The sequence below is a fragment of the Sturnus vulgaris genome, unplaced genomic scaffold (assembly GCF_052056855.1).
Source record: "Sturnus vulgaris isolate bStuVul1 unplaced genomic scaffold, bStuVul1.hap1 Scaffold_157, whole genome shotgun sequence".
Classification (NCBI taxonomy): domain Eukaryota; kingdom Metazoa; phylum Chordata; class Aves; order Passeriformes; family Sturnidae; genus Sturnus; species Sturnus vulgaris.
The window spans coordinates 2,720,130-2,791,421 of record NW_028276074.1 but is presented as its reverse complement, the minus strand read 5'-3'; the positions used below and the strand labels follow the sequence as shown (position 1 = coordinate 2,791,421).

Here is a 71,292-nt window from a genome sequence, read left to right as displayed (position 1 = left end):
AAGGTGGGATGGGAAACCCACTTCTGTCCTGGCAGCATGGGTGTATCAGCTCAGGGGGGGAAACACAAACTGAGGGAGCTCTGATAAAGTGAAGGTAGCCTCAGCTTCCCATGACTGAGGTGTTGGGTATTACAGAAGGGAGGATGATCTGTCAGATCCCCTTGAAGGAACTTCCAGCATGTATCCCCAGGAAAGAAATAATAACCATGGCTAGTGGGGCCCTGCCTCTAGCCAGAGAGAGGGACGGGAAAACCAGATCTTTTGGATGGTGTGGATCTGATGACCTGGCACATCAGAGCCACAGAAATATCGAGTGTTAGTTGATCCTGGTTCACAGTGTACCCTAATGCCATTGGGACATGTGGGGACAGATCCTATGTCCATTGCTCAGGATTCCCTGTTTCCCCTCAGTGACACAATGGCCTCAGGCTTTCATGTGCCCACCAGTGTCACAATGGCCCCACAGATCTGGGAGGTCCTGCAGTTTCCCAATGGCCTCACGGTTCCATGTGTCCCCTCAGTGTCACAATGGCCCCACAGTTCCATGTGTCTCCTGACTATCACCATGGTCCCATAGCTCCAAAAGACCCTGCCGTGTCACAATGGCCCAACGGTTCCATGTGTCCCCTCATGTCACAATGGCCTCAGGTTTCCATGTGTCACAATGGCATCAGGGTTCCATGTGTCCCCTCAATGTCACAATGGCCCCAAAGTGTCATGTGTGTCCTCAGTATCACAAGGGACCCAGAGTTCCATGTGTCCCCTTAGTGTAACAATGGCCCTATAATTCCAGGAGGCCCTGCAGTGACACAATGGCCCCAGGGTTCCATCTGTCCCCTCAATGTCACAGTTGCCCCACAGTACCATGTCTCTGCTCAGTGTCACAATGTCCTCACATTGTCACAGACGAGCAGCACTGGAGTGGGAGCAGCACCATTGGAGGGGTTGCAGCTGCACTGGAACAGGAGCAGTGGCTGTGGAACAACAGGGGAGAAGCTGTGGAACACAAGTCCTGTGAGGAGCAGCTGAGGGAGCTGGGAATGTTTATCCTGGGGAAGAGGAGGCTCAGGGGAGGGTGCCGCCTGGTGGGGGTTGAGCTCTTCTTGTAGGGAACAGGGACAGGACAAGAGGACACAGCCTTAACTGCACCAAAGGAAGGTTTATCCTGAACATTAGAAACAATTTATTCACAGGGTGATTTGGCATTGGAATGGGCTGCCCAGGGAAGTGATGGAGTCACTTGTAAATGAGGTAAGTGAACCACCTAATTAGTGGTTTGTCTTAATTTTCTTTTGTTTTTAATCAGAGTCAGGATTAAAAACATGAAGGAAGTGAATTTTCTCGAGTTTGGGCTTGGTTGTTTAATAAATCATATTTAAAGTACAGAGAGTTCTGCAACACGTCAAGCCACCAGCTAAAAGCCAGCAAGTGGAGGTGTATCGAGCTAGTTACAAGGTTTTTTAAATTTAAAAAATTCTATAAAGAACTAACACCTATATTAATTTATACTTTTCACTAAATAACCAAACTGCTGTGACCCACTGTGCAGCATTAACTGTCCAGTCAGAAACTACTACCTGAAACCATGCAGAAGAAGGAAGAAGAAGACAGAAAGAGAAAACACTGTCCTGGGGTAAAATGCAAAAATGTGTATTCTATCACCATCTGTTGAAATGTATGAGGGGTGGTGATCCTTATCTCTGTGGGAGATATCCTCTGCTGATGTGCCATCTGATAAGATCGGGGGATGATCATCGTTATCTATTCACAACCCATCCTTCCTCCAGAAGATATATTCCGTTAATGGGCCATTAAGTCCTATTGTGTGACTGATAAGATTACATCATCCCATTGGGAGATGCCCCAGCCAGGGGCAGGAGCCAAGCCTTTCCTACCTAGATAAAAAACTGGGGTTTGGGACGTGAAGGCAGCCCTTTCCACTGCATCCCAGAGGAAAGTCGGACCTTTTCTACATCATCGCTGGAAAACTGCACCTTCTACAGGAGCACTGCTTCAACGGAACCACATCTGTCATCCAGGAGGACTGCAGCCACCATTTATATGGACTGCTACTGACTGACAGGGTGTAAGCTTGGATTCTGACTCTGTTGGTGGTTTTTCTTTTGTATTATTGCATGTATTTTATTTTTTCTTTTTTTTCCTATTAAATTGTATTCCTGACTTGGAGTCTCTCATTGGTTTTACTTTCAAACCAACACAAGCTCTTAAAACCTTCCATCTTGTCCCATACTTCTTACTATATTCTAAAAACCCCAAATTCCAAACCCTTCACCCTGTGAAATCACACACTTTCATTCCAATAACAAACCTGTGACTCCAACTCTATTATTCAAATTTGGAAGCCTTCTCCAAGGCCTCAAGTCAAAAGCAGTGTTCTCCTGGGGGTCAGTATCAGAAAGTACAAAAAGTTCAAAACTCCCAGGTTTCTGGGATCCAACAGTCACCGTCCCTGGAAGTGTTTAAGGAAAGACTGGATGTGGCACTCAGTGCCATGGTCTGATGACAAGGTGGTGTTAGGTCATTGGTTGGACTGGATGATCTCAAAGGTCTTTTCCAACCTAAGTTCTGTGATTCCATGATTCAATGGAGCATCAATGGAAAATGGGTGGATAAAGAGTGGGACAGGCCCGGCAGCTGTTCTGGGAGCAGTGCTGGAGATGCCGAAGGGAACGGCGGCGGAGCGGGAATGGAGCGGCACAGGAGATGCCGAAGCTGCGGGACACAGAGCAGCTCTGAGCGCTGTGTCCTGCAGGAGCCAGCCCTGCACACCAGAGCCGTGCCCGTCAGGCTGTTGCCCGATGCCCCAAACAGAACACAAACTAACAGAGTGTCAGTTTATGCGGTGCTTTATTCAGGGCCCGGGGAACCTGCGGACTAGCGTCCAAAGTCAGGATCCCACAGTACCCTTTTTCGTCAAGTTTTTATACTTTTTTACAAAGTAGTCCACGTGCAGAGGTACACATTCTTCAAGACAATACAGATACATAAATCTTGTAGATATCATTCCTAAAAGTTATAAATTTTGCATGCTTGTCTATTCAAAACTATAGGCTACCCCCCTTTAATTCCCCCTTGCATGTTTTCCCATCACCAGAACCCTTTATTTATTATTATACTTTAGCCTTATCCTGAAAGTTTCTAAATGTTCTATATGCTCCACTAAATTCTTTAATTATCTTTAACTATTGTTTCCACAGTCCCCAGCTCATTCCCAGGGCTGGTTCCCAGGGCCTGTTCGAGAACTGCAGTTTTCTAAGCCTTAGCATGACTACTACTATATCTACATTAGTCCTTTTTCTCATTATTTCGGTATCAAGGCTGACCCAGAGCAGGGGGCAGAGGCAGGAATTGCTGCTGGGCCATGGGAGGTGCGAATTGAGTGCATTTAATGGTGACTTGGGAGTTTGATTCTTGTCACTGCAGCCACATTCTGTGGTGCCAGGACCCTTCCAGTTCATCTGAAGTCATGAACTCAGGACAAAAGTGGAACAAAAGGAATCAAAGTGCCTTCTCAGCTGCAGGGAAACACATCTTGGTTTAATGATTTCTGATACAGGAGCCAAACTGGGTCAGTTATTGGTCTGTGGTTTGCTCTAATCCAGGAACAATTTGCAAGGTACTGCAATTTGGCATTAAAAACGAGCAACATACCTCATCATCTGAATATTGCATATGGAGTACAGAGCTATTTCTGCTTGTTCTTATTGTGTTTTGTCTTCTTTTTTCTCCTCTGCCAGAGTCAGGATTAAAAGCTCGAGAGACGGTATTTCGTGTTTTGACTCCGATGTTTATTCTTATCTATATTACAGTGAGTTCTACAGCACTTCTAGCTAACAAGCTAAAAATGGTGATGTATCTCTGTCTTTACAAGGTCTTCTAAGGCCTAACTGTCCAATTAAGAATGAACATCTAAATTATTTTTACTTTTAACCCAATAACCAATCACCCGTGACCTGCAATGAGGAATTTCCTATCCAATTAAACAAGATCCCACCTAGACCCATGAAGAAGAAGGTGAACAAGAAAGAAACCTCCATCTTGCCTTCTACATATTACTGTATTCTAAAACCCTAAATTCCAAAATTTCTACCATGTGATATTACACACTTTTATTTAAACTTCACACCAGTGACCCCAGTTCTGTCATTCAGTTTTCGAAGCCTTCTCCACAGCCTCAGGTCAAAAACTGTATTTGCTTGTGGGTCAGTATCTGTCAGCACAGAAAGTCTAAAACTCTCAGTGTCCAGGGTTCCAACAGTTATGATCAAGGAAACAACTGGAAGTATTTTCTTTCCTGGTTTCACTCTTTCTTCCTCTCTCTGGATTTAAGCCTCCACCACTCCCTGCAGGTCTGCTTTCCATAATCTGCTCCTCTGGAGTTGGGATGTGACAAATGAGCAGTGGAAAGAGGGAGGATAATGGATAATGGACCATTCCAACTACAAACTCTGCTTTAGTAGCCTCCGGATTTCCAGTGTTTAGAAATTGTCATGTTTTAAACTACCTGACCAAATCCCATGTTTCTCGCTTTTGCCCTGGCAGAAATCCTTCCTTTGGCCTGATTTAGTAAATCACCCTCAGAAACACCTCATTGCAGATGCTTTTCTGTTGGTTTTGGTAAGAGATGACAAGAAAACTAGCAGGAGGGGGAGGGATGAGGAAGAGGGAAGAAACAATTCCTTTCTTTTGTCTCCCTTGTGGAAAGTCTCCTCTAGAGGTTGTGCTGCAGATGGAGACTTGGCCAGAGGGAAGTGATTGAGCTGAGGCAGCAGAGGCATCTCCTCCCTGGTTTGTAGCCCTAGGGCTGGGAGGGGACACAGGTGCCCCCCTTGTACCCCACAAACCCCTGGAATGGGGGATTCTCCCTGCCTCTGCCAGGTGCTCCTTATCCATGCCTGGCCTGGGTGCTCCTGGTCTGAGCTCCCTCCCATGGTCATTCCTGGTGGTGGGGAGTGGGAGGGAGGAGTTCAGTGCCAATGTGGGAGGTGCCAGCAGGGTCAGAGATGTGGGGAGGTGACAGTGACAGAGTGACAGGATGTGCAGATGGACACAGGGACAAGACAACACCTCTGGGGGAAACCTCGTGGAGATTTGGGCGTTTTTTGTTTGTAAAATACACACGGACACAGACACACGGACACAGAGCAAAGCTTTGCTCAAAGGGTTTATTGATTATTCAGGGGAAATGGCCCGGGGCTCAAAAGGTTCAAGGGGTTCCTCCAGGGATGATCATCTCCTCATGCCACCAGAGGGGATCGGGACACCGGTGTCCCCACAGCTTGCAATCCTAAAAATCAAAGCCCAGAAGGTGACCTCTGGTGCCCACTGGGAAATGAGAGGGGCCCTGTCCCCACCCCTCTCCCTGCAGGCACGGCTCACCTAGGCACCCAGAGAGGCAGCCAGGCGCTTCTGCCGCAGAACAGCCTCCAGCTTCTCAACAACTGGGGGCTGGGGACAAACACAGTATTAGAGACACCCTGGGGGGACTGGGCTGGACTGGGAGGTGGGGGAAAGAACAGGGGTCATTGGGGAAGGGGCATGTGGGGAGAAATGGGGGGCAGGAGCTGCTGTGCTCCTGCCCAGAAGCCCTGGGGTCCTGCCAAGAGGCCCAGCTGGGGCAGGGGCTGCGTCCTGGGTCACCCAGGGGGGTGCTGGGGGAACAGGGATGGGAATGCAATGGGGGCCTGGGAAAGGGGTTCTCTGGGGAGGATCTGTGGGGCAGGGGAGTTGTCTGGGGTGTCAGTAGGGGTGCACTGGGCTGTGCTGGGACAAATTGGGATGGTCTGGGGAGTGGTGGCCATGCAAGAGGAGGGTCTGACACTGCCAGAACTCGTGGTACCCACCAGAGGCGTCTCCAGGATCACGACATCGTCTACATCAATCTGCAGAGAGACCAGGAGATCTCGCTGGGAACTGGGATGGCCCCGGTGCCAGCAAAGGATGGGGGGAATCAACTGCCCCTAATTCCCAGAGGGGATGCCCTCCAATCCCAGCACCCCACTCACCTCCTGCAGATCATCTTGGGTTCCTTCCAGGAGCGCCTGGGAAACAAGAACAAAAGTTTAACGTGGTTTGGACCCTTTGGGGCTGTGGGGGGACAGGGGTGCAGGGTGGAGGTGATGGGGTGGGAATTCAGGGCCTCCAAGGAGATCTGTTTGAGGTGGGGGGAGACCCAAAGACACTGAACTGGGGTCAATGGAGGGACCAAGGGACTGGGCTGGGTCTGGAGAAGGGGCTCGGTGTGAGGTACAGGGGAGGAGAAAGGAATTGCAGGGTAGGGACATGGGAATGCAAGGGAGGAGCTGGGTGGGGACAGAAGAACGAGGATGGGTGGGGACATAAGCGACAGGAATGAGAAAGGATTTGGGAAGGAGGGGTGACTCGGGGAACTGTTGAAGGGGACCCCGCTGCTGTGACCAGGAAGAAAAGCAAAGAATTCAGGGCGAGGGACATGGAAGAAAAGGCTTCGGGAATGGTCAGTGGGAGACGTTTGAGGACCCTGGAGAGGACACAGAGGAGGGAGCAGGGACGGAATTCCTGAAGGGACCCAAAGGGTGGGATGGGAGGGGACAAAGGGCAGGGTGTGGGGACAGCGTTTGTCTGGTGCCTCACCTTGGCCTGTGCCGGGGGGCACAGCAGGATGGAGAAGAGCAGGGCCATGCTGAGCACAGCCACTGTCAGGAAAATTAATCCACAAACACCAGAGGTTTATGTCCAAAAAGGAGACAGAGGAGTCCTTTTTGCTTTATTCGAATAAAGGGAGAGGCCATGGGACATTCCCCTGGGATCTCTCCAATTTTCGGAGGACACAGCCTCCTTTTTATCCTATTTTCCCGGCCGCATTTCCCTCTCTCTTTCCCCATTGGCTGAGGTACTTGAGAGGCACAGACTTCCCGGAACGCCTGATACCTGAAATTCCCCTCTAATGTATAACCCTCCCTTTTAATTTTTAATTCTTATAGAATTCATAGTTTTCTCCCCGTTGCTTCTTTCATCTTTCGATATCCAATTTCATTTATCAGCAGCCCTACAGTTTGTTTGTAAAGGCAAATATCTCTTTCCATTCATCAATCAGTGGAATCCATCCCATTGTTTCTTTTATCTCTCAGTGCTAGCCTTATCTACAGGCTGATCCACAACTCATTTGTAAAGACAAATTCAACATTCCTCTCAATCCCTCCGCTTTTATTTTTAATAATTGTCTTTACAAACTTTAGCTATCATTTACTTAATTTTTTGTTCCTGAGTCTTTTTTTTTTTTTTTTTTTTTTTTTGGTTTTGTAATTATTTGGAGCGACATCAATTTTTGTCCTTTTGTAACCATTTCTGGATCAGTAGGCGTGGCTATTACCTGCATCCCTTTGATCACATGTTGAATAAGTTGTACTAAGCAAGGGATCGTGCATGGTAAAAAGATTAGAGTTGCTACAGCACATAAGAGGAAAAAAAAGTAATTGTTTAACCTATAGTCCACCAGGTAGCCAAGAAAACATGTCCCATTCCCATAAAGGTTTTTGCTACTTTTTCTTCTAAGGTCAAAACAATTATTTTCCTATTTTTGGCTCCAACCTAACTGATAATATAAAGGTAACATTATTAAGAGAAACATTCTGATTGTGTAATCTAATCTCCTAACTTAATTTTTACTTTCACATTGTCTTCCTCACCACCTGTGGCGAGTGAAGGCACAGAAACAGCTTAACATAAAGAAAACAATGACAGCAAGGGTTGGCCCCCAGTGACTGGAGATCTGAGAGGAGGGATGCCCACACAAACTATTTCAGGAGGCACTCTGTGGGTGGGCACACGAGGCTTCCCCCGATGTCGACGCCCTGGCTGCTGCTCCAGTCCCCTCCTGCCGAGTGTCAGTCGCGGCTTCCCGTCCTTCTCCTCCAGCTGAGATGTCCAAATCTCTGGGGCTGCAGAGACCTTGACCCGAGTGTGATGGGTCCAGCCGTGTTCAGCTGTCTTGATGGCTGTTTCTGTGGTCAGCAACACCTGGAAAGGTCCACGCCACTTGGCCACCAGTGGTGCTTCTTTCCACTCCTTAACCAGGACCCAGTGTCCCGGTTGGATGTTGTGAACAGCAAAGTCCAAAGGCAGGGTCTGTGCCAGCTGAGCTTCCTGTCGAAGAGATTTCACAAGAGACAGTATCCGAGCCACATATTGTTTCAAATACACATCACTTATCTCTATCCCTGAGATATCGGGAGAATTTATCGGCTGAGAATTACAAGGGTAAGGAATTTCAAACATCAATTCAAAGGGAGATAATTGAATATCTCCCCTGGGTCTGGCTCTTTTTCTTGCTGAAGCCAGGGGCAGGAGCCGTACCCACGGCATCTTAGTTTCTATCACCAGCTTCAGGAGGTGTTTCTTTATTTCTCCATTCATCCTCTCAACCTGACCCGAACTCTGTGGGTGCCAGGGGGTATGGAGGTTCCACTGTATTCCTAAAGCAGTCATAACTCCTTGAAAAATTTTTCTTGTAAAATGAGTTTCCCTATTTGAATCTATTGCTTCCACTATCCCATATCTTGGAATTATTTGTTTCAAAAATACTTTAACAACTGATCCTGTAGTTGCTGACACAGTTGGAAATGCTTCTGGCGACCCGGTTAATTGACATACTATTACCAGAAGATATTTAAATCTTGCCACTCGAGGCATTTCAGTAAAATCCGCCTGGCATTTCTGGAAGGGATGTACTGCCCAACGCCTCCCTCCCCTGGCCAGTTTCTTTGTAACTTTGTTGTTGGTTTTAGCACAAGTCAAACAGCCTTCAGTGGCTCGCTTTGCCAGGCTAAAGAGACCAACAGCAGTGTTCATTTTGAGGAAGGCGTCTGCCAGTCCTCGGGAGCCCCAGTGACTCCCTTCATGAAGTTGTTTTAACAATTGTAAGGCTAGAGCTTTTGGTATCCACTGCTTACCATCCCTTGTAAACCAGTTATTTTCTTCTTTCCTCTGCAGCTTAATAAACCTCTTTTTTTTTTCCCCATAGTTTTGCAAATGCATGTATCACCCCATTTGCATATTTAGAATCAGTAAAGATATTTACTGTTTTGTCCTGGTATAATTCACAGGCTCTCACAAGCCCGTACAGCTCTGCTGTCTGAGCTGACCAGGTGTGTGGTAACCTCCCCCCTTCCCTTAATTGCTTCCTATTCACGATAGAGTATCCTGTAAATCTTTTCCCTTCTACCACCTTTGAGGACCCATCAATGAACACATTCTCTCCCTCAGGCCAGGGAATATCTCCTAGATCTTCCCTAGCCCGTGTCTGGAGGTCTATAACCTGGATACAATCATGGATTTCTTCCTGGCCCCCCTTTTCTCCAGGACCATTTAAATAAGAGGCTGGATTAAAATCTTCTCCACTTTTAAATTCTAAATCCTCCTGTTCCATTAAACAAGATTCATACTGTAATAATCGAGCACTCGTCATCCACTTAGAGGCTCTCTCAGTTAACAAAGCTTTAATCTGATGTGGGACTTTAACAATGAGATACCCTCCCCTTGTCAGCTTTTGGGCCTCAGCCACCATCAGAGCTGTGGCTGCACAGTTCTGCAGACAATGGGGCCAGCCTCTGGCCACCGGGTCTAACAACTTAGAAAAACAGGCAACAGGCCTCCGTGTTCCCCCATGCTCTTGCACCAAAATTCCTTTAGCATGACCCTGTTTGACATCCACATATAGCTGAAATTCTTTTTCTGCATCTGGAAGAACTAAGACTGGAGCATTAACCAATTTGTCCCTGGGGCTGCCCATACTTCCTGATTTATTTCAGCATAAGCCTTCTCAGACATTTTACACAAAGATATCACAGTTTCGGACTCCATGTCACTTTTTTACAAGGCTAATTTGCATTCCCATTCTAGCCATCAACTCTCTTCCCAGTAAATTACAATCACAATTAGGAACAAACAAGAATTCATGCAGTTCAAATCTGTCCCCCACATCTATTAACAGCGGTTGAATAAAATGCACTCGCTCATCCTTCCCGCTTACTCCTTGAATAACCAAGGATCTTTTCGACAATTTTCCCCCCTTAGGTATAAAACTTAAGGTGCACGGAGAGGCCCCTGTGTCTACCAGAAAACACACTTCCTCTCGATCCGGACCCACGTTAAAAGTTACCAAGGGCTCTTGAGTGGTGGGTCCTTGGTATAATAGGAGCCCCTGACACCCCTAACAATCCATTTCCATCATCCTCTGGACTTCCTCCTCCTGAGGGTCCAGTTGTTTCTGCGGACACTCGTTTTTCCAATGCCCTTCTGCCCTGCAGACAGCACACTGGTTCTTCCCCAGCCGCTGTTTGGGTCGGCTGTCCCCTGCCGAGGAGGGAATCCCTCTGCCACTTCCTTGTGACCGACCCCGTCCCCTCTGTCCCTGGGGACCCCTTGGACCCTGTGGTTTATTCCTCCGGGGCTGCAAAAACTCTGCCATCATCCTTGCTTTAGCTTTTGCCTTTTCCTCATCCCTTCTTACATATATCTGCTGTGTTTTTCTAACCAATTCCTCTAGAGGCTTATTTTGCCACTCTTCATCTTTCTGTACTCCTTTCCTTATATCAGGCCAGGCCTTAGTAACAAATTGTACCTTAAGTGATGTGTTGAAGGCTGGCCCTTCAGGATCCATCCCCCCGTGCTTCCTCATGGCATCCCTAATCCTCTCCAACCAATGAGAGGGGCTTTCCTGTTTCTCCTGTTCTAACGACATAGCCTTAGCTATGTTGTTAGTTCTGGGAGCCGCTGACTTGATCTCCCTGGTCAAATAAGCACGGCAATCACGGTGAGCCAGACTGGCCTGGTTATTTGGGTCCCACTGGGGGTCTGCCTGGGGGATGGCATCATCCACTGTAGGTGCATTGGGTCCAGCCCCCCCCCGCTGCTTGTGGATGTTCATCCTCCCACAGCTGCCGAGCTTTCTGCAAAATCATTCGTTTCTCTGATGACCCAAACAAAATTCCCAAAAGAAAATCCCAATCCTTTCACGTATAATCCGCATTTCTCAAATATTTCTCTATTTTTTCCCCCACCCCTATGGGATCATCCAAATCTTTTTTTTTTTTTTTTCAACCCTCTTATATCCTGGGTAGTGAGTGGTACAATTACAAACCCAAATCCTCCCCCTTGACCCCCCCAAAGGAACTTGACAGAGTGGCATCTGGTGTACCCCTGTCTCTTGGGGGGCTTCTGATGCCCTAAATTGAGTTCCTCTTCTAGTTCTGGGGGGTGATACAACATGCTGCTCCCCTCCCCCTACACCATCATCCTTCTCAGGTGGGGCTGTAGGAATAATATTTTCCTGATCCCCTTGCTCTGAAAGTTGAGGATACAGACGACCTGCAGCTGGCCCTGGGTCAGCTGGCAACACTGGAGGACAAGACAGGGGAAGGTGCTGAGAAACATTCCAATCCTCACCACTTTCCTCTAAATACCTTCACAAAATTCGACACAAATGAATTTTATCTGTTCCATAAGTAGCCATATAAGTCCCCTTGCCAACTTATACTCTGGCCACACAAAATAACAATGTTTTACCATAATTTCCATAGTTACTTCTGGGTGAATATACAATCTCTCCCAAGACCTCAGCATTCACCCCAAGGGACTCTCTGGGGGTATTATGGGATCATCATCCCATTTCCCGGGGCCCCTTCGCGGCTTCACCTTTCCAACCCTCTCTAGGTGCCCCGTTTTACCTGTGCTACCCTCCATGGGTGCCCTCTCAGGTGTACCTGTGCTACCCTCCATGGGTGCCCTCCCAGGTGTGCTCTCCGAAGATCCCATTTTACTCACCGGTGAGATTTTCAGTGATCCTTCCCTGCGGACTCTTCACGGACCCCCCTGGTCCGCCACTCGTCTGTCTCCTGGACAGTCTCGGGAACCCAATCAATCGCCCGGTGCCGGCCGGCACCAAGGGGAGCTGATCACCCAAACTGGGTGAGGCGCCTTCAGCTCCACTCGCTGCTCGCCGCCCCGGACGGTGGAAAGATCCCGGACGAGCCCCCAAAATTGTCAGGAAAATTAATCCACAAACACCAGAGGTTTATGTCCAAAAAGGAGACAGAGGAGTCCTTTTTGCTTTATTCGAATAAAGGGAGAGGCCATGGGACATTCCCCTGGGATCTCTCTAATTTTTGGAGGACACAGCCTCCTTTTTATCCTATTTTCCCGGCCGCATTTCCCTCTCTCTTTCCCCAATGGCTGAGGTACTTGAGAGGCACAGACTTCCCGGAACGCCTGATACCTGAAATTCCCCTCTAATGTATAACCCTCCCTTTTAATTTTTAATTCTTACAGAATTCATAGTTTCCCCCCTGTTGCTTCTTTCATCTTCTGATATCCAATTTCATTTATCAGCAGCCCTACAGTTTGTTTGTAAAGGCAAATATCTTTTTCCATTCATCAATCAGTGGAATCCATCCCATTGTTTCTTTTATCTCTCAGTGCTAGCCTTATCTATAGGCTGATCCACAGCTCATTTGTAAAGACAAATTCAACATTCCTCTCAAGGGGAAGCTGCTAGGTGGCACCTTGGCTTTAGCACACACTAATAGAAGGTGTCTGTTTTCAATGGGGACATTAAGGAGTTGTAGATTGCTTCAAAACAGAAAAAAAAAAAAGGGGGGAACACTCCTTTTGGCCTGTGTGCAGCCAGTTCTCCAAGTAAAGCAGATCCCAGGTGAGTGAGGACAGACAGGATGGAGTTGGGGAATGTGCAGCAAGGTTGTCCACAGTGGCTCAGACCTCAAGGCACAGCTTCTGTGAGCAGGCCAGACCTCCTGAGGAGAGACCCTGGATCAATATCAATCACAGAATGCTGGAATCACCTCTGCTCTAAAGAGAATAGCAATGAAATACAGTCTTCAAAATAGGAATGTGTATTTCTTAGAATCTCTTGGAAATATTTCTCCATAACTAGATTTGAAAATATTCCTAATGAATGAACTTCACCAGAGGGAAATCAAGGCAGAGCCATGGTTTATCAGGATTTGCTTGATCCCAATCAGCCCCGTGGTGCATTTGGAGCTGAGCCCTTGAACCTCAGGGCCTGAGAGGAGATTGCACAAACCTTTCCAGGAGTCCAAGGCAGAAGAAAAACAAAAGTGTCTCAAAGCATTAATGGGTCTCACCGAAGTCCATCCCCAACACAGGCTCCTCATGGACTCCTTGGAGGAAAGAAATGGATGCCAGGATCGCCCAAAACCCACTCAGAGAGTCAGAGAGGAAAGGAAAATCCAAACTACCTTTGAAACCTTGAGTATCTCAAAATATTAATGAGCCCCACTGAGTGTCAATACAAAGCTCTCAAGGGACTTATAAAAGTAGATAATTAGGGCCATGATTGCATAAACTACTAGAAGAGTTGGTGTCAAAAGGGAAACTCAGAGTACCTTAAAAAACTGAAGTACCTTGAAACATTAATGAGCCCTACTGAGTGTTGTTACTTATAAAGGTTCTCAAGGGACTAATTAAAGCAGATAATTGGAGGCCATGATTGCACAAAGCTCTCAGAGACTCCAAGGCAAAAGCAAAACCCAAAGTCCTCTGAAAAACCTGCAGTCCCTGGGAGCATGAAGGAGCCCCCAGGGCCATTCCTGACCAAGGCTCCCCAGGGACTCGTCCCAGCACATCCCTGAGGCCACTGGGATGTGGGGGGATGCTGAGGGCAGGACAAAGGGTGACAGTGGCCAGCCTTGCTGGCGCTGTGCCAGGAGGCCCCAGTGGCTCAGGACAAGGTGTCTCCTCCCAGCCCTTGGTGGCACAGACCCTGCTGTGCCCCAGGGCACCAAGACTTTGCTTCTCTTTGTCCACACTTGTCATCTCTGCCTCCAATTTCCTGCTCTGACTGGAACCTGGGGGCACTTTCTCAGTTGTGTCCCTCAGAGGGAACCATTAAAACTTCAGGAAACTTTGGAGTTTGATTGTGACTTGGAGTTCTTGAGAGGTTTCTTCAGCTCCCACTCAGGGACTGATGCTCAGAGACTCAGCCCCAATCCCCAAGAGGGTCATTAAAGTCCTTGTGCTGTGTCTGTGCTGATGAGCCAGGCTGGGCTCCTGGCTCAGAAGGCGATCCTGGTAACCAAGAAGAGCTTCAAAAACACATTTCTCTTCATGAGCAGCTCTTCTCCCAGCCCAGTAGGGCTGGGGCACTGCCTGCAGCCACCCCGGGCACAGCACAGAGGCACAGAGAGCTTCAATCAGTCAGGGCTGGGAAGATGCTCAGAAGTGCCTGGGGCAGAATCACTCCCAGCCCTTGACACAGGAAGCCTCTGGCTGCAGGACAATGCAGCTGCAGCTCCTGCAGTGATCTCCTAAAGCTGGAACATCCCAATGCCTGCAGACTGTGTGAGTACATTCTCTGATGATCTCTTGTGTAGAGCAGCCAGGGGTGCCCAGGGCAGAGCAGGGTCCTGCAGCCCAGGGCGCTGTGCTGGGGCAGGGATTCTGCTGCCTGCCAGGGACAGCTCTCAGCCAGCCCTGGGAGCTGCTCCCAGCACTGGGGGACAAGGTCTGGGTGGAAGGAGAGTGCTAGTAATGCTTGGAAGGTTTCTTGTGTGGTGAGGATGCTGTATTGTTCAGGGCTGCTCCCAGTATGACATTTAACTCCAGACCACTTCCAAGGAGATTATATAGGGAGCACAGCAATTCAGGGGCTACATAAAAAGGAAAATGCTGCTTGTTTAGTTTACTGCTCTGGGTTGCCTAGATGGGAAATTGCATATAGATATTTATCTCTCAGTTCAGGTAGAGAGAAATAAGAAATTTATTTCTCAGATCTTAAGCATTCAGTCGCAGAAATCAGCACAATGTCCGTTACAGGCAGCATCAGTGTCACTTTTCCATCCTCCTCAGGCTGCTGTAACGATGCCAACATAGACTGCAGAGGGAGAGCAGGCTCAGGGCAGTGCCCTGTGCTGGGAGGGGTCTGCAGGGCAGAGCTGAGCCCCCAGGGCTGGGCTGGGCTCTGGCAGCACTGGCAGGGCCCAGCCCTGGGCACAGGGAAGCAGCTGCTGGCAGGGACAGCTCCAGGCAGCAGAGCCCTGGGCAGGCAGTGGGGGGAAAGTGCCACCAAGCTGGGCTGGGATATTTCAAGTCCTCTCCAAACTGAACTATTCCATGATTATTTTTTTACAGATCCCCATGCCAAGATAGAACAAATGTCCAACAACAGCTCCATCAGCCACTTCCTCCTGCTGCCATTGGCAGACACGTGGCAGCTGCAGCTCCTGCACTTCTGCCTCTTCCTGGCCATCTCCCTGGCTGCCCTCCTGGCCAACGGCCTCATCATCAGCGCCGTAGCCTGCAGCCACCACCTGCACACCCCCATGTTCTTCTTCCTGCTCAACCTGGCCCTCAGCGACCTGGGCTCCATCTGCACCACTGTCCCCAAAGCCATGCACAATTCCCTCTGGGACACCAGGACCATCTCCTATGAAGGATGTGTGGCCCAGGTGTTTATGCTTGTCTTCTTCCTTGGATCAGAGTTTTCCCTCCTGACCATCATGTGCTACGACCGCTACGTGTCCATCTGCAAACCCCTGCACTACGGGACCCTCCTGGGCAGCAGAGCTTGTGCCCACATGGCAGCAGCTGCCTGGGCCAGTGCCTTTCTCAATGCTCTGCTGCACACAGCCAATACATTTTCCCTGCCCCTGTGCCATGGAAATGCCCTAAGCCAGTTCTTCTGTGAAATCCCACCCATCCTCAAGCTCTCCTGCTCCAAATCTTATCTCAGGGAACTTAGGATCATTGCTGTTAGTGTCTGTTTGGTATTTGGCTGTTTTGTGTTCATTGTTTTCTCCTATGTGCAGATCTTCAGGGCTGTGCTGAGGATCCCCTCTGAGCAGGGACGGCACAAAGCCTTTTCCACCTGCCTCCCTCACCTGGCTGTGGTCTCCCTGTTCCTAAGCACTGCACTCTTTGCCTACTTGAAGCCCCCTTCCATCTCATCCCCATCTCTCGATCTGGCCCTGTCTGTTCTGTACTCAGTAGTGCCTCCAGCCCTGAACCCTCTCATTTACAGCCTGAGGAATCAGGAGCTCAAGGCTGCAGTGTGGAGACTGAACACTAGATGGTTTCAGAAACAGTAAAGTGCTGGCCAATTTCTGAAAATCACTTGTAATAAAAATCTCCTTTGAGTCTTCTTGTTGGTTTGCTTGTTGGTTTGTTCTTTACTTTCCTTTGTTTTAGCTTTTCAACATTGTACACAAAGAAATGTCATTATTTGTGCTGTATTTCCTTTTGATTTTCTCCATCTTTCCTGTGACCCAGAGACTGTGTCAATGTGGGGCTGCGCTCTTGGTAACTTTAAATAAAATAAAATAAAGATTCTCCCAGCAAAGATTTCTCCAGACATGCCCCTTTTCTTCCCTTCTCTGGAGCTGCAGCAGCAATGTCTGTGTGCAGAGCTGGGGCAGATCAGTGCTGGCACAGCAGCTGTGCCCAGCAGCAGCAGCAGCACTTGGTGTTGCCAGTGCTGCTCCCGTGCCACTGCCCCGCTGCCCTCCTGGCCCTTGTGTTGCTGCAGGGCCTGAGTGCTCTCGGGGCCGGGCACAGCCCTGGGGGTGGCAGTGCCGGGGCTGCAGCAGGGACAGGCCATGGGCACTGCTGGGGCAGCGCTGATGCCTCAGGCCAGGGCCTGGGGGCTCCAGGCTCCTTGGCCAGGCTCGCTCCACAACACTTGGCCAGCCCAATGCTGAGCACAGAAAAGCCCCGGGAGCAGCCCCAGGCTGGCCGTCGGCAGGCTGGGGGCAAACAGCATGGCTGGTGCTCTGCAAGCTCCCTGCAAGGGGGACACCCTGGCAAGGAGCAGCAGAGCAGGGGCTGATCCATCCCCACTGTGCTGGACACCCCAGGGCAGCGTCCCAGAGCGTCCTCATGCACCTGCCAACAACATCCCCCCTCTGCAGCCCTGGCCTCTCCCCCAGCTCACACAGGAGCCGCATCCTTGCAGGCACACACACGGCAGCACTGGCTCAGGAGCCCCTGTTTGCATTGCACACAGCAGGCTCAGCACCCCCATGGTGCTGCTGTGGGGACATGGAGCTGAGTGAGCACAAATGCCATCAGCCACTTGGGCCAGCAAGGGCTGGGGGATGGCAGCAAAACCACTCAGTATTGTTGTGGCCTCTGAAGTCAGCCAGAAAGTTTGTTCCCATGAGCTGTGAGTTTCCTGTCCCACTGCAGATGTTGTTGCTCACAGCCAGGGCTGCCTGGCAGCCACCCCCAAACTGCCCTGAGCATTTCTTTGGTTTCACCTTTGGTTTCTTTACTCTTTCCTTCACCAGATTTCTTCCTCTTGCTCATCCCTGTCCCCTCCCTTGAAAACAGCCCATCCCTGTTTCCCCTTGCCCTTCTGGCCCTACTCCTTATTTCGGTTTCTCAGCTGGCACCATGGGAACATTTCTTGGGGAGCAGGATCATCCTCCAAGTGCTTCAGGAATTGTCTGCAGGGTCCTGCAGTGCCTCGTGCTGCTCCCTTGCCAGAGGCACCACAGGCCAGGGGCGCACATCTGGGCTGCTGTGTCTGGGTGTGGGGCTCCCTGTTGTGGGCAATGAGGAGGGGCTGGAGAGGCTCTGCAGGACTGACAGGATGGGCTTTGGGGCTGTGTGGAGAAGCTGAGGAACCTGGGCTGCTGGACCTTGTGAAGAGGAGGCCCAGGGCTCATCCTGGAACAGCTCCAGGGGTAGTTTCAGAGAATCACAGAATCAGAAAAGCTGGAAAAGTCCTTGTCACACCTGTGCCCTGACACCATGGCTCCCTGAACCTCCTCTACTCCAGTATCAACAACCTCAGCTCCCTCAGCCACTCCTCACAGGACTTGTGTTCCACACCCCTCACCAGCCTTCTTGCCCTTCTCTGGACACGCTCCAGCCCCTCCATGTCCTTCCTAAATTGGGGACCCAGAACTGGACACAGCACTCGAGGTGCTGCCCAACCAGTGCTGAGCACAGGGGAAGAATCACTGCCCTGCTCCTGCTGGCCACACCATTCCTGATCTAGACCAGGGGCCATCGGCCTTCTTGGCCACCTGGGCACACTGCTGGCTCATGTCCAGCCTGCTGTCCATCAGTGTCCCCAGGTCCCTTTCTGCCTGGCTGCTGTCCAGTCACTCTGTCCCCTGCCTGTAGCACTGCAGGGGTTGTTGTGGCCAAAGTGCAGGATCCAGCACTTGGTCTTGTTAAACCTCACCTTGTTGGATTTGGGCCCTGCATCCAGCCTGTCCAGGTCCCTCTGCAGAGCCCTCCTACCCTCCAGCACATCCACACTCACACCCAGCTTGGTGCCATCTGCACATTTGCTGATGCTGCACTCAATGCCCTCATCCAGATCATCAATGCAGATATTGAAATCCACGCTGGCTGGCTCTGATCCCTCAGCCATCCTGTAGGTGCCCTGTGATGGCACTCAAGGTGATCTGTTCCATCACCTCACCAGGCACCCAGGTCAGGCTGACAGGCCTGCAGTTCCCCACATCCTCCTTCCAGCCCTTCTTGGGCATGGGCTCACATTGGCACCTCCAGTCCTCTGGCACCTCCCTGCTGAGCCAGCACTGATGAGAAATGATGGAGAGCAGCTTGGGGAGCTCATCCAGCAGCTCCCTCATCCCCCTAGGATGGATCCCATCTGTTCCCAGAGACACCTGTGAGCATCTGAGTGGCTCAGCAGGTCCCCAGCTGCTTCCTCCTGGATTACAGGGGGTCTGTTCTGCTCCCTGTCCCCATCTGCCAGCTCAGGAAAACACTTGTCCTCAGGACATGCTGTCTTATTGTTGAAAACTACGGCAACAAAGAGGTTGAATACTTCAGCCTTTTCCTCATCTTTGGTAACCATATCACCCCCAATAAGGAATGGAGATTTTCCTTGTCCCTCCTTTTGCCATTAATGCATTTATAAAATCATTTTTGTTATCCTTCACAGAAGCAACCAGGTTAACTCCTAATTTGAACTTTCATGTCTGATTTTCTTTCTGCATGACCTAACAACTTCTTTAAACGTTTCCTGAGTTGCCTGTCTCTCTGTCCAAAGGTAATGCACCTTATTTTCTCCCTGAGTTCCTGGTAAAAGCTCCCTGCCTAGCCAGGCCAGTTATTTTCCTCGCTAGCTCACTTTCCTCTGTGAGGAAAGTGAAAGACAGGCTGCCTCTGCTCCTTCAAGATTCTTTTCTTGAAGTGTCTCCATTCTTCCTGGAATCCTTTAAGAGATGTTTCCTGTAAATAAATCAGTTCATTTCCCCCCAATCTACATTCTGAATAGGCCAAAGTCTGCTCTCTGTAGGTCCAGTGTAGAAGTTTTGTTGATTCTCCACCTTCTTTCACAGAATATTAAAAACTACATTATTTCATGGTCACTGTACCCCAAACAGCCTCTGAGCATCACATCTCCCTCCAGCCCTTCTCTGTTTGTGAACAGCAGGAGACAGAGCTTTCCTTGTCAGTGGGAAGAGAAGGAATTTAGGTTTTAATCAAGGGCATATTATTTTTGTTTTTCAGTTGAGAGAAGGGCTGACTGAAGCATTCCTTAAGTGATCTTGATGCTGAATGTCTCCTTAGGAAGTCTGGCCATGCAGAAGAATGAGCCCCTTGCAGGCCAATGCTATTTGGACAACCTGCTTCTCACCCCCAGCCTCACCATGTCTGACATTGCCTATCTGGGATTGACATCCTAAAACATAAAAACCCCCTATAAATTTATTATTACTATTGTAATTTAATTAAATAATAAAAATATAATGATGCTTTTATTTTTATACTGCTATTATTCTTTTTTATACGTGATTTTTATATTTATATGAAAAAATCGATACAATTTTAGCAAGCAGGAAAATTAATGGTCATTGGTTCTAAGTAACACGATTCCCTTCATGAATTAATTGACCACTATCGGCCATTGATTTCTCCCTGTTTATGACAATTAGTCCTATTTTAATCTCTTTCTCATCTTTGTAATAATTTTCACAGACAGGATAAAGCGGGGCCTCTTTGGGATCCATGAAGACATTTCTGGGGTACATTTCAGGAAGTTTTGGGTCTGGGGAGGGAATTTAGAGAGAACTTGAGGGTCTGGAGGACACTTCAGGGAGCCCGGTCGTCATTTAAGGATTCTGACAGAAACTTCAGAGTCCGGGGCAGCTCTTGTGGGTCCAGGGGGGCACTTGAGGGTCAAGGAGGAGAATCTGGGGCCATTCGGGGTCCGGGCGGGCAATTGGGGGGCTCTAACGGGGCTCTCCGGGGTGCGGGGGGTGATGGGAGTTGTAGGCACAGGTATAATGTGGTTCAATGGGGCCGCAGAGCATCATGGGAGTTGTAGGTGCAGCTACAATGTCTCTCTGTTGTGCGCGGTGCATGATGGGAGATGAAGTCATGGCTGCAATAGCACTCTATGGGAACCACGGAGCATGATGGGAGCTGTAGTCCCGGAAGTGGCTCGGACAGGGAGTTTGGATGTCCAGGAAGGCACCTGGGGGACACTTTTGCATCCGAGCCACGACTTGAGGTGCTCAGGAGGGAACGTGAACAGTTCAGGAGCACTTGGTGGGAGCTTGGGGAGCTCTAACCGGGCTCTTTAGGGCACAGGGCACGGCAGGAGTTTTAGGTACGGAACTGTGTTATGAGGGACTCTGAGGCTGTGGGGGATGACAGGAGATGAATTCCCAGAAGTGACTGTAACGGGAATCTGTGGGGTTGGGAGCATTCAGGGGATCTGGGGACACTTTTAGGTGGTCCCGAATGGGTGCTGAGGAGGCACTTCCAAATCCTGGAGGGTCTGGGGGACACTTAAGGGACATGTGGGGATGGATACTGGGGTTCTGTGGGGCGTGGGGCATGAGAGGCGTTGTAGTCCCGGCTCCAATCAAGCTCTGTCAATACCAGGATGTCCCTGTATTTTTAAGTGCAGCTCAGAGTCCATCCCAGTCCACCCAGATTCCCCCTCAGCACTTCCCATCTTCCCATGTTGTCCCAGTGTTCCCCAGTATGTCCCAGTGTGTCTCTGTGTATCCCCACATTCCATCCCAGCCCACCCAGATTCCCTCTCAGCATTCCCCGTGTCCCCAGTATGTCCCAGTCCTCCCCAGTATCACTCTGAGTGTGTCCCATTGTCTCCCACAGCATTCCCAGTGTTCCCCACTATGTCCCAGTGCTCCCCAATGTTTCCAAGGAAACTTGAACTTCTCCCGGTTCCCGTGGCACCCAAACCCAGCAGTGGGGTCGGTGCAGTGTCCATGGCCACAGCCCCTGGCAGTGGCCCAGGGCAGGTTGGGATGATGATCCACCCTCACAGCTGGCCCAGGGCAGCTCTGCAGTGGTTTTGGTGTTACCTTGGGCTGGCACACACCTGAGGAGTGTGTCTGTTTGCAGTGGGGAACATTAGGAGTTTTAGATTGCTTCAAAAAAAAAAAAAGAAAAGAAAAAGAAGAAAACCCCTCTTTGCCAGACCTCCTGAGGAGAGAGCTTGGATCAATATCAATCACAGAATGCTGCAATCACCTCTGCTATAAAGAGAACAGTAATGAAGTACACCCTTGAAAATAGGAATGGATATTTCTAAGAAGCTCTTTCAAATATTTCTCCATATCTGGAGTTGAAAACCTTCCTAATGAACTGCACCAGACCAGATGGAAATCAAGGCAGAGCCATGGTTTGTCAGGACTTGCTTGATCCCAATGAGCCCCGTGGTGCATTTGGTGCTGCCAAGCAGCTCCAAATAATATTTTGGAAATATTGGCTCTCTCTCTGCAGCGCTGCCTTTGCCAGGAGCCTGGCCCAGCTCAGCAGCACAGACACAGCACAAGGACTTTAATGACCCTCTCGGGGTTGGGGCTGAGTCCCTGAGCATCAGTCCCTGAGAGGGAGTTGAAGAAACCTCTCAAGAATTCCAAGTCAGATTCAAACTCCAAAGTTTCTCTTACTTTTAGTGAGTCCCACTGATAAACATGAAGGAGAATGTTTCCCAAGGGTTGAATTAGAGCAGAAAAGTGATGACAATGATGTCAGATAGGAAAAAATAGGGTAAAGGAGGAAAAGAAACCTCACAAGGAGGAAAAGAAACCTCTCAAGAACTCAAAGTCAGATTCGAAGTCCAAAGTTACCTGAAGTTCTAATGGGTCCCACTGAAGGACATGCCTGAGAAAGTGTCCCCAGGTGAATTGATCCCCAGCTTTATTGTTTTTACATTATATTTTAAAAATGTGGGTTTATTGTTTTTATGTTACTTTTTTTGTGGGGATTTTTTCTTTTTCTGAATGAAGCAGAGAGACAGGACTTCTGAGTTGCTTTAGAAAGTGTGGTTTATTTTTCTTATTTCCTATCCAGGCAGAAAGAATAACTTGTCTACCGGATGTTCACAGCATGACTTAGAAGTCAAAAGATTTATTTGCAAGATCTGTAAAGAATTTATTAACCAATAAAACACTGTCAAGAGAGATACTTGCATTTCAAATTCAATACTAAGTTATTTTTGTCTTACTGACTCATGCTACAGTGTCAACTTCCTTAGCCAATTATATCACAACACACAAACTTTCATTGCTGCAGTCTAAAACTTCTTGTTCCCTTTGTAACTAACTTTATTTCTTCTATATCTTAAATTCTAAAGCTAAACCTATCCTTACTTAACTATGCATAGTTCTAAGCTTTGCCTTACAGACCCAGTGTTCAGAGAATACCTTGCAGTTTGAATTTCAGCACCCAGGTCCCAGTTAGAGCAAAGCAATGGAGGCACTGATGACAGATGGGGACAAAGAAGGGAAAAGTGTCTCTGATGCTGAGCAAACCTGGATGTGTTTCAGGAATGCAAAGGGCCAAGGGCTGAGCCCCAGCCCCTGGCAAGGCAGATCCTGTCCCTCCCTCATTGCTCAGGGCTCTTCCCGGGCCACTGGGCTCTGGGCATGTGCAATGCCAAGGGCAGCACCATGGGGCGGCCCCTGCCAGGCTGCTGAGCAGGGACAAGGAGGCAATGAGGCCCCAGCACAGCAAGGCTCACTTGTCCCCTGCTGGCCTCAGGCCCAGGGCCAGCCTGCATGGCCCAAGTGCTGCAGGAGTTGGCTGTGTCAGGGCCTTTCAGCTGCTGCCCATCCCTGTGGCCTCTGCAGCCCAGGCTGTCCTACGGTGTCCATGCCCTGCGCCTCTGTCCCTGCAGGCTGTCGTCATCCCCCGGCTGCCCCACCTCGCTGGCCCCTTCCTTTGCTGACAGCTCTGCCTCCTGCCTGCCTCTGCCTGCACACACAAAGCCTTGGGCTGCTCCAGAAACCTTCTGGGGGGATGTCTGGCACCACACCTCTGCCCTAGGAAGGAAATATCTTTCTCCTTTTTTCCAGTCTAGACCTCCCTGGCTTTCCAGCTGGCATTAATACTTTCTTTCTCTGGCTGTTTTCCACAATGTCAAAAGGATCCACTGTCTCTGAAACCACTCTTTAAACACTGTCATGGCTCTTGTCTCCTGTTCTCTCCACCGCAATGAGCACAGAGCTTCTTTGTCCCTATATAGTGGTCAGGTGCTTGTAGCCTCCAAACCCCACCTCGGGAGATCTTTGTGTCTTCTCTGAGGTCTTTGCAATTGAAGATGTTCTGCTCATAGTCTAAGCAAATCACCAGAGGACAGGGCAAGCCACACGTCTATGTCCTGGCTACTTTTTGTTTTGGAGCAATCTTTGGATATATGGAATTTGTGAGGTGAAATCCCAATTTTGGTCCTGGTCCCTGGACAAGAAGGCCGATTCTTTTCCATAGGAAGGAAAGAACAGAGCCCCAGTGTTTCAGGGCCAGATGTGAGATGATCCCCAGAGGCCAAGGCCAGACAGACTTGACAGTACTGGCAAGTTTTGCCTGGGAGCAACCCTTGGGTATACAGAATTTTAGAGGCGGGATCCAGGTTTCAGACATGGACACTCAGAGGAGAAGGATGGTTCTTTTGCATAGGAAGGAAAGCACAGAAGACTGGTGTTTGAGGGGAAGATGAAAGGCAGCCATCAGATGCCCAGGCCAGCCAGACCTCTCCATCCTTTTGTCTGAAAACAACGCTTGGATATAGGGAGTTTTGGAGATGGAATACCAATTTTAGCCATTTCTGTGTAGATAAGGGTGGTTCTTTTCCATAGGAAGGAATGCACATAGCCCAAGTGCCTTAAAGGAAGAAGAGGAGAGAGGTGGCTCCTGGGAGGCCAAACCAGCCACACCTGTTTGTCCTAGAAGCTTTTGTCATGGAGGAATCCTTGGATATATGGGATTTGGGGGGAGGCATCTCAATTTTGACCACAGACACCTTTAGAAAAAGGATGGTTCTTTCCCATTACAAGGAGAGCACCGAGGCCCAGTGTTTGGAAAGCAGGTGAGAGGCAGCCCCCAAGAGGCCAAGGGCAGCCAGACCTGTCTCTCCTGGCACCTTTCATCTAGGGGCTATCCATGGACATAGGACATTTTGGAGGTGGAATCTCAATACTGGCCATGGGCATCTGGACAGGAAGAAGGAAATTATTATTACTATTATTTTCTTTTCATTAGGAAAGCACAGAGCTTCAGTGTTTCAAAGGCAGATGAGAACTGGCCCTGAGGAAGCCAAGGCCAGCCAGACGTGTCAGTCATGGCAGATTTTGTCTGGGAGCAATCCTTGGATATCAGGAATTCTGGAGGGAGATTCCCAATTTTGGCCATGGGCACCTGGTCAAGATGGATGTTTTTTCCCCATAAGAAAGAAAAGCACACGGCCCCAGTGTTTCAAAAGGAGATGAGAGGTGGCCCTTGGGTGGCCAAGCCAGGCAGATCAGTTAGTTAGTCCTGTTACTCCTGGCAGATTTCATCTGGGAACAATCTTTGTATATCAGGAAATTTGGAGGAGGCATCCCAATTTTGGCCATGGACAGCTAGAGGAGAAGGACACTTCTCTCCCATAGGAAGGAAAGCCCAGAGCTCCAGTGCTTCAGGGGCAGGTGAGAGGCAGCCCTCGACATGCCAGAAATCACCAGGAGGCCCAGCCAGCCAGAACTCTTCCATGTTCCCTTCGTTTCATGGGACCCAACAGTGTCACCATGTTCCCTTGGTTCCATGAGGCCCTGCAGTGTCACAATGTTCCCCTTGCTTCTGCAGTGTCACAATGGCCCTGTGCTTCCATGAGGCCTCACAGTGTCACAATGTTTTCATGGATCCACACAGCCCTGATGTGTCACAATGGCCCCCTGGTTCCATCAAACACCACAGTGTCACCATGGTGTCCACATTGTCACAACTGACCCATGGTTCCATGAGGTTCCACAGTGTCACCGTGGTCGCAGGCTGGATGAGATCGATGTCCCAGGCACCTTGGGATGCTCGGAATGCCCGTGTGGGGCCAGGGCTGGGTCAGGCCTGGGATTGTGGTGGGACAGAGCCCCGCCCCCAGCCATGGCCTGGCACAGCTGCCAATCACACAGCAGGGGCAATGCTAACCCAGCTCTGATTGGCCGAGCTGTCAATCAATCACACAATAGCAGCTGGTGCCTGCCCTGTCTCTGATTGAGCAAAGAACTGGAAGTCCCTCCCAAGGGGCGGGGCCCATGAAGGCCCAGGGGGTTAAAAGCCGGAGCACGAGGTCAGCCCATGGTGTGGATCCTGCCTTCTGCTGGGGTTCTCCTGTAAGCCAAGCTGGAAACTGAGCTGTTTGTGCCTATATGTGTATCTCTCCATGCATTTTCTGTTGCTCTCTATTTCTTCTTCTCCTAATGCTACTTACCTGAAATACTTCTGGGTAACAGTATCTTCAGGTGTAAGGGTTTTTCAGTTAAATGGTCTAGGTTCAAAAAGTTAATGCTATGATATGAGTTTTATGTTGAATTGGATGTTGTATGAAATGTTTTGTTCATGTTCCTTGATTGTCTATATTTTGCCAGTAAACTTTTGTGTCATTTTGACCTCTTAACTCAATTGGTTAGAGCTGGTATCACCGAGGTTGTGGGTTCAATCCCTGTGTGGGCCATACACTTAGGAGTTGGACTGGATGATCCTTGTGGGTCCCTTCCTATCAAGAATCTTCTTTGCACCTGGCCATGTTAAGAATATCTGGCTGGGGTTTCTCCTGTGCATGAAACTCAAGTGAAGGAACCTTTGGTCACCCCCAGCATTTCAGTGTTCTGGGGTGTTCCAGCCCTGCAGGCTCACCATGGCCTCTTGTTTCCATCAGGCCCTGCTGTGTCACACTGGCCCTTGGTTCCATGAGCATCTGGAGGGTCACACAGGTTTGTGACATTTGTCCTTGCTGCCCCTGCCATCCCACTGCCCCAGCAACAGCCCTGAGCCACCCGTGAGGGACAGGCCCTGCTGGGCCAGGCCTGGGCTCAGGCCTTGGCCTTTCTGCTTCCTCCAGCCAGCCCAGGCCTTGCTCAGCATTGCAGTTCCCTGCTCACAGCCTCGGGCTCCTGCAATCCTGCCCTCAAGGATCTGCTCTCACCAGTCCCTGGGGAGCCTTTGGCACTCCCTGCCCTCAGTGGGGCCACTGATGCTCCAAGGGACTTGGAGTTTTGCTTCTGCCTCCTTGAGCAGCTTCTTCAACCTTCTCTCAGTGCCTGAGGGTCCTGGACTCAGCCCCAAATCCACAGAGGGGCTCATTAAAATACAGAAAGCCTTCAGGAGCTCTTTGTCTTCCTTCAATTGCCTTCAAGTCTTCGGGGCAGTGCAGCTGTGTAACATTGACTGGCACTGTGCCTGAGACAGAGACACAGCACTCTATGATCCATGTGACAAAAAGCTCGTTATTGTTCTGACTTCACCTTAAATACCTTTCTTCATGTTCGTGAGCGAGCCCTTGTGATTGCTTGAAAGTTCAGGCTGCTCAGCTCTCTGCCCAATAGCTCTTGCAGCTTAGTGGGGATTCATTGGATCAAATCCTTGTCTATCTCCAGTTCTGTCCTATCTCTGTTCCTTTGAGGCCTGTCTATCAGGTCAGGCTGTTTCTCCCATATGTGGCCGAATTAACTGCCCTGTACAAGCCAGCTTGCACTGTGACAATTCCCTGTTTCTTTTTTATTAGTTTGAAGAAACATTTGGAACACCATCATGCAGCTTGTTCTCTGTTATTTTACCTGCAAGGGCCCTTTGGCATGCAAGATGACATTGACAGCAGAAATTTAATTTGGATGGGGTTTTTACTTAGCTTAATGAATTTGGCCTGCTTAGGTGGTGATGAGTTCCACGTACCAAAAGCTGCAGTGCTCATGTTCAGGAGCGGTTGGGTGAATTTAGTACCTTCTGGTTTCACATATAACCATTTAACTGCTTAAAATAGATATTGTGGAACAGCAGACTGAGAGCCTGGAGCTGCTCACTAATGCTCTGCACATCCTTCTGGCTAAGTCCTGCAGCCTCTTTGAAGTCATGACTAGCATTTCCAGCTGTAGTCAAAGAGCAGCAGCTCTGTCGTGGGGCAATAGCATATATACCAACAGCCAGCTGGCCTCACTTCTGCCAGTCCATTTTTGCCTTCTTGATGTCGTTTCTGAGGAAGTCCATTGGAGCAGTTTGGCTGCCAGTGGAGACTGATGCAGTACCAGAGCAACACGTTGTGTTCTGAAAGAGGGATGCATGTGCACAGGAGATCTAAGCAGCTATGGCTGGCTTCACAGTCAGGCCAAGAAGGACTTGGTCTCTGCTCAAGAGTGTAGATGCAGCAGGACTTTGTTGGCCTTGAATTGCAGAGGAAAGCCTGCTGCAGTACCAGGACTCAGGCACCTCTCTTCAGCTCCTGAAAGCAGAGCACTTCCACGTGGTTTGGAGTTGGTGCAGCAGATCAAGGAGCCTCTCTTGGCAATTCTCTTGCACTCCACACAGGTGAAGGCCACGTGGCTGCTCGTGGCTGTCTTCCTCTGATCTGATTTGACTGTGGGCAAACTAAAGGACTTGATCAGCTGAGGGGATAGAGTCAGGATAGTGTGTGTGCAGGGGAGGGGTTTGCACCCCAAATTACATCTTGTTTCTCTGTCTCTTTTGGCTCTTCTTTCCTGCTTACAGGATTTCCATGTTGGGCTCCCGACTTGAGGAGATGCTGTTCAGAGAAAGCTGAAACTCCCAAATGTGCCTGTTTCAGGCCTTGCATGTACAGGGTGAGTTTTCTTAGTGGGGTAACAGGGCAAGGTGAGTGAGTGCAGACAAAAAGCAGGTGAGCAGAGTTTTCTCCTGTGCTCACTGACACACAAAAGAGTGAATGACAGACACTGATATTTGCATCCTGTTTTGTGGCTTGAGGTAGCAATTGAAATGACATAGTGGTGTAGGGAAAGCAGCAAAACCTGTGCTTGTATGCAGCTCTGATCCAGAAAGCTCCAGCACTGGCAGACTCAGTTATGGAAGTTGCTCTCCCTGGACTCTCTTGAGTTTCTTTGGATGGAGATGCTGAGACCATGACAGTGGGGTGTTGTGGGGCTGGGTGGTGGCTGGTGCTCACAGCAGAGGCTCTGCTCTTATGCTCTCCTTCTCAACAGGCAAACCTTAACATCCTGTGTGACTGCCCCAACACAGATGAAGGTGGCAAGGAGGCTGAAGATGAGGAGTGTGATCCACAGTGGCAGGAAGACTATGATGATGACCTTGATGAAGACAATTTTATGATTGATAATGATTCAGATTGTGATTCTTACTTTAATGATAATGACAGCTATCGTAGCTACCACTGGACATGTTCTGTCACCCAGCCTGCCACCTTGGACCTCTGCCTCTACTTTTTCTCAACCGGTTTGTGTTCATGTTTTTCCTCGAAGGCAGGGAGGAGCTCTCAGATGGAACAAAACATTTCCTCTGAGAGGTTTCTTGCTCAGTGACTCTTGGATATGCAGGAACATGCTCTGGGCAGCTGGTCTGTGTTACTGTGGCCACCTCTCTCAGAAAGGCATCTCCTTGCCTTTTTCCCTTGTTCTCCAGTTCTGCCTGTAGTATTTGAGTTAGAAAGTCACAGCCCACCTGCACAGTGAGGACCACTTGCCACCTGCTCAAGGGCTGCTCCTTGTGCTTGGTGTGCCCTCCCCAAGGGATGGGCACAGGGGAGGGTGGCATGTGTCCCAGCACAGCCCTGTCTAGCAATGGCCAGTGTCTAGAAATGCTGTAAGAAGATGCATTTACCCTCAAGTTCAAGCCTCCCAGCTGGAGCTGGTGGGATGCTCTGCAGCCACAGATGGATGTGGTTCAGTTCCTCTGGTTGAGAGGGGCTGCATTTTTGCCCTTTGTTGGAGTTTTCTTCTCTGTTAGGAAGCAGGAAGGGCTACTGTAAATGACACAAGGTTGCAGAATTGTTTAAGTTTATATATACATGCACACAGATATATTTTATATATATGCAGAGATTGTTCAGATAATACTGTATCTTTGCCAAAAAAGAATGAAAACCCAGGGGTTTGAAAAACAAGTTCTATTTAAAAAAAAGAAATAGTTTTCTTCTAGCGCAAGCCTTCTTTTTGTTTGTGGGGAACAGGGGAGTGAAGGGAGAGCAGGATATCCTCAAGTGAGGATGTGAACTGGATGTGCTAATCCCAGGAGTTATTTGTGAAATTCGTGTGGCTTTGGGATCCTCAGGCAGGCCACACAGTCTGCCATGCCAAGAGGCTTTTCCTTCCTGGGCAGTTCAGGGAACAGTGAGAGGGTGTGGGGAGGGCTGGCAAAGAGGGCAGGGCACCAGGCCATAGGGAGGGGTGGGGCTGCTGTTTCTGGGAGCAGGAGCAAGGCAGGATGCCTGCATGGTGATGGAGGGGTAACATCTGGTGCCCAGAAAAAGGCATATGACCAACATTGAACTTGTCAACTTCCATGTCAAAATGGGCTCTTGGAGGACATGGAGCTGTTTTCCCTGGGTAGTTTGATCAATTGCATGGAAGGGGGAAGGATGAAGAATTTGGGCAGTGTTGGAGCCAAAATGGCATTTTGCCACTTGTGATTTCCTCACAGCTTCTGCAGAGGGGTGACAGCTCCAGCCCTGCAAACCACTCCCTTTTGCAAGGCACACTCAGACCTTGCTGGAAGCTCAGGGTTCTTGAAGGGGCTGCTGCAGTTGGCAACAGGAGCTGTTGTTGAATTTTTCACGTTGCTTAACCCCCCAACCCAAATCCCACCAAGAGGAAGGGCTGAAAAAGATTTCTGCGGAAGAAGGGAGGCCAAAAGCTTGGAAAAGGATGAAAGAAATAGGCTGATGATGATAAGAAGAAATAAATTTATTTTTGGCAGCAAATGAACACCTGCCGCCCTCCAGCCCTCCCAGATGGGCAGGCCCAGCTGTGCCGTTTCCATGGCATGAGGTGCTGGGAGCCTGGGGAGAGAAGCCAGAAAGCCACGGTCAGTCACAGAAGGCTCCTGTCCCCCCTGTCCCACCAGGGCCTGGGCGTGGGCCAGGCTGCTGGCTGTGCCCAGAGCCCAAACCTCCCAACCCATTCTGTCATTTTTAGAGGAGAGCAGCAGGGCAGGCCACGCTCCACCTCTTCTGCTTAAGCACGGCACAGCAACCTCCTCAGCAGCTGCAAGAGCGAGATTCTCGTGTGCCCACTCCCATCTGCCCCTGTGCCACCTGTGCTGTGGAGCTGGGTACCCACCTCTGCAGAGCTGCTGCCAGGAGAGGAGCTGATCCCACACAAGGTCCTCGTCCTTCTTGAAGGGGATGTCCCTGCACACCGTGGCTGCCCTGGGTAGCGCCGGCACCTCCGTGGAGTGCGTCCAGTGCCGGCGCTTCCCCACCCGGTCTGGGCACAAGGTGCAATCTTCCTGGAAAAAACAAAGAACAATCGCATGAAAGTCAATTCAAAATGAGACCTAGAAAGAAGAAAAACCACCAAAGGTTATCAATGTTTCACGGGCCTGGGGTGGGTCTGACCACTCCATGCAAGAATTAAACCTCTCCCCAGGTGGGGAAAAACCCCACCTTTCCTGCCTGTAAGTCCACCCCTTCCTCAAGGGCCTGAAAAGCAGACCAGCTGGGGCATGGCTTTGGAACCCACCCCCCTCTGCTGTCCCCCATCCTCATGGATGGATGCTTTTGTCAGGCAGGCTGCCCCCACCCCAGCCCACACCAGGCTGGCTGGCAGAAGCTGTAGGCAAGGCCAGGAGCCGGCTCCCCTTCCACAACATCCGTCCCCTGTCCCGCCAAAAAGCAGCTGGGCGGGCGGCACAAAGATGAATATTCCCCATTGCCGCCGAGCGGGGAACCTCCGGCGCGTGGCCAGGCCGAGCCCTGGCATGCCTGGGAGCACGAGCATCCCCCCGCCCCTGCACCGGCTGGGGACTCATCTTGATTTCGTCGGGGCACAGAGCCTGTCCTCTCCTCCAGGAAGGGGCCACAACCAAAGCCCGTGGGCTTTGCCCCGCCAGCGGCCAGCTCGAGGATGGTGTTCTCCGGCTCCGCGTCGTGCTCCAGAAGAACACGCCAGCTGTGCCTCGGCTTGCGGGGACATCACGATGCCATTGAGCTGCAGGGGGATGTTTCCCCTTGTCCAGTCTGTGGCAACTTCACTGCACTGTGCCACCACTTCTCCACTAGGACGGGGAGCCCTGAGCCGCTCCCTCCACAACTCGCCGGGGACCCACGGAAGCGTCTCCTCGGCCGCGCTCTCTGCTCCGTGCCACGGCCACAGGGAAACGCTCTGGGGTTTGCTTTGAGCACCATGAGACACGAGCAGCTGGTACTTGCTGGGCTCCTGGATCCTACTGTGCAGAGGGATGGATCTCTGCTGTCTCCTGGGCCAGCTGGGGGTTCTGCAGCCAGGAATGCTCAAAAAGGTCTTCTAGGCATGGCCTGTCTGCAGGGTCCATGGATAAACACCACCTGATCAGGTGCTGGCACTCTGCAGAGAGAAACCAAAAACCCCTGGTCAGCTCCTGTCCAGGCTCTCCCAGATTCCACAATGTCCACCCCACACTAGGAGTGCTCGGAGCTGCACCCAAAGCTTCCCATCCATCCTCCCTTTTAGAGCAGAGCAGCACACATGCCACCTCCTCCAGCTAAGCTCAGGAGATCAACCTCCTCCCTAGCTGCAAGAGCAGGACGCTTATGTGCCAGCTGCCATCTCTCAAGCCCATTCTTGCTCCTGTGCCTTGAAAACATATCCCCACCTTGAGACACCCGGGGTGGCAAGAAGAACTGGCCCCGGATGATGTCCTCAGGGGTTTTGAAAGGAAGGTGCCCGCAGACAAGGTCATAGAGCAGGATGCCCAGGGACCAGATGGTGGCTGGCTGGCCATGGTAGCAGCCGAAGAGGATCCACTCTGGCGGGTTGTACTGCGGTGTTCCTATGGGACACGGGCACAGCTCATCAGGCCAATGCTGCTCCCTCCCTCCCAGCCAGCTCAAACACAGCCAGACCCTGCCCCCGCCAAAAAACAACTTGGCTGCAGCCGGCTGAAGAAGGATTCCCCCTCCCTCCCTCCCTCCGTCTTCCCCTGTGCCAGCAAAGGGGAGAACCTCCGCTGCCCAGCTGGGCCCTGGCTTTGGGCTCACCTGCCATGTGGGTGTAGAACGTGTCCTGGAGGAAGGTTCCGCAGCCAAAGTCAATGAGCTTCGCCTCGCCCGTGGCCAGGTCAACGAGGATGTTCTCGGCCTTGATGTCGCGGTGCAGGACGCCGCGGCTGGTGCAGTGCCGCACGGCCTGCAGCACCTGGCGGAACAGCCCCCGCGCCACGGGCTCTGGCAGGAACCCCCCCGCGTCCAGCAAGTGCCACAGGTCCCGACAGCGCTCCGGACGCTCCATGACCAGCGCGAAGCCGTCGGGCAGCTCAAACCAGTCCAGGAGCCGCACGACGCCGCGGAAGCCAGGGCACGACACCATCCACAGCAGCACCAGCTCCAGTGGCACCAGGGCGCCCTTGTGCTGCGGGGGGACCGCGATGCCGTCAGCGGGGCCGATGCTGCGCCGCGCCTTCGGCACCCCCTGCCCGGCGCCACCGCAGCTCACATTGCCCGGCCCGGGACGCTGCGCGGCCCCCGCTCACTCCACGCTCGCTCCCCTCGCAGCGTCCCGGCTCCCACCCTGCCGGGCCTGGCCTCAGCCCCGCCCGGCACGCCCCGCCGGCTGCTCCCGCTGGCCCCGCTCACTCACCAGCTCAGCCCACTCCCAGATGCGATCCCGGCCCACTCGCTTGATGGCCACCTGCAAGCCAAGACAAGCGGCGGGCTGAGCTCATCGCCCGCCGATTCCCCCCTCCCCGCTCCGAGCCGGCCCCGTCTCTTACCGGAGCGCCGTCGGCGAGCCGGGTCCCGGCGTAAACGCTGCCGCAGCCGCCCCTCCCCAGCAGCGGGCCCTCCCGGTAGAGCTGCTCCAGGGGAGGCTTCTCCGCCCGTGCGGACGGCACCGCGCTCTCGGCATTCTGCCCGGGGCACCCACTCGCCCCAGGCGCTGCTGCTTGCCCAGCCGCCCCGGGCTCCGGCGGCTCGGGGCCGGCGGCCGAGCTGACGGGCGGCGGGGCTCGCACCGGGGAAGCTGCCGGCGACGGGGCGGGAGCCGGGCGGCTGCGGGGCGGCTCCGGGCGGAACCGCGGGAGGGGCCTCGTTCGGGGCCGGGGCCGGGCCAGGGCCCGCGGCAGGCGGAGCCAAAAGGCGATGATGCTCCAGCACCACCACCAGCAGAGTGAGGAGCTCCTGCTGAGGCTCTTCAAAAAGCGCCGCAGCCAGTGCGGACAGAGGTGGGCAGGGGCCCTCGGGCGCCTTGCGCAGCGCGGCATGAGCCGGGCTGGGAGAGGCAGACCACGGACGGGATGGAACGGGAGTAGAGGGAGTGTGAAAGGGAGAAGGGGACGGAGAGCGAGTCGGAATTCGAGCGGAAAACCGATCGAGAGAAGCGCTGCTGCTGCTGCTGCTGCCGCTGCTGCGGAGCCGCCGGAGCGCGCGGCCGTTCTTCCTCCGCGAGCCCAACGGAGGAGCGGCCGCGCGCCCCGCGGAACGAAAGAAACAAACAAAGAAATAAAAACCGAAGCTAATTCGTATTAGAGAAATAACCAAATAAAGAAATGTAGGAATAAAGAAGACTGTTGGCTTGTGGCTTTCTTCTTTGGGTGAGATGAAGCATTTCATGGAGAAGAATTGCCTCTTCTGACAGTTTTGCCAGTGTGGACAGGAGAAGAGCATTTAAATTTCAACTAGTAAAGAGAAATCGTGTCAGTATTGTCATCTATCTTCATTCTCTGTTGAGATACTTGCAGGCTGCCAAAAGACATTGTCTGCAATGTGGAACTTGGTTCCAAGTTTCTTTTCTGCCCGAGGATGAGGAGGGGAGGTATCCCAGACTCATGGAGTCATGGCATGGTTTGGCTGGGAAGGGACCTGAAAGATCACATCGCTGCAACCCCCTGCTGTGGCTGGGGACCCCTTGCTCTAGACGGGCTTGTGTGGAGCTCCATCCAGCCTGGCCTCGTACACTGTCAGGGATGGGGTATCCACAGCTTCTCTGGGCAACGTGCTCCAGGAAAGTGGTTTTTTTCTGAATTTCTGTTCTGAACCTACTCTCTCTCTTTCAGTTTGGATCCATTCTCCCTTGTGTTCTCTCTGCCTGTCCTTATACAAAGTCTCTGTCCGGCTTTCTTGTAGGTTGCTGTCAGGTACTGGAAAGCCACAGTTCAGTAAAGCCTAAGCCTAAGCCTCAGTCTCTTTTCCAGGCTGAAGAAGCCCAGCTGTCTCAGGCTTTCCTTGCAGGAGAGCTGCTCCAGCCCTCGCAGCATCTCGCTGTCCCTCCTGGGCACCTGCTCCGGCGCGTCCCTGTCCTTGCGGGCCGTGCTGGGGAGCCCAGCAGAGCCGGACGCGGCCCTGCAGGTGCAGCGACAGCGGCTGCAGGAGACACGGCCCTGACAGCGGCTGCAGGAGCCGGCAATTGGCGATTGGCCGCCCGCTCCACAGAGAGCCGGGGCGCGGGGCACGGCAGGAGTTTTAGGCACGGAACTGTGTTATGAGGTGCTGTGAGCTCGCAGGGGATGGCAGGAGATGAATTCCCAGAAATGGCTGTAACGGGCATCGATGGGGTTGGGAGCATTCAGGGGATCTGGAGACGTTTTTGGGGGGTCCCAAGTGGGCGCTGAGGGGGCATTTAGGGATCGTGGAGGGTCTGGGGGACACGTATGGGACATAAAGGGGGTTGATACCGGGAGTCTGTGGGGCGCAGGGCATGATGGGTGTTGTAGTCCCGGCTCCAATGGGGCTCTATGGGGCCGCGGTGCATGACGGGAGTTAGAGGCAGAAAGGAAAGATGGCGCCGACTGCAGGCACCGCCCCCGAAGCACCGATCCCCGGAGCTGAACCTCCTTGGTGGGGCTTTGGGCTGGCACACACCTGAGGTGTGTGTCTGTATTCAATGGGGAAAAATGGGAGTTTTAGATTGCTTAAAAACTAAAAAAAAAAGGGAAAAATCCCTCTTTCCCTGATTGCAGCCAGTTCTCCAAGCAAAGCAGGTCCCATGTGAGTTAGGACAGACAGGATGTGGTTGGGGAATGTGGAGCAAGGTTGTCCACAGTGGCTCAGACCTCAAGGCACAGCTTCTGTGAGCAGGCCAGACCTCCTGAGGGGAAACCCTGCATCAATATCAATCACAGAATGCTGCAGTTAACTGTGCTCTAAAGAGAACAGTAATAAAACACACACTTTGAAATAATAATAAATATCTCCAAGAAGCTCTTTGGATTATTTCTCCATAACTTTAATAGGAAAGCTTCCTAATGAAGTGCACCAGACCAGAGGGAAATCAAGGCACATCCGTGGTTTGTTAGGAAATATCTCAAGAATTCAGTCAGAATCAAACTCCAAAGTTTCTGATACCATTCATGGGTCCCACTGAAAGACACAACTGATAAAGTGTCCCCAGGTTCCAGTTAGAGCAGTCAATAGTTAAAAAAACAGTATAATCATGGACAAAGACCCTGTAACTAATTAAAGTTACAAAGTGGTGTGTTTATTCACCGCTGGGCAGCACAGGAGTCACCTCTGAAAGGCGTGACCGCCCCGAACAAGGTTCTTTGCCATCTATTTATTGCCCAAGATCTTACATACAATACATCTGCATAACCCCAGCACCTCCCATCCCCACCCCATATTAAAATGAGCCCATTAGTCCTTCACACGTGCTCAGTTCTTCTCTTGAATTGGGTCGGTGGGCTCGAAATGGGTCAGTGGTCTGGAAGGATGAAGTCAGGAGAGTCTTCATCAGGTCTCAGTGACCCTCTGGCACGATCCAAGGCCCCGTGCTTCATGGTTAACATTTTACTTATTTTACGTTCTTCTGTACGTAAATTTATAATAGCAGATAATTATACCAATTAGTTCTAGCCTAAGCTTCTAGTAATTATTAACCTACCATTTACCTACCTAACTTACATCTTGGTCATGGAAACTACTTCTACCCTTAGCAAAAATCTTAACTTTTTTAAACCATGATTCACTACAACCGAGAGGAGTTCCTGTGTTTCGACAGCGACGTGGGGCTGTTCATGGGATTCACCCCCTATGGGGAGATAAAGGCCCAGCACTTGAACAGCAAACCAGAAACACTGGAGCATTATGGGGCTCAGGTGGGCACAGTTTGCCCACACAACTCCAAGATCATTGCCCCGTTCAGCGTGGAGAGCAGAGGTGAGCGTGGGACAGAGCGTGTCCCCTTGGGCCCTGGCCCAGGAATGACCCTGGAGCCTCTCAAAAACTCCCTGGGAATCCCCCCAGAGCACCCAGCCCTCCCTGTGCCCATCCCCGGGCCTTCCTGTTCCTCTCAGTCAGTCCTGTGGCTCTCCCAGTCCATCCCAGTCCCCCTCCCAGTGCCAACTCAGTTCATCCCCTTGTCCCCATAGTCCCTCCCAGACCCTGCCCCTCTTTCTCAGTCAATTTCCAATCTAGTCTCAGTCCACTCCAAGTCTTCACAGTCCACTCCCAGACCTCCACCCTCTTTCCCAGTGCACCCCTAGTGCCTCCCAGTTCATTTCCAGTTTGTCTCTATGCCACACCAGCCCTGTCCTGCCTCTCCCAGTTCCCCCCAGCTGATCCCAGTGTGTCCCACTCTCTCCCTGTGCCCCCCAGTGTGTCCATCTCACTGGTCCTCGAGCTCCCAGCCCATCCCTGGCCGCCTGCTCTGCTCTGGGATGGATTTCTACCCTGCTCAGATCCAGCTGAGCTGGTTCCAGGGCCAGCAGGAGCTCTCAGGGCATGTGGTGGCCAGCGACCTCGTCCCTAAAGGGGACTGGACCCACGAACTTCTGTTCCTGCTGGAACTTCCCCCCGGCACGGGGTCACCTCCAGCTGCCAGGGGGAGCATGTCAGCCTGGAGCACCCCCTGAGCCGACACAGGGGCACATCCCGGACCCCACAGTGGGGGAGTGTGGGGAGGCACTGGGAGGGCTAGGAGGGGGATTGGGGTGTGCTGGGAGTAATTGGGAGGGAGTTTGAGATAGCCTGGTTTAAACTAGGAGTAGGGCTTGTGGATCTGGAAAGGCTTAGAAGAAGTTTGAAGGATGCTGGGGAGGGTGGGAAGGGGGTCTGGGGGTCCTAGTGGGCACTGGGAGGGAGTCTGGGGGTGTTGGGTGTAACTGGGAGGGATTTGAGTGAACCTGGAGGGGATGGAAAACGATCAGGGATTGGAAAGCAGGAGTTGGAATGAGGTTGGTTGTGCTGGTAAGAGACTGGGAGGGTCTTGGTGAGTCCAGGTGGGACTGGGAGAGGGTTTGGGGGTCCTGGGGTGGTGGAGGGCAAATAGGAGGGGGTTGTGGGATCCTGAGAGGGACAGAAGGGGCTTTGGTGGGTCCTGGGGAGGCTCGGAAGTGACTGGGAGGAGCTCTCAGGGGGTCCTGAGCGAGCTAGAAGTGATTGGGAGGGTGCTTGGAGGGGGCTTGGGGTGTCTGTGAGAGGTTTTAGGGGATCCTGACTCCTGCGGGACCCCCAAAGATGCCGCCAGCCGCTGCCGTCAGTACCTTACTGCGGGGATTGGGGGTTCTGTGTTGGGCTTCGTCTTCCTGGTGCTGGGGCTCGGCTTCTACCTGTGCAAGAAGGTGAGGGGGGGTCCCGGGGGGTCGTGTGCCCCCTTCCCCGGAGCGTGTGTGTTCCCCCCAGCCCGGAGTCACCCCCTTTTCTCTGCCCTCAGAGCTCCTGAGCCAGCAGTGGCTGCAGCCCCTCCCCGCTACCTCGGGCCCGGCCGGGACCCCCGCTCCGTCCCCACGCTGATTTAGGAGGGGGGTGGTGCGTCCCCCCCCAGCCCTGCTTTCACTCTGCCCACGTCCAGCTTCTCCCAGGGATCCAAAGAAAACTTCCCAGTTCACCCCGGACCCGTTTATTGGGGGGAGGGACTTGGGGGGACCCCGCGGGGGGATCGTGACTGGGCGGGGAGGGTGGGGCCCAGGTGGGGAACACTGGGTGCTGCGGGTCTGCCCGGCAACCTGTGAGTCATCACAGCTCCTCTCGCTGATTGGCTGAATCTTCTCCATCGCATTCTCTGATTGGCTGAGGACAGGCCCGGGAGTTGAGAGACGGAACAGGAGAGATCCCGCCCCGAGCACCGGCACGGGAACAACAGACCCAGCCTGGGCACAGCGAGGGAATTTAGTACCAACCAAATCACAGCAGCACAAGGAGAAGGGAGAGAAATCTCTGCATCCCCTTTCCCCCCACCCAACAGGGATCACCAGGACCACGGATCACCAGGCCTCTGCCTAATGGGGGTCACTGAGGATCATCGAAAGCTGATCCTCCCATGGGAGATGGAGCTGGAGCAGAGCACGAAGCTCTTCCCGCACTCCAGGCAGTCGGGAGCGCTTCCCTTAGTGGTGACTCCGTTGGTGTTGGGTCAAGTGAGACCTCCTGGAGAAGCTCTTCCCACACTCAGGACACTCATAGGGCCTCTCCCTGGTGTGGATGTGCTGGTGCCTGATGAGATGGGAATTGTACCTGAAACCCTTCCCGCAGTGGGGGCAGCGGAAGGGCCTCTCCTCTGTGTGAATCCGCTCATGTCTGAGGAGATCAGAGCTGGTCTGAAACCTCTTCCCACACTTGAGACACTCGTAGGGTCTCTCCCCGGTGTGGATGCGCTGGTGTTTTCTCAGGTTGGAGCTGTCGCTGAAGCTCTTCCCACATTGCCCACACTCGTAGGGCTTCTCCCCAGTGTGGATCCTCTGGTGTCGCATCAGGCTGGAGCTGTAGCTGAAACCCTTCCCACATTCCAAGCACTTGTGGGGCTTCTCCCCTCCAGGAGGCTTCTCCACCAGCTCTGAGCTCTGCCTGGATCTCCGGCCGCCTTCCCGGCTCAGGGAGGGTCTTTCCTCCTCGCAGCTCCCTGGGCTGGGTTTGCAGCCCCTCCTTGAGGAGGATCTCTGGGGCTTTTTCTCCTCCTCCATCTGCCCAGGTTTTTGGAATGAAAAATCCTGGTTTGGAGGAAAACAAAAGACGAGAGGGCCTTAGACTGGGGGTTTCTCCTTGCCCAGGTTCATTCAGGAAGTCATGGGGCATCTTGACCCTGTAAAAACCTCCAAAACGCCACAACAGCACGGGGGGGCCCGGCCTTGGCGCTCCCCCCGCCACCTCCCCAAATTCCCCTGGTGGGGGGCGCTGGGGCCCGGGCCGGGCGCAGGTGGCTCCAGGTGGGCAACGCTGGGAGCTGCGGCTCTGCCCGGACACTGCTGCGTCATCACCGCCGCGCGCTCTCATTGGCTCAGCGCTGCCCGAGGGGCGGGGCTGCACCAAGCCGGGACACCCTGCTCCAGGGGGGATGGCCCCAAAACGGGGGACCCCCATGCAAGGAACAACAGCAAAGGGTCTCTACAAACACATGCTGCGAATCCGCTTGGACACAGGGCCGGGGACGTGGACATAAGGAAGTGACAGCAGAAGCCATCAGGTTCATAAAATGTTATTAATTGACCACGCAGACTGCTGCTCAGCCAAGCTCCTGCTCAGTTCATGAATTCCCAGAAGAACAAAGACTTAACAGAGCCATGAATATCGTTAGCTATTCAAAAGTGGGGTGCATATTAACGGGGAGGAATTCAGTAGGTGCATTGGAAAGTCTGTACCTCTCAAGTACTTTGGCCAATGGGAAAAGGGAGAGGGAGATGTAGCTGGAAAAATTAGGAGGAAAAGGAGGCTGTGTCTACTAACAATTGCAGAGACCCCATGGGAAATGGCCCACGGCCTCTCCCTTTCTTTATGAATGAAATTAGTTTTACAGGACTCCTCTGTCTTCTTTGTGCACAGAATCCTCCTGTGCTGATGTGAATTTTTCCACACACCTTGGGGCTCAGCCAGAATTCCTTCCCCCGTTTGGGGTGGGGGCAGTGAGTGGAGCTGAAGGTGCCTCACCCAGTTTGGGTGATCGGCTCCCTTGGGTGGCTGCAGCACCGGGCATGGATTGGGTACCCGAGAGTGACCAGGAGACAGACGAGTGACAGATCAGGGAGGGCTGGGAAGAGTCGGCAGCCAGAGAGCACTGAAAATCTCAGCAGTGACTACAGTGGGATCTTCGGGGACTAAACATGGCAGGGCACCCATGGAGGGTAGAAAGGGAAAGCCAGGAAGGGCTCCTGGCAAAAGGGATGATGATCCCAAAAGTATCTCTGAAGGGTCCCTTGGGAGCATGTTGAGGGAGTTTGCACATTCTCCCAGAGGTAATCAAGGACATGGACACCCACAGGGGCATTAAGGGAAGTCCAGAAGGGATTTAGACAACAGGAGATGGATGCTGTTGCTGTGCTGGGAAGGAATTGGCTGAAGGGGAGTGTGCAGGAATATGGCTCAGGCAAGAAGCAGCAGGAGGAATCTATGTGGGAAGAAAATGGATGATGACAAAGAGAAGGAAGAGAAAAATACTGAGGATGGGCATTTTTTTCAGCAGGCTCTTATCCTCAGAAGTTGCCAGCTGATGCAGATCCTTTGTATCCCCGGTTGCCAGGACAGGCACACAAGGAGGTCAGGATTGCAGGGGGTTTCTCTGTGCTGGGCAGCGGCAGGAGCGGGCGCAGAGGGGCGGCACCGGGAGCACGGGCTGGGGGCCTGTGGGGAGCTGCGGGGCCGGGCCGGGGCTGTGGGGCAGCCGGGGCTCAGCGCCGGGCGCTGCCTGAGCCCAGCACCCCCCGGCAATTGCAGGCCCGGCAGTGGCCCCCGGCCCCCAGGAGGCTGCGGGACGCCCCGGCCGCTGCCCGGCCCCGTGGAGCTGCCGGCCCTGCCCGCCGGGGGGGCCGCGTTTGGACACTGCGGCAGGACAGGCACCGGCTCTGGGATACGGGCTGGCCACGGCAGCGACAGCACAAGGAGCAGCACGAAGGAACAGCTGGGAAATGGGGATTGGACGTGCAAGCATCCAGATTAGCTTTTAAGCATTTTCCTTGGGTCACTGCAGAAAGGAATGATTTTGCAGAAAGCTCAGCAGCTGTCAGAGGATGAGCACCCCCAGGCACTGAGGGGGCTGCAGGAGGGGCAGAAGAAGCCCCTGGAGCAGTTGGTCACAAAGGCACAGCAGGGGAATGCAAGAAGGGATGAGGAAAAGGCCAAGGGGAAGGCAAAGGCCATGGCAGAGTTTCTACAGCCCCTGAGGGATGAACCCCAGGGCCCAAGGGGGCCCCAGCACCCAGGGGACTGGGTTTGAAATGCAGGAATTCCTATGTGTTCCTAATTGTGATTGTAATTTACTGGGAAGGTTTTTGATGTCTCAATTTGGAATGCAAATTAATATTGGAAAAGGTGATACAGAGGCTAATTCTGTTGTGCCTTTGTGTCAAATGTCTGGCAAGGCCTATGCTGAAGTGAGCCCAGAAGTGTGGGCAGCTCCAGGAAAATAGGGAAATTAGATATGGAGCCTCTCCAAAGTACTTTGAAGCAACCAGGACAAGTGGCGTCTGAAAGCAATACCCTATTCCAAGGGAGGGAAGGAAGGGCTTACAGCCTCTTGTTGAGTCCCTGCTAAAGGCAGGGCTTTTGGAGCCAGGGATTTCTTCCTAAGACATTCCTATCTTGCCAGTCAAGAAACTGGAGGGATGGACACCAGGAGGAAAGCAGAATTTTCAAGCGTTAAAAAGCAGATTAACTGAGCCTCCTGCCCTGGCCCTACTACAAAGGGAAAAAGAATTTGAATTGTATGAGAATGCTAAACAGGGCCATGCCAAAGGAATTCTCATGCTAAAATATTTAACCCAGTGGCCAGAGTGGCCTCATTGTCTGCAGAATTGTGCGGCCACAGCTTTAATGGGACCTGAGGCCCAAAAACTGCTGGAAGGAGGATCTCCTGTTGGTCAAGTCTTGGATCAAATTAAAGCTTTGATAACCAAAAGAGTGCCTGCACTGCCACAGCTGCTGGGGAAGACAATGGCAGAATTCCACTCTGCCTCTCAGTTACACTCACACACTGGCCTGCCCGGGATTCCAGTGTTGGAAAATATACCTAGTTTAAATTTTTAAAAGTTATTTCTCAACTCAGGCTTGTTTTGCCTTTGCACTGGGGAAAGAAATTTTAAAGAACTTTTTAATGGGTGTTACACCAGTCAATAGGGATGAGTTTAATATGTCAACAGACTGGGAAGAGCCCAAAAGATACCCACAGAGAGAATGGCCATCAACAAAACCTCAACGAAACATCAGCAAATATCAAAGAACACCCACCCCAGACTGCCCCCGGCATAGAGCATAGATGGAGACACCTGGTCTGGAAAAGGCTGAGAAGGAAATCCAGGAGTTCGGACCTCATTAACATCACAAGAGGAGAAATCCGGGTCTGCTACGAAACAAAATACTAAGAACCACACAACTTTGAAGCAGTGAGGAACAGACGAGTGGATTTCTATGGGTTCAGGCTGTAAAAACTTTATGAAAATCTAGTAAAACTCACGTGTCACGAAATGATTTTCTTTGCACGTCCGGGCTATGTGTGGATGAAATTATTTCTGTTGCACACCCCGACCAGAATCAAGTAAAACCTTGACTCTCTAACACCAAAGATATTATTGGAGAGTTTTGTTTTTCCTGCAGTTTAACTGACAAGATTACACCATTAGAAAAAAATTTCATAATAATCCTACTTTTATATTATCAGTTAGGATTGGGCCAGGGTTGTGACAATTTTTACTCCCAGGAAAAGCAGAAAAAACTTGATTGCATTGGAATATTTTTCTACATATTTGCAGGAGGCTCTTAATGATGGCAGAATGTCGGAATGGATTTTTGGATGCGCATCTTTAGGTTGCATTTGGCAAAACTAGAAGAGTATTAATGGTGAGACTTTAATGCATAACCAGTTAATACAAAATCGTTTAGAAAAAAAAGCAAAACAAAACAAAACAAAACAAGCAGGTTGTGGGTGTGCACATGTGAATCACCTAATGGCAGCTCTGGAAGAAAAGCATCGGTTCCAGGCAGCCAGGAGGGGAGCTTTAGAAATGCAAATTACCTGAAGCAAAGTGTGGACAATGCCCCAGGATCTTCCTGCCTGGGGGAGGAATTTGGCTGATTCTCTCTGCCCCTCACCCCAAGCTCTGCCTGCTTGCACAGATGGAATTTGCACAGATAAAGGCAGAGTCCATAGTGAGGATATCTGACTGCAACAGAAATTGGTTAAGCTGCAAAGGGAAACAGCAAATGGAGAATGTTGGGAAAACTTCATGAAAAAAAAGTGTGGGGGGGAATCATCCCTCTCCCCAGAGCACTGAGGTGTTTTTGCTAGTCCAGAGAAATCACTTGGGAATCCAAACATTTGATGATTTAATAAGATAAAAGTGGTCAATTGATGCAGCCCTGGCTGGAAGGAGCACCCAAAATTGGGAAAAAGATGAACGGCCACTAGAACAAATCCTACAACACCATGGACCAACCCCTGGGATCCCTAACGAATTCATATCAGAAGACAGAAAATCCATCCGTAATTTCAGTGGCATAATTAGGTTAAAAAGTGTCCTTGAAATAATAACCAACCAGACAGCCCCAGCTCCTGAACTTCCTGACGACCAATTCACTGAAATGAGGAACGAGACATTTCACCATGGGATGGGATCAGATTATCTATTAACAGAAAAAGGTGGAGTTTGTGGAAAATTAAACTATTGAAATTGCTGCTTGCAAGCAGATGATAACCGGAAAGTGGTGAAACAGATAACAAAGGAAATAAGAAATTAGCTCATGTACCAGTCCAAAGAGGGAAAGGATGGGAATGGGACACGTTTTCGTGGTTCCCTGGCAGACCATGGCTTAAACGAATGCTGCTCCTCCTCTGACCTGCTGCACCAACTCTCATCTTTTTACCATGCAAGACATCTTGCGTCAAAGAGGATGCAGGAAAAGAGATTGAGTCAACGGAAATTAAAAGTTTGTAAAGGCAATTCTTGAGAAAACGAGAAAAGGAGGGATTGAAGGCAGTAAGATTAATATCGTAGTAGGAGTGCATATTAACGAGGACATGCAGTAGGCGGATCACGAAGTCTGAACCTTCCAAGTATCTCAGCCAGTGGGGAAAGAGAGAGGGAGATGCAGACGGGAAAATGAGGATAAAAAGGAGGCTGCGTATTAGAGACCGCATGGCAAATGCCGCATGGCTTCTCTCTTTGTTCATCAATAAAGTCACTTTTACAAGACTCCTCTGTCTCCTCTGGGCACACAAACCTCTGGCCACGGGAATTTTCCCGCACAGCCCCGGGCACAGGGCAGACACCTCTGTCCCACCCACAGCAACCGGGACGAGCCAGCGCTGCTCCGGCACCGGCTCCTGCCGAGGCCCCAGTGGGAAGGAGACCGCAGGCAGCCGCTCCCGCAGCGCCCTCAGCCCAGCGCCAACACGGGCCGGCACCGGCACAACCAACCCGCCAGAGCCCCCTGCCGCCCCCTCGGCCCGCAGCGAGCCCCGAGCCCCCGCACAACCGAGCGCGGCTCCCACCTGCGCTGGGGCCGCCTCCGAGCTCCGCCGCCGCCTCCCCGGGCTCCGGCCGCTGCCGCCGCTGCCGGGCCCGCACAGACGCTGCCACAATGGCGCCTTTGCTGCTCTGCCCAATCAGCGCGCGACAACCAGGAGTGACATTGGCACAATCAGCCAATGGCAGCGAGGGGCGGGCTCTGCACACGGCCCAGCCTCGGCCCGCGCTCTCAGGGCCCCCCGGGCTGTGTGAGGGCAAAGGCGGAGATGAGGAACAGCCCTGGAACGGGCCCGGGCCCGAGCCGCCATTGGCCTGGAAACACAAACAAAGTTCTCCGCAGCTCCCGGCACGCCTTTCCCAGCCCCGCGTGTTCGCTGCCTCCGGCTCAGCGGGAAGCCCTGGAACCTCACTTCTCCTACCCCTAATTCGGAGCGTCTGTGCTTGGCTTTAATTTCCCCCAAACGGGGAAAACTGCTCCACATCCCCTGTGGATGAGTGGAAGAGGGGAGAGATTTCTGGCAGAAAACTCCAAAAACTCAGAGCAGGATAATGAGAAGTAAATGAAGACCCTTCAAACCAGCTTTCCACACGCCTCCCTCCTTCCAGCTGCAACTCCTACCCCGGCAGCGCAGGGTTGGAGAAACGACGCTCACTTTGTAAAATTTTAAAGGTTTATTAAATCTTAGCAAAAAAAATACACCAAAAGACTGAATAAAGAGAAAAATCAGCGCTGGGAGCACAGGACTAAAGCAGCAGACCCGGGTGTGATTTGGGGGCCCAGGGGCTCCGCGGGCCGCCCCCGCCCCCCCCCGATCTCGGCCAACGGGTGCGAGCGGCGCGGCCCCGCTGCTGAGCACTGACCCCGCCCCGGGGGCCGCCGGGACCTCTCCGAAAAAACCCGCACCTGCACCCCCCCTTCAGTCCCTCCAACCTTCCCAGTGCTGGGGGAAAAGGGGGAAAGGGGAGGACCTGGGGCGGGATCACCCGGAGACCCCCGGGGTGAGGAGCAAGGGGTGGGGTTGGGCTCGCGCTGAGGGGGGCGGTTCCCGCGCGAGGATTTCGGTGGGGTTCGCTCAAGGAATTTTGGGGTTCTCGTGCTACGGATCCTCGTGCAAAGGGCTCCTCTCCTGCCACCGTCTCCTCGTGTCACCCAGACCAGTTTGGGGAGCTCTTTATGTCACCCAGAGGAATTTGGGGGCTCCTCGTGTCATCGAGAGGAATTTGGGGGCCCCTCATATCATTAAGAGCCCTGCGAATGTCACCAAGAGCTCCTCGAGTGCCACCAGGAGGAACGGGGGGACTCCTCGTATCACCGAGAGCCCTGCGAGTGACACTGAGAGCCCTGTGTCACCAAGAGCCCCTCAAGTGCCCCCAGCTCCTTGTGCCACTAGGAGCCCCTGGAGTGCCACCAGCTCCTCGTGTCACCAAGAGCCCCTCGTGCCACCAGGACCTCGTGCCAGAGAATTTGGGGAGAGTCTCTGTGCCACCCGGACCCCCTAAGTGTCACCAGCCCCGTGCCAGGATCCCCAGTGTCACCGGGGTCTCTCTCTGTGTCACACACCAGGAACCGACCCCCCCTCCGAGCACCAGGACCCCCGAATTTAACCGTCCTCGTGCACCGGGACCCCCTCAGGACCCTCGAGTTTCCTCTCTCCCCTCCTCGTGCACCGGCATCACCGGACCGCCCCCCCTTTCCCGAGGAATCGCCGGAGACCCCCTCCATCAATCACCGGGCACCGGGACCACCAGAGACCTCCCCCATCAATCAGCACCGTCACCGTGCACTGGGACAAACCCCCCCCCATCGAGCAGTGACACCCCCTCATCGTGCACGGGGACCGCCGGACCCCCCCTCAAACATCGCCAGCCTCGGGCACCAAGATCACCGGAGACCCCTCCATGAGTCACCGGGACCCCCCCGTCATGCACCAGGACCACCGGAGACCTCCCCAGGAATCACCGGCCACCCCCTCACGAATCACCGGGCACCGGGACGCCCCCTCGGGCACCGGGACTGGACCCCCCCTCGTGTACCGACCACCCTCTGGTGCACAGGGCCCGGACCCCCCTTTGTGCCCCCCCTGCCCATCCCGGGGATTCCGCCCCTCCCCTTTGACTTCCCCTGGGAACAGGAGCGGGAATGGCAGGGGGCTGTGAGCTGGGAGGGCACCGGGGTGTCCCCAGCACCGGGGGGAGTCCCTTGGGGCTCGCTCCTTTCCCCCCTCTCCTCCTCCAGTTATCACCAGGGACCCCCCTAATTTACCGGGACTCCCCCTATTCACTGCCCCCCCGTTCACCGACCCCCCCAAAGCGCTGGGACCCCCCCCCCTCACTCACCGCCCCTCCCCCATCCATGGGACCCCCCCCCACTCACCGCTCCCCCCCGTCACCAGGACCCCAAAATCCATGGGACTCCCCCCACACTCATCAAGACTCCCCCCAAATCCATGGGACCCCTCCCTCCCCCCCACTCACCACCCCCTTCTCAGCACTCCCCGGGCCCTCCCCATTGATCGAACGCCCCCATGGCCCCCCCAGCCCCTCGCCCTCGCATTGGGTCCCCCCGGGGCCGAGGCAGAGCCCTCCCTGAGGGACACCCCTCATCCCCGGCCTGCAGCCGCCCATGGAGCCGCTGACCACAACTCCCTGCCTGCGTCCATCCGGCCAATTCCTCTGGCCCCGCACAGCCCAGCCTGCAAAGCCAGCACCTGCTGGGCACCTGCTCCATGCCACTTCCAGGGGCTTGGGCTGCTGAAGGGTTGCTGGGCTGGGCCCTTTGTGACACAGGGCCGTTCTATCGGGTTCCTGGGTGCTGTTGGCCATTCTGTTGTCCTGGTGACATGGCACAGCCCCGCCCTGCAGGGGTATATATGGGGCACAGGGCCCTGCGCTGCCCAGTGCCAGGAGTGCCACTGGCTCAGGAGGAAGCAGCTCCTGGGACCTCTGTGCTCTAGACGACGTTACACATGGAGGAGGAAAAGGTGAAGCTTGTTATAAATGAGAGACAAAAGTCTCAATATTCAGCAAAATTTAGATTTCTTTATTTGATAAAGAAAGAGCAAGCAGCGCGCTGAGGAACGTGAGGGGTCACCGCCCACTCCACGCTCCACCGAACCTTGGTTTGCAGCCTCTTCTTATACTGTGGGTTCTCGTTGTTCACAAATTCACAAAGCCTTTGGGTGATAATCAGTCAGAGATAGCCATCCGGTCCTTCGAGATAAGCACCAGAGAAGTTCTGGGAGTCTGGTTTTTGGGATAGGCAGCATTGATCAGACAAAGGCAGGAAGGGCTTTTTGGGTAGTCCGATTTTGCAAGCTGGTAGTCAATACAACTTATTTGAAAAACATAACATAACATAATGTAAGATAATACAACATAATATAACATAACATGGTGATTTTAAACAGAATGATTTTATCATATAATTTCCTTTATCTAGTGTCCATGCTTCATTTCAGAGCTTAATATTCTGGTTTATAGAAACCCCAATGCTTTTGTGATTAACACGAATCTTTTATCAATTGTCACAATTTCCCCATTTCTCTTTTTTTATCCCATTGATTCGTGTTCTGGTTTCAAATTTTGTCAGTACTTCTTGTACTAGATTTACTACATCTACTGCCATTAATTTTGTTGCCTTCTCAGGGTCTATTGGTATTGTAGCAACTTGCATTCCTTGAACCACCAACTGGATTAGTCGAATGAAGCATGGAACAAGACAAGGGATGAACAGTAGTTCTAATAATGCACATGTTAACATAAACCTTAATTTTTTCCACCAAGCTCCCCCCAACAGGTTATTCCACCAATTATCATTAATCATATTGTTTCAGGTTTGTACAGTATATGGGCTAATCGTTTTATTTCTTCTGCAATTTTAGTAATTACTTCACTATTATAATACATTTCTAATCAGTATTCAGAATTATTAAATTTCCCACACACTCCCCCTCGATATTTCTGTTTGATTTCACTGTAGCAACTGTTCTGGCCCTAATCCCTCCCCCCCTCCATGGCCATTGTTCAGTCATCTGCATTCGTCTGCAGATCCAACAGTGAGTTAAGATCAGTAGTAATTTCTTTCATTAATTCTACAAATAAATTCTTTCCCAAGGTGGATAAGTCCCATTCGCTGAGTTGTTGTTTTATTTTCTCATACAAGTTAAAACGTCCCCCACGGTTTGTCCTTTTTCCTTTGAACATTTTAGTTATAATTTTTTTTAATCAATTCCTCCTTGTAGTGATCTTGCACTCCTCCCTGATCTGAATATCCCCACATACTTTCTTTTGTGAAGCAGAGGTGTGTCTCTCCTACTGGGCAACTTTGGTATGCCCATGGAGCCCACCCTCCTTTTCCCAAATTGGTGGCCACTTCTGTCCATAATAGTGCATAATGTGTTTATTATAGCAGGCCGAATTGATGTGTGTGTGGAAGGCAAGGGTGGATACCGTGCATCCCCGTACCCAGTTGTCTGGTGACACTTGGAACAAGCATCAGCATTATTTCCTTTTATCATCATTAGCAATAGGATGACTCCCATGACCATTTTCATCCCTCTGCCTCCCTCAAGGCCTACGGGGTTGCTGTCAGTAGCCGAGGTTTGTTTCATCTTCTCGGCAGCAGGGAATATGTCCTGGGCTCTCCCACTTTGTCTTTCTCTTTTGGTAGTGTTTCTTAATTTTGTCCCAAATTTAGCTTTAACATTTCAGTACGAGGTACAGCAGTAACAGCTCGGTATACACAACCCTTCCAACACTTTTTTGCCAATACCTCTGCTCTGGCTTTCGTTTTTCCTCTTGTTCCATTCTCAAATAACTCCCACCAGTTATGATCATCAATTTCGACTTCTCCTTGTGCTGATAGGGTATTAAGTACCTTAATAGTTTCCTTACATTCATTTCTTCTACACTGAACACATAATGCGAGTGGGGGATACCCACCATAGGGATGACACCACCACAACTCAGTACAATATGGACACCTTTTTGGTTTTGTTTTTTTTTTAATGAACGGGCTACAATTACATCCTTTTTGGTGACTCAAAAGACTGCATTAATTCTTTTAGGGCTTGTCCAAAGAGATTGGGGGATTCTGTAAAGCCCTGAGGCAATACTGTCCAATGCAGTTGTTGTTTCCTGCCCTTATTAGGATTTTTTCATTCAAAGGCAATCTCTACTGCTTTCCTCTAATGGGCATGCCCAGAAGGCATCTTTTAGATCTATTACACTATACCAAGTGTGGTCAGGGGACAACTCCTTTAAGAGAGTGTAAGGGTTTGCTACTACAGGAAATTTGGTAACAGTTCGCTGATTTATAGCTCTCAAATCCTGTACCAATCTGTAATTCCCGTCTGTCTTTTTGACAGGCAGAATAGGAGTATTATGTGGGGACATACATGGTTCCAAAGTCCCCTGTTGCAAAAGGTTTTCTATGAGAGGCTTAAGGCCCCGTCTCCCTTCCAGTGATATTGGATATTGGCGAACTTGGATAGGTAAATCGGGATCAGTGATTTTCACTTTGATAGGTTTCATTTTTAACTTCCCTATTTCTCCAGGGGTGTACCACACCTCAGGACATATTTGCTCCTCGTCCTTTTGGGTTAAAGCAAAAATTTTAAGATACCCTTGGGATACTTCAATTTTCAAATCCAATGCTATTATTAAATCTCTCCCCAATAAATTATTTTCTGCATCTGGCAGTAACAGCAGATCTTTTAATTCAATTTTGTTCTGGGTCTCAATTTGCACATTTTTAATAATAGGGAGCCGAAATGGTTCACCTTTTGCTCCAGCCACGAGTGCTGTTTCTCTACTAGGTTTACACCCTTTTGGTAGGTGTTTAATTATGGATTTTTGGGTTTCTGTATCTACTAAAAATTCCACCTCCTCTCCCTGGGGACCAATCTTTAATATTATCAAGGGCTCTTTGGATGGTATGGTCCCCAGTACATACAGCCCCTGACACCCCTATTCGTCTTCCTGGAACTTTTTTTTTTTTTCATCCTGTATCTGTTCTTTACAATTTTTCCTTATTTGACCTTTCTTGTTACAGTAAAAGCAGGTTCGCCTTGGTGAATAATTTCCTGCTTCATTTCCTTGTTTCGGTGGGGGTTTTTGTGGTTTCCCCCCCCTTTCTGCTGGGTTTCTTTCTGTGTTTCACGAACTGCAGCTATAAAGATTCTAGCTTTTGCTTTCTGCTTCTCTTAGCAATTCTTGTAACCCCCGATCTTGCCAATCGTCTAACTTTTCTAATTTCTTTCTAATATCTCCCCGTGATCGAGCAACAAATTGGGTTTTGAGGAGTGCCTGAGCCACTTGTGTATCAGGGTCTATCCCGGAGTACATTTGGAGATTTTTCCTCAGCCGATCCAACCAGTCAGTCGGGGATTCGTCTTTTTTTTTTTTTTTTTTTTTTTTTTTTTTTTTTTTTCTCACTAAAAGCTTTATTAATATTTTGTCCTTTAGGAACTGATTCTCGGATACCTTTAACGAGTATCCATCTTAAGTCCATCATATTCTGGCAATGGACATCATTCTGATTATCCCAGTTAGGATTATTTAATGGCCATTTCTGGTCTCCCCTAGGTCCAATCTGATGCTCCCTGTCCCATACCCTCATTCCAGCCTGTCTGATCATTTCCCGTTCTTCTGTGGTGAATAGGATACTTAATATAGATTGTAATTCCATCCAAGTATACATACTTGGTCCGAGGAATTGATCTGGTCTCTCTGATACTCCTATAGGATCTTCTAATAGTTTTCCCATTTCTTTTTTAAAGTTCCTCACTTCCCCAGTGTTCAAGGGAACATTTACAAATCCAATTAATCCAGCCTGTTGTCCTGCTAATGGCACTTCCCTCAGGGGGTAAAGGCTAGCCTTTGTGTCATTATCTCCCTCCTCTCTGGTGATACCATCTCTCCTGGTATTCCTTTGACTGGAGCGAGTTCTTAGAGCTATGGGAGTACCAGGAGGAGAAGTGGGTGCGTGGGGGGGTCTCCTGTATTTTCTGTATTATACGGAGGTGGGAGATTATCGAGGGGTTCCCAGGTAACCTTATTTTTATTTTCATCCTCTTTTTCTTTTAAAGTATATATCAAGGATGGCTTGGACTGTTTTGCCCACAGGGCAGCATACTCACATTCCTCTCTGTTAAATGGTTTTTTACGAGCCACATATGTGTTTAATGCCCGACAAATCCAACCCTCAAATGATCCGAACATGGGCCACTATAGGTTATCTTTATGGATCATTTCTCTGGTCCATTCCACCATGCAATATTGAATTAATTTTTCTTTACTTTTTCCTCTGTATACCGCCCCTGTGTCCCAACATCTTAATATTATTCCCAATGGGCTGCCTGGTGGTATTTCTAGCAACCTATTTGTCTTGTCTTTATTTTCCCAGTCTCCTTGCGGACCAAATGAACTTGAACCTCTTCGTGGGTCCTTGGGACTCAGAATCTTACTCTCTCTTTGTCCCATTTTTACCTCAAGGGACTGTCTTGCACTCCCCGATGTGTTCTGCAAGAACCTCTGCCTTTCCTTGGGTCAGGATGGACTGGAACCCGCCTTTACCTGGGCTGGGATGGGAAAAGCAGCTTTTCCCTTCTCCCTCCGTGACTGGTGTGTTGCCATCTGCTTTCTTTTCCTCCCCCTTCCCCCCCACCACCTTCCCGGGTCCTGCCTTTGCCTGGGCTAGGATGGGAAGGACCTAGCCTCTACCTGGGCTAGGACAAGAAAAGCAGTCTCTCCCTTTGTGCTCACTCGCTTCGTCCGGTCACCGGCCAGGTCCCTCGCGGGATGCTGGAAACGCGGATAGAAGGACTCCGCTCTCGCTTCGCAGCAAAGGCCACGTCTCATTCAGGCAAGCACACAGTCATCCCCACCAAACCACACAGATACTCACAGTCCGATGCTCCTGTCTGGGTCTCCGTGCACGAGAATTACAGGTGATTTTGCCGCGGTCTTCCGGGGAGATTTTCCTTGCTCAGTCTCTATGGTGCGGGACGTCGATGGGTCCCGAGAATCACTGACGAACGGGGGCCACAGCAGTGGGGCGCCTCCCCGAAATCGCAGTGCCTCTCAGGGCTCCAAGGACATCCCGGGTATCGGCACCAAATTGTTATAAATGAGAGACAAAAGTCTCGATATTCAGTACAATTTTGGATTGCTTTATTTGATATAGAAAGAGCAAGCAGCGCTGGGGAACGCGAGGGGTCACCGCCCACTCCACGCTCCACCGAACCTTGGTTTGCACCCTCTTCTTATACTGTGGGTTCTCATTGTAATCAATACTTTTGGGGGGGTTTTTTTTCTTCTTTTTTTTTTTTTTTTTTTCTGTCATAATTTTGCTAGGTAAGCAGTGGTGGTTGAATAAACATCCTTACACAAATTCACAAAGCCTTTGGGTGATAATCAGTCACAGATAGCCATCTGGTCCTTGTAGATGACCACCAGAGAAGTCCTGGGAGTCTGGTCCTTGAGATGGGCAGCATTGATCAGACAAAGGCAGGAAGGGTTGTTTTTTTGGAAGTTCGATTTTGCAAGCTGGTAGCCGATACAACATGTTTGAAAAAAACTTAACATAATGTAATGTAACATAATACAACGTAACATAACAAGGTGATTTTAAACAAAATTATTTAATCATATAATTTCCTTTATCTAGTGTCCATGCTTCACTTCAGAGCTTAGCATTCTGGTTTATGCAAATCCCAATGCTATTGTGATTAACACGAATCTTTTATCAATTGTCACACCCGCGAGCTCGCAGGACCTCATAATCCAGTCCCGCGCCGAAAACTCCTGCCCTGCCCAGCGCCCTAAAGAGCCCGGTTAGAGCTCCGCAGGCTCCCCCAACGTTCACCCGACCCGTATATGTTCCCCGCTGAGGACCTGAAGCCGCCACTCCGAGGGAAAACTGTCCCCTAAATGCCTTCCTAGATCCCTAAACTCTCCGTAAGAACAACTTCTGGGACTACAGCTCCCATGATGCTCCGCTGTTCCAGGTAAACGCCATTCTAACCATGACTTCATCTCCCATAATGCCTTGCACTCCACTGAGAGACACTGCAGCTGCGCCTACAACTCCCGTGATGCTCCACGGCTCCATTAAACCTTACTATACCCGCGCCTACAACTCCCATCAGCCCCCGCGCCCCAGAGAGCCCCGTTAGAGCCCCCGAGTGCCCGTCCGGACCCCGAATGGCCCCAGATTCCCCTCCCTGACCGCCAAGGGCCTCCCTGAAACAGCCAGGTAACATCCGAAGCCCAGACTTTCCCTCAGCATCTCTAAGTTCTCTGTTAGTGCCCACTTGACGCTCCCAAGTGTCCTCCCGTCCTCAACTTCCTTCTAAATTCTTTCCCCAGACCCAAAATTGCCGCGAATGTGCCCCAGAAATGTCTCCCTGGACCCGAAGTGCCCCCCTGGACCCTGTCAGAGAAAAAGATGATAATAAAGGTGACCAAATGACTGCAAATATTGCAAATTATCAAATATTACAAATTATCATAAAGAGGGAGAAAAAAATAACCAGGAGACGTTATTTAATTAATGAAGGGAATTGTGTTACTTAGAACCATTGGCCAGTAATTTTTTTAGTTACTAATAATGTATAGAGTTTTATTATAAATATAAAAATGTGTTTATAAAAATATAGAATAGTACTACTATAAATAAGAAAAATATAATTATATTTTATCATTTAAGAACATTTTTAATTTAAAGAGAAATTTAATTTTATTTTCTAATTTGGGTTGTCAGTCAAAGGTGGGTGATAGCATGACACAGTTATGATGGGGGTGAGGAGCAGGTTGTCCAAACAGGGCCAGCCAGCAAGGGACTCATTCTTCTCTGTGCCCAGAGCTCCTGAGGAGACATTCAGCCCCAAGATCACTCTGGAAATGCTTCTCTCTGTCATGAATGTCGTTCTATTTGTACAATTTATCAGACAACAAGGTTAAATTTTGCTGCAATTTTTTAATAGCAACAATTGTATATAAATGAATACAATCAAAATATATTGGATACATATATCTGAATATATACAAAATTTGGCAGTTAGTAATTTAGTATAATTGACGTTCCTATAAAGCATAAGGAAAACCAGCCGGGGGTACGGGGAGGGGCTCGCCCTTCCTCACGTACTGAACAATCAAGCCAAAGTTTCTGTTCCTAAAATCTACGTCACTATGTGTATGGCACATGCTCTACTAATGGGTTAGGGGGTCTCTCATCCTTTTGAGGGTCTATTCCCGATGAAGGCTCATCATCTTCATCAATGACTGAGGTGTGACCTGCAGGTAGCACAGGTGCCCTGTGTGACTGAGCAGATGTTTTCCATAATAAGACTCTGATTAAATCCCATGCCTGGAATCATCCCATTTTGGCCCATTCCAAGGTCGAGTCTTTCTATTTCTAGATGCTGCTTATCAGACCTACGTCCTTCTCCTACTCCCTTCCAACATCTGCAGGATTCCACCTGCTTTGTCTCACTCGTTTCCTTTTTTTTGGCTTTGTAACAATTATTTTCTATTGATGTGAGTACAATTTTGCTAATATAGTTACAATTTAGTTAGCACGAATCACATTTATCACATACATAAATATCTGTGAGACTTTCCTGTCAAATCATTATCCATCCCAACCCTGGCACATCCCAAGTCCAGCAATTTGCATGCACAGAAAGCCAAAACTCGGCAATTCCCCGGTTCCAGCACCAGCACTGCTCAGATCTGGTGATTTGTGGGTGCCAGCACTGCAGATCCAGCAGATTGTTGACGCTGGCAGTGCCCAGGTCTGGCGTTTGCCAGCATCGGTGCCGCCCAGAGCCGTCAGTTTCCTGCTGCTGGGGCACTCGGGGGTTGTGGCTGAGCAGGAAAGGTGAGCCTGTGCCGGGAGCTTTTCTTGGCTGGAGCAAAGGCTGGGCACGCAGAGACCTTCCTGGCACTGTGCCCTGGGCCAGCAGGGATTGTGCTGCTGGAGCCCACCCTCCATTTCTTCTGTTAGGCAGCTTTAGGACATGGAGGAGCCAGAGCAGAGCCTCAGCTTTCTGGATTCATCCAGAAGAATCCTGTGTGTGAAGCAGCCTGGGAACAGGGTTTCCATGCCAGGGTGGGCAATTCAGAGCCCTTTTCTCCCCCATGGGCTGAGGGTGTGGCACTTGCCATTGGCAAGGGCCCTGCAGGTGCCAAAGGGGCCGTTTTCAATCTGCTGAGAACAGTCGGAACTGAGAGCCTGTCCTAAACCTGCTTTTCCTGCAAATGTACTCAAGGAATTCTCTTTTTTTGCCGTCTCAGCCCCTGTGTGTGTGCAGGTGTACCAAGTGAAGGATGGAACGGGTCTATTGGGGGGGAGGGGAATGTTCTCTTTCTCCTAGTGGTTTTTGGTTTTGTTTTTGTAGTTGTTGTTCTTGTTGGATTTGTTTGTTTTCTTGGATGGGTTTGATTATTGTGGTTTATAATTCTGAATTTTATTTTTTAATCATCTCCTCGTGGCAGCTGTGGGCAGAGCTCTGTAGCTGTGTGTGACACTTGTGTGTGGCACAGTGAAGGTGTCCAGGGGGGCCTTGCCCGAGCTGTGTGCAGAGGAATCCCCATCAGGCCAGGCTGGGGGTGCTCCGTGGCCGGTGCCTTGCGTTGACTGGAAGCTGCCATGGAGCGTCTCCAGGGATGGAAGGTTGGGGCTGCCAGGGCTGTGGTGTCACAGACAGGGGAACGCTGGGGCTGCCACAGCTGCCGTGTCCCAGAGAGGGGAATGTTGGGGTGCCCTGCTCCTGGCCCGGCCCCAACAGCTCTGCCAGCTCCTCTCAAGGACACCAAGGCTGAGCCAAAGGGTGAGAATTGCGGGAGGGGCTGAGCTGGGAGGGACCCGGTGGGATCATGGAGTCCAGGGCCCGGCCCTGCACAGACAGCCCAACAAGGGGAGGCTGTGCATCCCTGGGAGAGGTGTCCAAAGGCTCCTGGAGCTGTGCCAGCCTTGCAGCTGGGAGCATTTTCTGGGGATCCTGGTCAGTGATGGAGGATCATTCGGTAGGGGGAAGGAAGGAAGGGTGGAAGGAAGGGTAGAAGGGTGGAAGGGAGGAAGGAAGGAAGGAAGGAAGGAAGGAAGGAAGGAAGGAAGGAAGGAAGGAAGGAAGGAAGGAAGGAAGGAAGGAAGGAAGGAAGGAAGGAAGGAAGGAAGGAAGGAAGGAAGGAAGGAAGGAAGGAAGGAAGGAAGGAAGGAAGGAAGGAAGGGTGGAAGGAAGGGTGGAAGGAAGGGTGGAAGGAAGGAAGGAAGGAAGGAAGGAAGGAAGGAAGGAAGGAAGGAAGGAAGGAAGGAAGGAAGGAAGGAAGGAAGGAAGGAAGGAAGGAAGGAAGGAAGGAAGGAAGGAAGGAAGGAAGGAAGGAAGGAAGGAAGGAAGGAAGGAGGGAAGGAAGGAAGGAGGGAAGGAAGGAGGGAAGGAAGGAGGGAAGGAAGGAAGGAAGGAAGGAAGGAAGGAAGGAAGGAAGGAAGGAAGGAAGGAAGGAAGGAAGGAAGGAAGGAAGGAAGGAAGGAAGGAAGGAAGGAAGGAAGGAAGGAAGGAAGGAAGGAAGGAAGGAAGGAAGGAAGGAAGGGTTATGAATGTTGTTCTGTTTATCCAATTTATCAAACAACAAGATTAAATTTAGCTGCAAATTTTTGCTAGTAATGTTTATAAATTTATACAATCAAAGTATTTGAGATGAATACAATCAATGTGTAGAATACATATATTTCAGGATATGTAAAATTTAAGAGTAAGTAATTTAGTAAAATTGAGGTTCGTATAAAGCATAAGCAAAACCGACCAGGGGTACAGGGAGGGGCTCCCCCTTCCTCTCATACCAAAGCATCCAGGCTAACAATCCCACTTATATACTGCAGGCTACAGAAGTTACTAGAAAACTCCTCCTAGTTTCTATTCCTAAAAATCTACGTCACTGTGTTGTTTGGTGCATGCTCTACTAATGCTTAGGGGTCTTTCTTCCTTTTGAGGGTTTTATTTCTGATGAAGGCTCATCATCTTCATCAGTGTCTGCTGTGTAACCTTGCAGGTAGCACAAGCGCCCTAAGCTTGGGTTATATAACTAAGCATAAATTCCCACAATAAAATTAAGTTCCATGCATGGAATCATCCCAATTTGACCCATTTCAAGGTCGAAACTTTTATTTCTAGATGCTGCTTATCAGACCTACGTCCTTCTACTATTCCCTTCCAACCTCCTTCTTCAACTCCCAACATCTGGATGATGTCCTTTGCCCTGTGTCACCCATCTCCCCCCTCACTCTGTAACAATTGTCTTCTATTGATCTAAATACAATTTTGCTAATATATTTACAATTTAATTAGTACAAATCATATTTATCACAATTCCCCCATTTCTCTTTTTGATCATATTGATTCGTGCTCTAAAAAGTTTTGCTTGGTATTCTCTATGTTCCTTCATACTAGCCTCCAATTTTTCAAACATTTCTCATGCTGCATTCAGCTTTTCATACTCCTTCTCAAATTTTATTAACTTTTCTGGTGCCAGGGTATTCTTTTTGCATTAAGTCAGCATTTTCTCAATCTCTCTCTCTCGAGGGTGAGTGGATTGTACTTTCAGTACCATCAAGAAATTCAGTTTCCTTTTTGCTGTTGATTATGGATCCATGGGCATGGCTGTAAGTTGCATTCAATGAATTACTGAGTGGATTGGTCTAATTAGACAGGGTGTCATGCAAGGCAGAAACAATAGTCCTAAACCAGAACATAATAGCATGAATCCCAATTTTTTCCACCACACACCCCCAAAAAGTTTATCCCACCAATCAGCTTTCAGGATAGAATTCTGGTTTTGAACTGGTACATGTACCACTCTTTTAATTTCATCATCAATTTTTGTGATGGCTTCCCCGTGATCATCTATTTGCACACAGCACTCAGATTCATTAAACCTCCCACAAACTCCTCCTTCTTCTGCCAGCAGATAATCTAGGGCAATTCTCTTTTGATGTACAAATGCTCGCATTTGTGAATGCTGTTTGGCCAACAACTTCAAAGCATCTGCCCTATGGTTTGAGACGACTTCCACTTCTGCCTGGAGCCTTATGAACCAATTTAACAGGTAAATTGGAGTTCTATATCCCCAAGACCCATCCTGAGCCCAAGCAGCAGGTTCATAATGTGCTATAATTCTTTCTGCAGGCCATTCTTCATCTTTCCATTTTTGGTTTCCTCCTGCCATTGGAAAGTCGAGGTTTGGTTCTCTTTCTTTCTAAGGTTTCATAAAGTGGTGTTCCTAGTATATTGTCCTTAGACCTTGGTCTGACAAAGAAGGAGGGTCGTAGAACTCCTAAGGTACAAGTTCCTTCCCACTTTTGGGATAGTTCACTGTATGCTCGTTGCCCACAGATCCAATATATTCCATCAGGGGCTTTCCATCTGTTTTCTGTGTTTTCTGGTTGTTCCCAATAAGATTTTAAGTCTTTTATGGATTGGTAGGGATTAGCTCCAGAACTGTTATGCCAGCACAAATCAGTTTGATTATTCCACTTGCAATTCATTTCTTTTGCTATTCCCCAATATCCAGTAGGACTCTTGGGTCGCCAGGTCTTTGTGTTATTGTCTGAATTTACTACTAAAGTAGATAGGCAAGGAGTATATCCCACCACTTCAGTGTATTTTCTCCCTTCCTGAGTTATACAAACTGTTCCAATGACTTGATGACTCAGAACCCAACCCTCAGGCTGTTTTAATGTCTTAGAAATTTGAGTATGATTCCATTTTAAAAATTGTTCTGGAGCTAAACCCTCACCTCTCCATGCCCATCTTTCAACCATTCTAAGTCCTCCACAAACAAAACATTTAGATAATCCCAATTCTGTGGCAATTTCTTGCATCAGATCTACGAACAGATTTTTATTTGATGTTGGCAAATCCCAGTCGCTATAGTGGTGTTTTAATTTTTTATACAGCTCATCCAGCTCCTCTAACTCTTTCCCTCTGATCTCTTTCTTATCCTTCATTGTTTCTTTTTGTTTTCCAGTTAATTTTCTCTTTGGCCTTTTTCCTTTTTCATCCTTTTCAAAACACAAGAAATTTTCATATCTAGGACAAAGTTGATGATTGTTAGGATAAGGAGCTCACACACTGAATCCCAAATTCCTTCTCTCCCAATACAATTTTGGACTTTTCACACAAATGTCTAAGAAACTGCTACGATTGTAACAGGCAGCACTAACATGTGGCTGTGCCACAAAAACTGATTCCATCTTATCCTTGACCCACATGGAATGATTGCATTTGTCACAGGGATCAGGAATGGTTTGTTTCTTTACTGCTGGCTTTTGTGCTGCTTGTTGTGTTAGAATTTGTTCCTGCATGGCTTGTTCTTTTTTGCTCCATGCAGTCTTATGGCTTTGGCCAGTTGCCAGGGGTATTAATGTAAGCACAATGAAAAGAGTCCTCAGGAATTTTAACTTTCTACCTGTCTCAAGGCCCCTTGGGTTGCAGCCAAGGGCCGAGATGTCAATCTTCTTGGTAGCAAAGCTTTTATCCTGGGATTTGTCTCTTTTTGGCATCCTTGGCCTCATAAAGCTCATATAAGCCATTTTAGCTTTTTCTCTTCCAAAGATGGCATCAATTATTTGTAGTTCTGCAGCACTGCCCTGTCTCTTTCCCTAGATTGATCAGCTATTTTCCTAATCCACTAAAGCCCCAGAGATATGCCAACTACAACAAAATTTGTTTTCACACTTCTTCAGTTAAACAGCTCGTTTTACTGGTCTTTTTCTGCTATGAAATTGGGGTTGGTAGTTAAATATTTGTCACCACCAAAAGATACATTCAGCTGCTGAAACAAATCTATGACATGGCACATAGATTTCTTCTCCACAACAATTGTCATTTATTATACAGTGGTCTATAATATTATGAATTGTTTGTTCTTTAGCCTGTACAAAAGCTAATATGGTGAGGAGTAGTTGGTCTTGGTTCTCTATTAGTTGAATTCCTGCAAAAAAGGTCCCACTTTCTTGTCTCAATGGTTTTCCATAAAAGTCACTAAAAAATCTTTCTATTGTTAGCTGTCCACGTACACAATCTAAACAACTTAAACAAAGCAATTGTCTCTCTTTTTCTTTTGCCCTATTTACCCTCCAGCACGAATTAAAACAACAGGTACAAACAATACAAACCCAAGGGTGGCATTCTAAGCCATGATTATTACATTCCCAATGTGTTAATTGTTGTTGGGCCTCCTCAATAATAGGTGTTACCAGTCTCTTTTTCTGGAGTTGCAGCTCCTCAAATAAATCAGTTAATGTTGGCAGTCAGAAGCTCCTGAGAAGCTTTTCAATCCACCTGGGCTTTTCCCACTGATCAAGGAGGCGTCTGATTCTTTCCCATGGGCGCTGTTCAGCCTCTGAACTCAATGAGGTTGCAGTTGGCAGCCAATGCAGGATGTCTAAATGACAACCATGTACTTCTCAAAACTACTTTAATTGGTATTTCAAGCAGTAACACCATACAATATCTTTCCCATTATATATGATATCTCCCCCTTTTGTCCCAAGATACAATGATTTTATGTCAATTTCTTATAGACTGTAGCTTTTTGGCACCAAGTACTCCTTTCTACCTAATCATGAATTTATTTCAATTTCTCTATGTTTTTGAATCTGGATGGAAATTTCATCAACTTTTAAATTCCCATTTTTAATTTGATTTTTAGATCTCCTAGTGCTGAAATAATTTTCCAATCTTTATTTTGTATCTGTTTTTTTACTCGTGAAGCATGAGTCCAGCCTTTTTCTGCTGTTCAGATTGCTGCTTCTGTGGTTAAAAGAACCAAAAATGGTCCCTCCCATCGAGGTTCTAAACTTCCTCCTCTCCAGCATTTTATCAACACATACTGTCCTGGTCACATAGAATGTACTGGAAAATCGAGAGGAGTTGTTTGTGCTAAAATGCCTTTGTCTCTTAATTCCCTCAAATTGTTTGTGATGGTTGTAAGATACCCCTGAATGGTTTTGTCCCTGACTAGAGAGGGATCCATTGTCATGCCTTGGGGGTAAGGCAATCCATATAACATCTCATATGGTGAGATCCCAGTTTCAGAGTGGGACTTGGTTCTTATATTTAACAGGGCTAAGGAAAGGCATCTAGTCCATGGTAATTTAGTTTCTATCATTAATTTAGTTAGTTGTTGTTTAATAGTTTGGTTCATCCTTTCAACTCATCCCAAGCTTTTGGGATGCCATGGGGTATGATATTCCCAGGTAATTCCTAGTGCTTGGTTTAAATTGTTAATTATTCTCGAGGTAAAATGAGTGCCCGGATCTGAATCAATATCTTGCACAAATCCAATCTCCAATAAAATTTTACCTACTGTTTGAGCTGTGGCTCAAACGGCAAGAAATGCTTCTACCCACTGAGTCAACTGATCTACTATAACCAGCAGATATTTCCACCTGCCTATTTTAGGTAATTCAGTGAAATCAACTTGGATCTTTTTGAATGGCCAATAGGCTGTCCGAGGGTCTCCAGAGGGAGGACTCCTCAACATCTTTTTGTTCATCTTCTGACATGTGACATATCCTTGAGTAATTTGTTTCCCAATTTCAAATATTCTTATACACCCATAAAATTTTAAAAAGCAGTCACAAAGTGCCCTTGTGCCCCAGTGAGTTCTTCAATGTAAATTGTCCAGGGTCTGTCGGGCTATAGGTTTTGGGACTACTTTTCTACCATCAGGTAGAATCCATTCTCCTTCCTTCAGGGTTGGCCCTAGTTTCTTTATAGCTTCTATCTCTGTTAAAGAAAAGTATGGTGTATCAGTTTGTGTTTCTGTCTCCTTAAAAGTCATAATTACACTGTTGTTTTCCCTTAGGGCAGCCCTTTTTGCTTCATCATCAGCCAAATTGTTTCCTCTTGTTTTAATATCTCTCCGCTCTGGTGCCCTTTTACATGTATGATTGCTATCTTTTTCAGTCCTTTTAAAGCCTCAAGTATTTCACTTACTAATCCTTAGTGTATTAATACTTTTCCTTGGGTGTTTCTTTCCAGATCTTTCTAAAGGTATGCACAATCCCAAAAGCATACTTCGAATCCGTGTATATGGTTCCCTCTTGTTCCTTTAATAATATGTGTTGGTTTGAAAGTAAAACCAGTGCAAGACTCCAAGTTAGTAATACAATTTAATAGGAGAACAGAGAAAAAATAAAATACATGCAATAATATAAAAGAAACAACCACCAACACAGTCAGAAATACAACCTGACACCCTGTCAGTCAGGGTGTTGGTAGCAGTCCGTATAAATGGTGGCTGCAGTCCTCCTGGATGACAGATGTGGTTCTGTTGAAGCAGTGCTCCTGTAGAAGGTGCAGTTTTCCTCTGAAGGTCCAGCGATGATGTGGAAAAGGTCCGACTTCCCTCTGGGATCCAGTGGAAAGGTTTGTCTTCGCATCCCAAACCCCAGTTTTTTATCTAGGTAGGAAAGGCTTGGCTCCTGCCCCTGGCTGGGGCATCTCCCAATGGGGTGATGTAATCTTATCAGTCACACAATAGGACTTAATGGCCCATTAACGGAATATATCTTCTGGAGGAAGGATGGGTTGTGAATAGATAACGATGATCATCCCCCGATCTTATCAGATGGCACATCAGCAGAGGATATCTCCCACAGAGATAAGGATCACCACCCCTCCCACATTTTAACAGATGGTGATAGAATACACATTTTTGCATTGTACCCCAGGACATAATCCACCCCTTATTCTATTACCATCTACATCACACCCAAACCAACACCCTCTTACAGATATATAATAAAAAATGAAACCTTACATACAGTTCTCACTAAAAATTAAGTCTCCTTGCGGTACACAACGGGTTTCCCCATCTTTCTGCATTACCCACCAAGTGCAACCAGGTCCTTGAGCAAAAACAATCCCACAGATTGGTTTGCCTTTGCCTGTGGTGGGATTAATCCAAACAGTTTTTCTTAAAATACCTTTCATGTGTACCACAGGGACCTTGTCTCCATCCACTGTGTGCAGGGGTTCAGAGTGGGCAGGACCGGCTTGATTGATGGACCCTCGGGTGTTAACCATCCAGGTGGCTTTGGCCAAGTTCATTTCCCAATTTCTGAAGGTTCCACCACCAAGTGCTTTCAAAGTAGTCTTAAGGAGTCCATTACACCGTTCAACTTTCCCGGCAGCTGGCGCATGGTAAGGGATATGATATATCTGTTCAATGCCATGTTCTTTGGCCCAGGTGTTGATAAGGCCGTTCTTGAAATGGGTTCCGTTGTTTGATTCAATTCTCTCAGGGGTACCATGCCTCCAAAGGACTTGTTTTTCTAGGCCCAACATGGTGTTCCAGGCAGTGGCATGAGGCACAGGGTAGGTCTCTAACCATCCTGTAGTTGCTTCCACCATGGTCAGTACGTAGCGTTTGCCCTGGTGGGTTTGGGGAAGGGTGATGTAGTCAATTTGCCAGGCTTCCCCATACCTGTACTTAGACCATCGTCCACCATATCACAGAGGCTTCACCCGCTTGGCCTGTTTGATTGTGGCACAGGTCTTGCAGTCGTGGATGACCTGTGAGATACTGTCCATGGTAAGGTCCACCCCTCGGTCACGGGCCCATTGGTACATTGCATCTCTCCCCTGATGACCAGAGGCATCATGGGCCCAACGAGCTAGGAATGATTCTCCCTTGTGCTGCCAGTCTAGATCCACCTGTGATACTTTCACTTTGGCAGCTCGGTCCACCTGCTTGTTGTTGTGATGTTCTTCATTAGCCCGGATTTTGGGTACATGTGCATCCACATGTCCAACCTTTATGGTCAATTTCTCTATTCGGGCAGCAATGTCCTGCCAAATCTCAGCTGCCCATATGGGTTTCCCTCTGCACTTCCAGTTGGCCTTTTTCCAGCAATCCAGCCATCTCCACAGAGCATAGCTACCATCCATGAGTCAGTGTAGAGATAGAGCCTTGGCCACTTCTCTCGTTCAGCAATATCCAAAGCCAACTGGATGGCTTTTAGCTCTGCGACCTGACTCGATCCACCTTGTCCCTTGGTAGCTTGTGCAACTTGTCGTGTGGGGCTCCATACTGCAGCTTTCCATTTCCGGTTAGTGCCTACAATTCAGCAGGAACCATCAGTGAAGAGGGCATATTGTCTTTCAGTCTCTGGTAGCTCATTATATGGTGGGGCTTCCTCAGCATGTGCCACTTGCTCCTCTTCTTCTTCAGAAGACAATCCAAAAGTCTCACCTTCAGGCCAGTTTGTAATTATTTCCAGAATCCCAGGGCGATTTGGATTCCCAATATGGGCGCGCTGAGTGATGAGGGCAATCCACTTGCTCCATGTGGTGTCAGTGGCGTGATGTGTGGAAGGCACCTTTCCCTTGAACATCCAGCCCAGCACTGGTAGTCGGGGTGCCAGGAGGAGTTGTGTTTCTGTGCCAATCACCTCTGAGGCAGCTTGAACTCCTTCATAGGCGGCCAAGATCTCCTTCTCTGTGGGAGTGTAGTTGGCTTCAGATCCTTTGTAGCTTCTGCTCCAGACTCCCAGAGGTCGACCCCGAGTCTCACCAGGCACCTTCTGCCACAGGCTCCAAGACAGACCATGGTTCCCAGCTGCAGAGAAGAGCACGTTCTTCACATTTGGTCCCGTCCTGACTGGGCCAAGGGCTACTGCATGAGCAATCTCTTGTTTGATCTGGGCGAAGGCTTGCTGCTGCTCAGGGCCCCAGTGGAAATCGTTCTTCTTGCGGGTAACCAGGTAGAGAGGACTCACAATCTGACTGTACTCAGGAATGTGCATTCTCCAAAAGCCTATGGCACCTAGGAAGGCTTGTGTTTCCTTCTTGTTGGTAGGTGGAGACATAGCGGTGATCTTATTAATTACCTCTGTTGGGATCTGACGACGTCCATCTTGCCACTTGACTCCTAGAAACTGAATTTCCTGAGCCGGTCCCTTAACTTTACTTCCCTTAATGGCAAAACCAGCTTTCAGCAGAATCTGGATAATCTTCTCTCCTTTCTCAAAGACTTCCCCTGCAGTGCTGCCCCATACAATGATGTCATCGATATACTGTAGATGTTCGGGGGCCTCACCCTTCTCCAGTGCAGCCTGGATCAGCCCATGACAGATGGTGGGGCTGTGCTTCCACCCCTGGGGCAGACGATTCCAGGTGTACTGCACTCCCCTCCATGTGAAAGCAAACTGAGGCCTGCATTCTGCTGCCAGAGTAATGGAGAAAAATGCATTGGCGATATCGATAGTGGCGTACCACTTTGCTGCCTTGGACTCCAGCTCGTACTGGAGTTCCAGCATGTCTGGCACAGCAGCGCTCAGTGGTGGAGTCACCTCATTCAATGCACGATAGTCTACGGTCAGTCTCCATTCTCCTTCAGATTTACGTACAGGCCAGATGGGGCTGTTGAAGGGTGAGTGAGTTTTGCTGACCACCCCTTGGCTCTCCAGCTCACGGATCATTTTATGGATGGGAACCACAGCATCTCGGGTTGTTCTGTATTGTCGGCGATGCACTATGGAAGTGGCAATTGGTACCTTTTGCTCTTCTCCTTTCAGAAGTCCTACTGTAGTTGGATTCTCGGACAGTCCAGGCAAGGTGTTCAATTGCTGGATGCCCTCTGTCACCACAGCTGCTATCCCAAATGCCCACCTGAATCCTTTTGGATCTTTAAAATACCCCCTTCGGAGGTAATCTATGCCCAAAATGCATGGGGCCTCTGGGCCAGTCACAATAGGATGTTTTTTCCATTCATGTCCAGTCAAGCTCACATCAGCTTCCACCAAGGTAAAGTCCTGTGATCCACCTGTCACACCAGCAATAGAAACAGATTCTGCCCCCACATATCTTGATGGGACTAATGTGCATTGGGCACCAGTATCAACCAAAGCTTTATACTTTCATGGTTCCGATGTGCCAGGCCAACGAATCCACACAGTCCAGAAAACACGGTTTTCCCTCGCCTCTCCCTGGCTAGAGGCAGGGCCCCTCTAAGCCTGTTTATCCTTCTTTCCTTGGGCATATGTCTTAGAGGTTCCTTCAAGGGGATCGGACGTATCATCATCATCATCATCATACTTGGCAGCTTGGCTACGGGCAACTGGAGCTGCTCTCCTTTTGGTGGAACTTCCTCTTTGAGTCTTGCCTTCCTTCAATTCACTCACCCGTTGTGCCAGAGCAGCAGTAGATTTTCCATCCCATCTCCTCATGTTTTCTCCACAATCACGTAGGAAGAACCACAGCTCAGCTCGTGGGGTGTACCTCCTCTCCCCATCAGGGGAACGTCTGCGTTGGATACCAGGGCCTCTAATTTGTACTGCTGAGATTTGGAGAAGGTCCTCTTTAATCTCCTCCCTGAGTCTTTTATGATTCTCCTCTATCTTGTCTTCTAATTTCTGCAGACGTGTTTCCACAGCTGCAATTCTGGCATGTGTTGGGCCATGCACAGCATCTGCATATGCTCGGAGCTTCTTTGCCATATCGAGCACGGTCTCATCCCTCTCGTCCCGCTTCATTATTGCTAAAGCAGAAGCATATTCATGGGGCCCAAGCCGCACAAGTTTTCGCCACATCACAGATGTACACGGTACCAAGTCTGGATTCCTAGTTGTTATGTCATCTGAGAAGATAATCTCTGCCACTGCCATTTCTCTCAGGCGTTGGATCCCTTGTTCTATCGTCTTCCACTGGGTCTGCTGCATATAAAGATCGTCTGCACACAGGTATCTTTGTGCTACACTGTCCAGGACCCGTGCCCAGAGGCTGTGAGGGTTAGGCCCCCTTATCATTCCTTGGTCGATGACAGGATCATGTGACAGGGATCCCAAATGCCTGGCTTCAGTGCCATCCAGAATTGTAGCCTCGCCTGCAGCATCCCAAAGACGGACCAACCAACTAATTATAGACTCATCAGGTCGTCGGGTGTAATCCTTTCTTAGGCCACGGAGGTCCTTTAGGGAAAAAGACTCAATATTGGCCTCTGATCTTTTACCAGTTGCTTTGACTCCTGGTTTTATGTCAGGAGGCGTCGAGGGTCCTTCTCCTGCATCATCATCATCATCATCATCATCCACTGGTCGATCAGTCTTGTCTGTGCACTTTCCACTTCTCGTGCTGGTAGCAACAGCCATTGGTTGAGGCTTACTGACAGGTTTAGCTGCTGGCTTAGGCTCACTGTCTGGTGTAGTTGTTGGCCTCGAGCCTGGGGTGTTGGCTGCAGCCTGAGTGACTGGGATAGTGGCTGATTTATCTGCCTGTCCCCCTTCCTCTGTCTGCTGCCCTACAGTATCTAGCAGGGTACGGTAAGCATATGCCAGGGCCCAGCTCACTGCAATGATCTTCTTCTCCTTAGAATTACCATGGCACTTCTCTTTCAGGTACTTTGCCACCTCAGCTGGGTTCTGAATTTGTTCACATGGAAAATCCCAGGATGTAGGGTCAGAAAATTCCTTTAAGATTTGGCCCATATCCTCCCATTTCCCACACCATTCAGGATTCCTCACGCCTGGCTCTACTCTGGGGTCAGGGGTCTCAGCCCCTCTAGAAATCTCAGCTCTCATTCTAGAGAAACTGCAGACTGTATAGAGAAAGCTTACTATATTAAACACCAGAAAGATGGTCTCTTTAACACTCAGGGGGAACTGAACATTCTCTAATAAGGATGTAACAAATTCAGAGGAGAAGAAGGAGAACAAAGGCTGAAAAGCCTCATCCCCTGCTTCTCCTCTAACAAACTGAGTACACAACCACAACCACAACCAAGAACCATACATTCCTGGAACAGACTCCAGCACCTTTATAAATCTCCTGCAGGCCATTAAAACCAAGCCCAGCCCGATGGATATTTTGGTCAATGCCCCTCTGCTACAGAAACTACGCATTAGGGACAATATCGGAGCTATTTCTGGATAAGCAAATAAACCCAGGGACCACAAAGGTATTAAGACTTCAAAAAACCCTAGGGACCAAAAACCCATGCAGGCCTCCACCCCAAAAGACATGAATTCCAACAACATAGCCAATAACTGCTCTATACCAACACAAAAGAATTTGAACCAAATTATTATTATTAGAACAGGGTTTTTTCCCACTTTCTCGAGCCCCACGTTGGGCGCCAATTTATTTGTCCGGGTTTTGGGCAAATTTGGGGGAAAACCTCCAGAAGGAGCCCCCAGACAGCAAACCCCACGACTCCTCCCCCCCACCCCACCGGGTTCGGGAAGAATTTCCTCGGAGAAGAGTGGGAGAAAAAACCTGTTTATTTAACAAGCAAGACACTCCCCAACACAGGGAAAAAAGACAACACCAGCTGACAAAAAAAACTCTTTCACCGTTCTGAAGGGATGACAAACTCAGTCTCTCTGGCGAGTGGTCGCTCAGTTATCAGTCTCTGGCGCTGGGGATGACTGCTGCCGGTGACAAAGTGTAGACTCCCGGTGTTTCTTGGGGTTTCCCAGGTCCCCGTCCGGAACAGGTTCAGATGGTATCCAGGAGAGGGAGGGGACGGGGTGGAAGAGAAAACAGTCCAGGGAAAAGGTTGGACTGCCTAGCTGAACTAACTAATAAGGAAAAAGCAAGGGCAAAGTGAAGGAAAGAAAAAGAGGCAGAAGCGAGCAAGCAGGCAAGCAAGCAAGCAAGCAAGCAAGCCGAGCTAAAACCTCTCCTAAACATAGACCATGGGGGAGGTGAGCCGGCTGATAACAAGACAAAACAAAGCTTCACTCTCAGAGTCAGTCCTGGAAGCACAGGACATAATACCAAACATAATCAGGACACACGATTGGAGATACAAACACCATAACATCACCCTAGGACACAGGTATTCTTTATTACAGCATAGTGGTCACTTGGGCAATCCTTGCTCCATCTTAGTGCCCAGAGCATCAAATGAACATTGAATGAACAGAGTTTTTATCAGACACATTGATTATGTGATTTATTAGCTATCCCACTTCCTTGGACTTTATTTGACATAGTTGCACCCCTTATTGAAAGATTTTATATGGTTCTTTGGGGTCTGTCTTCAATATCCTTCAGTGTCCTTTTTAGGTGGCTGTTCCTCTATTCCCGCTTTTGAGTAAGGGCAATATTGTTGTTTTGTAGAACTTCTGTTTTGTCAGCCTTGCAGAGCTGAGCTGGCATCCTCCTTGCATTTTGTGTGACTTCTGTATGCTGGAGCTACATCCTTTATCCATTTCTCCAAGACTGTTCTGTTCTGTTCTACTGTCCTTGACAAGAGTAAATGTTGTTCTGTTCTCCTGTCCTTGTCACAGTGCTCGCCCCACATGAGGCGAGTCTGCAACCCCCTCCAACCCATGGGCTTGGGGAGGGCAAGTGTTCCTGAGGGAACAGGGATGGGACAGCTGGGCTGGACTGACCCAAGGGATGTTCCATTCCATGTTATACCACGATCAGCAATAAACTGAGAGTAGTGGGGGGCTAGGGGCATAGGGAATTGATGCATTTTTAAAGACATTTTTATTCAAAACAACACCTACACGTACAGAATCCACTCCTGCCACAGCATGGTTAAATATTTTCTGCTGCTAGGAGATTTCCTGTGGATTTATTTTGCTTCTGTGTATGGCTTTTGCTTTTTGTGCTTGCTTGGTTCATGGGGTTTTTTGCTGTTGTGGCTGGGTCTTGCTTTGTTTTTATTTTTTGGTTGGGTTTGATTTTTCCCTATTGAACTGCCTTTTAATTGATACATAAGTTCTACCTTTTCTTGTTGCTTGATTGGCCCCTGATGGCAAGAGAAATTTACCCAACTCAGTCATTTTGCCCAATTACATTTTGCAGTCACCATTAACTAGATGAGTTTGGTCAGACTCCTTGCAATTTGGCACCATCCACAAAGGAATTGAAAGTGCATTTCATGCCATTTTAGAGATAATAGAAATGTTCCACACTGGTGGTCAAGGACTGGTCACTGAGGGAGGTCACCAGGGAGTGGCTGCCCAGAGGACTCTGTGCCATGGATGACATTTGACCCTGATTGTTCAGCCAAATTCCCACCCACCCCATGTTCCTCTCCTGCAGCCCAGCTCTCTCCAATCTGGCTCTGAGGGGAGCACAGCAGACCATGTCCCAGGCCTGGCTAAAGTCTGGGCACACAACATCCCCTTCTTTTCCCTCCCACAGGGGTTCTGCAATCCCTGCCTTGTGCTGCCAGTGCCTGGAATGGCTGCAGGAGGATTTGCCACCTGCCCTTCCCTGCTGAGCCTGACCAGTCTGTGACTGTCCCAGTGCCCCTCCCTGCCCTGTTTGCAGACTGGTTCCATGTCTGCCCTTCCCAAGTGCCCAGGACCCTCTGGGATGGCTCTGGCCTTTCCAAGGTGTTTGAGAGAGGTCTCACAGTAACGCTTCCCAGCCTTCTGAACATCCCTGACTCCAAAGGCCTTTTCCACATCCCTCAGTTCCAGTTCAGTGCCCAAAACACAGCACAGCCCTGTGGTGAACA

General features: G+C 50.0%; 1 protein-coding gene across 1 annotated transcript; it reads left to right on the top strand.

The window, feature by feature from the left end:
• Nucleotides 1–15,188: 15,188 nt before the first annotated feature.
• On the top strand, nucleotides 15,189–64,775 carry LOC148218831 (olfactory receptor 14I1-like). The gene is made up of 2 exons (XM_088157784.1): nucleotides 15,189–15,633; nucleotides 64,726–64,775. The coding sequence occupies exons 1-2, from the start codon at nucleotides 15,189–15,191 to the stop codon at nucleotides 64,773–64,775; spliced, it is 495 nt and encodes a 164-aa protein (XP_088013910.1).
• Nucleotides 64,776–71,292: the final 6,517 nt, after the last annotated feature.

Coding starts and splice junctions, on each gene's coding strand:
- LOC148218831 (XM_088157784.1), top strand. CDS start 15,189: ATGTCCAACAACAGCTCCATCAGCCACTTCCTCCTGCTGCCATTGGCA. Junction 15,634..64,725: donor GGCAGCAGCTGCCTGGGCCA/GTGCCTTTCTCA, acceptor GCCTTTTTCCAG/CAATCCAGCCATCTCCACAG.